Source organism: Callionymus lyra, chromosome 7, assembly GCF_982586985.1.
Source record: "Callionymus lyra chromosome 7, fCalLyr1.hap1.1, whole genome shotgun sequence".
In the NCBI taxonomy this organism is placed as follows: domain Eukaryota; kingdom Metazoa; phylum Chordata; class Actinopteri; order Syngnathiformes; family Callionymidae; genus Callionymus; species Callionymus lyra.
In genome coordinates, this window is record NC_141824.1 from 30503186 (window position 1) to 30564133 (window position 60948).

At 36.6% G+C, this 60948-nt stretch overlaps 1 protein-coding gene across 2 annotated transcripts; it reads right to left on the reverse strand.

Moving 5' to 3' along the window:
• Window positions 1–16285: 16285 nt before the first annotated feature.
• LOC148076097 (neprilysin-like) lies at window positions 16286–57403 on the reverse strand. 2 transcript variants are annotated; one of them, XM_087794974.1, is made up of 23 exons: window positions 57090–57403; window positions 52303–52479; window positions 51321–51356; window positions 49837–49998; window positions 41311–41391; window positions 38119–38214; window positions 37927–38045; window positions 36383–36451; window positions 35915–36049; window positions 35132–35233; window positions 30214–30350; window positions 30047–30140; window positions 29150–29278; window positions 23910–24008; window positions 23759–23836; window positions 23486–23589; window positions 23162–23220; window positions 22088–22207; window positions 20627–20760; window positions 20307–20372; window positions 19422–19517; window positions 18750–18826; window positions 16286–18689 (listed from the first exon to the last, which is right to left on the reverse strand). In XM_087794974.1, the coding sequence occupies exons 1-23, from the start codon at window positions 57130–57132 to the stop codon at window positions 18590–18592; spliced, it is 2313 nt and encodes a 770-aa protein (XP_087651100.1). In that variant the 5' UTR covers window positions 57133–57403; the 3' UTR covers window positions 16286–18589. The 2 variants fall into 2 exon arrangements, with proteins under 2 accessions (XP_087651100.1, XP_087651101.1); XM_087794975.1 differs by lacking the exon at window positions 57090–57403 and adding an exon at window positions 53089–53231.
• Window positions 57404–60948: the final 3545 nt, after the last annotated feature.

A 60948-nucleotide genomic window follows, 5' to 3' on the forward strand; every position in this document is an offset into this window, starting at 1 on the left:
CTTTTAAGGTTTTTTTTTTATAATTAAAAAAGAAAGTTGTCATTGACATAATTTTATTTAGAATATTTTCAACAGTTTTTAGATTTGGTAAAATTAAAAAAATATATAATATAATTTATAATACTAAATAATAACAATTTACTCAAACGAAAGCGGAATAGAACTACAGATCGAATAAAGAAAAATCAAACATTACTTTTTGAATTTCTTTTCAAAAAGTGGGCGGCTTCCTTTGTAATCAAGTCGTCTACCTTTTATGTCTCTCTAAGATCTCTCACACTCACTATCAAGTGCTCATGCACTTACATACAAGATCCTTTACACATACTATCACATATTAAAAATATTAAGTGTTCACAGAGTTTGATAGTAGATTATAGCGAGTTTGATAGAAAGTGTGAGAGGGATTAATAGTAGATATGTGCAAACTTGATAGAAGGTGTGAGATAAACTGAATTTTTTCTCAAACGGCCCCTCATACATTTTCATTCCTTACATAAGAAAACAACATTTACAATCCAAAATAATAAGATAGTGTAACATTTTGCAATTTATAAAAGTTAATTAGATGGTTTTTTTTTAACATGATTGTTATTCAGATTTACATTTGATATTGAAATGTGGGAATTTGTCTTTTGTTACATGGTATTAATGATATCAATCTGCTCAGTATTCCAGACAAGGCATAGTTTGCGTAACACTTCTAGTCTGTTATCTTATAGAATCGATCTATGGTGTCAAATTTGTCCTTTAGGATGTGGATATGTTGAGTAGATTCCACAGGCAATCGAACAATGTTTTCAAACTGTAACTCTTTAGGAGGAATAGCTGACTATCTAACATTTTTTATCTTTATGTATTTAATTTGTTAATTTTTTTTTTTATTCCAGTTTCAAAGTCAGCCAAGCTCTTATCAAGAGCAGAAGGCCAAATAGAACAGGGTCCTTGTTAAAACCCTGAGAGGGAATTTATACAGGCCTGTCCAATAAAACATGAATTTCATTTAAACCTTTATGGTTGCAAGTTCAAACCAAACATCCCCCAACGGCAGTATTTTCAATCAAAGATCACACCAAAGTGTCCAAAACATAAGGAAAAAGATTGACCCTTAGTGAAGTATGTTGTTGGTACTCACCTCTGGAATACATCATTTTAAAGTGCAAGGCTGCAGCATAAACACACTCATATTGTCTATTGATCGAGAGGGTGCTACTGAATTATTGGTTGCTTTAGCTATTTTCAGGGATGGCCATTAAAGGACACACTTGCTCTGATGAATGCATACGAAAATGAAATGTCCAACTAAAGACCAGGTCATGATCTTGTCAAGTTTATCAGTTGTTTTCAGATAGTGTGAATCATTTGTACAGTAACTGCCCACAGAATAAAAGGTTTCGAAATGTTGTCTTCTATATTTTCTCTATCTTTACTAAAGGATAGTGGAAAACAGGGTTTGATCGTATTAGGAAATTATTTCATCTTTTTTTTCTCTTACATTGATCTTTTATCTAAAACAGAGGTGAAAAAAGTACTTTCATTTCCTCTTGACTTCAAGGTTTGAGCCAAAAACACAGGCTTGACAGTGAATGGAAGACTAGCAACCCTACACTCAATATGTTGCTGCCTGGAGATAAACTAGCAAAGCAAAGCACTTCCTGTTGGCTGTTCGAGCGAAGGGGATTTGGTCAACGGTTAACGATTTTTTTTTATTCAGCATTTTTTTTAAATTGATATTAAATTTACTTTGATGTGGACTTGAAAATATCAAATGATGGTAAAATTGAACAGTTGAACGTTCTTGGATTTAATGTGGCTGCAACATAAACACTTAAATATTCATGAACATGGGTGAAATAAGGGATTTCTCCCTTCTTGGATTATATTTATTTTGTGCCAAGTACAATTATAAATCATGAATAAAAATTACAACACACAGCAACAATATGTGACATACTAAACAACTGTATTTACAAAAGCGCTTTATTTATATGGACAGTGGAGCAGCAGGACTTGCTTTTGAGGGCATTAATTCAGGGATCTGAATTTTCCTCAGCTGAGCCCTGGTAGTCCTGTACCAGCTTCCTGAGGGTACAGGGATGATACTTTGATTTAGAACATTGGCGTATGAGGAAAGGCCAACAACAGAAGATAAATGCATTTAATCTACATTCTTTCTGTTATCGTTAAGCCAGTGGTGTCTTCAACAGAAAAAAAAAAAACAACTAGCGTATCCGCTTCCCTCATCTCAAATGTCAAACTAGCATAGTATCTTCACAAGGGCAGGAAGAAGGTAGGACATTCAGGGACTGCATATGCTGCATGATAACTACAACCCAGATTAGAATTCACCATTAGCTGCCACTGCTCCTCGCTTGAGCCATGAGTTGATCCCAGCAGAGCAATGATGTGAGTAATTTACAGCATCAGATGCAAAAGCAAGGGAAGGACAATGGTTAGACTAAAAAATTGTGTATAGAAATTAAGTAGAAAAATCCCCCCCAAAGATTCAAGATTTTATCTCGGAGTTTCGGAGTTAGATTTTTTAATGAAAATATGTCTAAATGGATGGAAGGATGATTTGATTTATTTTTTTCAATGCAAACATTATTTATAACAAATTGTTCAGTCAACAGATTTGAAAATCATGAATTCTAAATGTTCAACGTTTCTTAACATTTTATCATTGGTCTATGACACAAAGGATTGCAGAATGGCTCCACTAATTTTAGACAACCAAAAAGTTTATCCTCTACTTTAATTATTGCATTTAAAGGTGACACACACCAAGTAAAAGAAAGTTATTAATATTCATTTTATTATAAATATTCATTTTGAAATGTAATTTGAGCCTGACGTTGTCGTATTCCTTACTGTATTACATTAACAAAGATTCTGACAAATGACATAACTAAACCAAGTTGCTCATTTACTCAAATATTTCTTTCTCTTCAATACTTTTGTCCTACGTTAATTTTATTTATGTAATACCTTCCCCCTTGTCACGGTCCTGCAATTCAGCTATCAGTATATTTCCATTGTACCTGCATCTGCCCCACCTGCCAGCCACAATATTCATCAGAGATATTCTAGTAACATCAGTCAAAGGTCTTTGCCCATTTTGTTGGAATATCCACATATTGCTGGTGAAGATAACACATAGTCCAGTCTGCACCTGGTGAAGTCCACCATAAAGGACAGCTGAGCCTCATTGTATATGGCTAAAATGGCATTAGCATCCACTGACCAGAGCTGGGAAGGGTTCCCAGGTGAGGTTGAAGGTACGATGGGATAGAGAAAAGCCACTGCTAGTTCCTCATTTGGATTACAACCTCAGTCTAACAGCATGACTGAGACGATGAGCTATTGAGACGGCCCTTGGGGGATCCACTAACTCATCCTATTTATCAATTGTGTTCTGGGTGAAATATGCCTTTAACACCCTGCTCCGCTCAAGCCTTCATTTGCTGAAGACATCATACCCAAACCGGATGCTTATACCCTCCTCCTGAGGGCGACAGACTCTCTGTAAACTGTTAGTTATAAGACAATACATCATATGATGCTGGCATGTAAGTAAGTAAGTAAGTAAGTCATTTTTATTTATATAGCGCTTTTCCAGACCAGGGTCACAAAGCGCTTAAACATGTGTTTGATTGTATGATTTGATTTTGCTCCACCACACATAAAGGATTCACATCAGCCGGCACCCTAATCGAATTCCTTGTATGGGTTTTCCATGTGCATCCACATGTGGAAAGACAATGTCTAAAAGGGCCAGATGTGATGCTAAAACATTATTGAACCTGGATAAGAGCCCATTTTCTATTTTCTACTTTATGTTTCTTCCTGATAAGTATTGGTTTGAACCTGCTTCCTGTTGTTACATGATTATCTGCGTCACACTAAACATTGTCAAATTGTCTCACCATCCTCCTGGTTGATCTGTGTCAGGAATGGTGATGGTGAACCATGCTGCAAGGGGAAGTGAGGCAAAGGTTCATAGTCCAGTAAGCAGGTACTTTAATCCAAATGCGGGCAAGGTGAAACACAAAAAGTATCTGGCAATGAAGGCCTGGTGATGCTGAGGTTATATAAATCAGGAAGTAAAAAATTAAGGAAAAGAAGACTTTCAAGATAAAACAGGAAGTGACATGATAACGAATAAAACAGAATCTGAAAATCTGAATTCATCCTTATCCATTTAGGTCTCTTTTAGACCCATAATAGCATGATTAGAATCGATTGATTGATTTTGTCGCATAGGGGCTTTTTTCTTTTCTGACAGTACAATTTTATAACACTAATGAATATTAGAAAAACAACAACACAGGATATACTTAAAAACAGTAGTAGTGACTGAGTTGTGATAGTCCAGGGTGCATAATTATAATAATATTAATAATAGTAATTATAATAATAATAATAATAATGAGTATTTGTATAGCGCCTTTCTAGACCAGGGTCACAAAGCGCTTTGACAGTCATGCATTCACACACACAATCACATACTGATGGGAGTAGGCTGCAACACATGGCGCCAGCTCCGCCATCAGGAGCAATCAGGGCAAAGTGTCTTGCTCAGGGACACAACGCCACAAACTCGTGGATAGATTGTTTGAGAGAAGAGCCAAAATCGCAAGGTCCCAACAGCAGGTGAGTGGCCGGTGGATGGTGTTGGGGTAAAGGATCTGGCTTTTGCAGGATGATGAATCCCAATCACTAGTAAGTGAGGGCAGCTTATGGTTATCTGTATACATGCCCCATCTTTGAGGATTCCTTTATCACCATATATTTATCAGTGCCTGAGTAGGCGTTTGATCAGCTCTCCCCCCCCCCCCACCATAAAATCCACCATGGCAGCTACCTTATCTAATATAATCTCAAGACTATTGTCTGGTTCCTTGGAGATGGAATATAGTTAGAGATTGCATTGTAATGTTTAGAATTTCCACCTCGTCAAACAGAGCAGCTGACAACAGTTCAAAAAGCCTGTTTGCTTGAAATAAATGTGTTTTGCTGTTGGAGGGAAAAACGTTAAAATATTAAGCTCAGAGACTAACTGCAGCCTGCTATCTCCTTCCCTGTTTATTTCAGGCACAATCAAGTTCACTGCTGCACAGAATGAGTCAGTTAAGGTGTTGAATCATTTGGAGAGATTACCTTTCCACTCAAGTTTGTTAATTTGCAACATCCTTAAAACTGTCGGTGTCTAACCAGGAAGAAATATGACACAGCTCGCACACTATATGTATTGTTACCACAGTTAATGAAATATTGTCTTAACAAAATAGAAGCAGAGTAACAGGGTCGGAAATCATCAGGTTGACCTTTAAATATCTCAGGTGTGACTGAATCAATGATGCTCCAGGCGAGGGAAAGTAAAGGTGTGAATGGATGTGTTCAAGTAAATGGGGGAAAAGGTCAGAGAGACCTATTAAGGATGAGATTCATCAGGGGTAAGATGAAAAGAGCTGTCATTTTCGGAGCTCAGCCTAGCCAGACGTAAGTGTTCATCCAATTACACCTTAAGGACCCTCGGTTTCCTGCTATGTCTGTCTTGCCTTTTCTTTCTTGCTCCTGCAGCCCCTCCTGCCTCGTCTTCAGCTCCAAATATTTGCTGATTCTCTTCTGATGATAAGCCGTTCGATTGTTTGTTTTTTCTATGGCATGTGCACAAAAGACCATGGAAGATGATTACTATTTCTAGATATGTAAATGAAAATGACGCAAACAATTCATTTAGGTGTCAGGAATCAAGGGATCAGCAACTAATACCTTTAAAACAGACTTGGCTATAGTTTAGGCCAGTGTGAAGTTCAACAGACTTCTGTGATTCTCTTTAGGCAATCACCTGCTCAAAACCCCATGAAGATGTGTGTGCCACAGTTTTTTAAGACGTGAAAATCATTTAGTAGAGGAGCTGCTCATTATTGTGCAGGACAGAATAGTGGATTCTGGATTGTTGAATATCCGATCCCTGTCCTCAGAAGCTGCACTTATTAATGAACTCATATCAGATAAAAATGTTTTTGGTCTGTCTTAACTGTCTAATGATGACTGTATCTTAAATGAATCAACACCATCCAGCCACATTAACTTCAATGTCCCTCGATGATCTGGTTGAGGAGATCATCAACTCCTGTCTATGAGCCTATACTAGACCACAATCTGATTTCAGCTTTCTTGAAAGTATCTTTTTTGTCTCATACCCATACCCACAGAAGACTATTGAATATAAATCCAGGAAAAAAAAATCTTTTAACACAAATCAAGGAGGATTCATTCCTAAATAAACATTCAACACAAGCAAAGGTCTCTGGCCAAAAGTAAATAAAGAAAAAAAAGAATACAAATAACAATTACAAAATAACAAAAATAAGTCCACCCTGCGAAGCATAGCGCCGCAGACAGGACCAAGAAGTTACCGCGCACACATTAGTGGAGCTCAGCATGAAGCTAGCAGTTCATAAGAGCCGTCAGTCCTTCCCAGCAGCTTAATCCCAGCGGGGTGGATCAATTTGGCAAAATGATCGTGTAATTTAACACAGCATTCGATTCATAATGACAGCACCTACCCGCAAACAGAGCTGAGAGACCACAAGGCCATAAGGCAGGAGGTATTCGAACCAGGAAGCGAGAGTGTAGCAGCAGGGCTTCACTTCCTTTTATTAACCTCTCCCAGATTTGCTAATTCGGACAGGTGTAGCCACTCCCCTGTATCAAACAGGCTGCACATCATCCTCTCACATGTGGTATGAATACGCCAGTCTTAAAGAATGACTACCAGTCTGCTAGTTATCACGAAGTGTGGATCAATTGTCCTGATGAATATGAGGCTCATTATGAACTCTGCAGGTGGTGTTCGGTCCATTTTTATGCACTGACCTCTTTACATTGACCTCCAGTAGATTTAGATTTCAAATGTAAGGTCCCCAAATTTAATTGGATTATATTAGATTATGTTTTATATCAGAAGGATGTATAGTTCTGCGTGGATGGAGATAAAACCTACTTAAAGTGTCAGAATCTTTATCTCTTCTATGATGTGCTGTTTTGCTGTAACGTATACTTGAAACCTCTCCTTGTTAAAGTAGGACGGGTAGGAGAATTTAATGAAATGGACTGGGCTTTTTTACTTACACATTTTATCTTAAGAGCTACAGCCCCATTTACTTGACTCAAGGTGAGATGTTTCTGTAAAAGAGTCATGCAATACTGATAAAGACTTTTTTTCATTTTACGAAATTTACTTTTTACTTAAGCACATACAAAAACCACTCCTTAAGTATATATTGTCAGAACAAATGACTGAATTCATTTTATGTAAGCACATACAAAAACCACTCCTTAAGTATATATTGTCAGAACAAATGACTCATCTGTAGCTATGACGAGAACAGACACACAGTTACTAAGACGTTTTCTCCTCCTGTTGCCAGAACAATAAATCACATCAAATTATTTTTAATTCTCTTTTTCGGATCACTCCATATGCTAAACATGATTTATTTAAGAGAAAAACCATGTTCATGACTAATCTCGTCTCACGGTGTATAGTGCAGCTGTTCAGGTGCTCCAACTAAATATACCATCATGTAACATCTGCAAGGCAATTTCAAAAATGTTAATTAATAGATATGTAAATGAAAAAGAGGCAACTGTTAACAGTATAATAATATTTGTCAATATATTTGGAATATCCTGATGAAGTGAAATAAAATAAAAAACATGGGAAATTACACAATATGTGTTGCTTTGGTGTGGTTACTACCATACATGTGAGAACTGAGTATTGGTACACTTTCCTAGTTTTAACTACCTACAGTGTCATTAAGTAAGTAAGTAAGTATGTAAGTAATATTTATTTATGTTGCGCTTTTCGAGACCAGGGTCACAAAGCGCTTAGACAATCAAAAACAATACTCAAAAAAGTACATACTTTAAAGATCAAGATAATACTGAGAACAACACATGAGTTCGAGAAATTCAAGGAAAAGCCTGAACAAATAGAAACGTCTTAGGGTGTTTCTTAAAGGAGTCAGTAGACTCCATCAAGCGCAAAGAGAGAGGAAGATCCTTCCAAAGCTTAGGAGCAACAGCCTGAAAAGATTTCTCTCCTCTGGTCCTGAGCCGTGTGCGTGGAACCATAAGTAGATTCTGATCCACAGACCTCAGAGCCCGAGCTGGGGTGTAAGGCTGGATCAGATCAGTGATGTAAGGAGTAGCCTGACCATGAAAAGCTCTGAAAGTAAGAACCAGAATTTTAAAGTTGATCCTGAAAGAAACTGGAAGCCAGTGAAGAGTTTTAAGGATCGGAGAAATGTGAGTTCTTCTACTTGAGCGGGTCAGAATTCTCGCTGCAGAGTTCTGAATCAACTGCAGACGAGACAGCTCCTTCTTGTTAAGACATGAAAACAAACTGTTACAATAGTCCAGACGAGAAGCAACAAACGCATGGATTACAAGCTCCAGATCATGTTCCGACAACATTTTCCTAAGTTTAGAGATTTTTCTCAGTTGAAGGAAACAGTTTCTGGTCAGTTTTCTGCAGTGTCGAACAAGAGACATGTCTTTATCAAATACAACACCCAGGTTTCTCAGGCTCAGTTTGACAGACTGACCTAAGTCACCCAAGTACTGACTCAACCCTGGAATCGTATCATCAGGAGCAATCACCAGAGTTTCAGTTTTGTCCACATTTAGCTGTAAAGTGTTTTCACTCAGCCATTGTTTGATTTCTAGCAAACAATTGACTAAGCTGTTCAGCCTTTGGGGCTCAGTTGGGTCAAAAGAGCAGTAGAGCTGGATGTCATCAGCAAAAATTAAATTAAATTAAATTAAGCAATATTATCGAGTAGGTTTAATCTTTTTTACCATTTCTTTAATTCAAATGACAATATATTGATGTTTTAGATTTGATTAAACATTGTGATTTATAAAGTTGTGTTTATAAAGTTACAAGTAAATGATTTGACCAACAGTCTGATAGACAGTCCAACCGTGGAGCTTCATGAGGAAATACAGATCACATGCATGCACAAATATAAGTGGCAATGATGGACCTGTATTACTTTAGCGCAATTCAGAAATTAGCTTCATCTCATAGGCTCCTCTCAGTTCACTGCAGAACGGAACATTTTAAGACATCTATCTATCTATCTATCTAGTTCTTGGCAAACAACACACTGTGTGTTATATCCTCCATTTCCATCTGTTTGAATATGTCTTGGATAAAATGTAAGATGAAGTGACCTGCAGGGAGATTACATCTGGAACAACTTATTTACGTGTTTCATCATGGATTCAAATTAGGCTTGAGATGTATTTTTCTTTAAAGGAATGTTCTTATTATTTTTTTTAACTTAAATTCAAATATGCAGAAAGTCACTAATCATTCAAACAGGGACAGATATTACACTCCCTCAGGTATTTCAATAATTTCTGATGAACTTACAAATGTTGTCACATTAAATTACCTCAACCTGTCAACCAGCTTGTCAGGGAAAATATTTGTGTTTCCTAAAAATTCTTAAGATGATATTTTACACATTACTTCTTTATCCCTCTTCTGACAGTCAAGTAGCTCACAGATCATTAAGAAGGCTCCTGACATGAGCATGTTTACATGTATTGTTTTGGAATACATCACTTAGTCAATTGCAAAGTCGAGATAAAGAATTATATTATCATTACTTTGTATTTCATTCAATGTAAAGCGTTAATAAATATATATTCAAGTCCAACAAGAAACTGACAACTAGACTGGCAGATAAACAATTTCCCGAAGTAGACCTCCTGAGGGATCAATAAAGTTTTACCTTACCTTACCTTAATTGACTGTTGTAACTTGTCTGAGGTTAAGAGATGATTTTGAGAAGTGTACGAGCAACTCTTCGCCTTATACGTAATCATTCTTTGATAATATACTGTATGCCTGTATGACCTGTTGCTCCAGTTCTTTTTTGTTTTCTGTTATTCTGGAATTTGAATGCAAATATATTCATGAGGCATTGTGGTACAGCTGTGTAGTGAAGACACTGCATCATGATACATTGTCTTGATTAAAGGCCACTAGATGGCACTCTCTTCAATTGAATTGAATATGTGCACAGTTCCAACATTTGTATCTAATTTGAATCCAACTCAGCTACACCTTAAAGCTGACCAAACAAACAAATACAGTGTCATCCCATCAGCACATTAAACACCCCCCTGATACTTGACATTGGTCCGTGAGGCGTAATTATCTGCAATTTCCCTACAAATTAAAAAAAAATCCTGCTTTTGTACTTTTATATAATGCTTGTAAATTTGATTTCATGTTATTGTGTGCATCTCACTATGTGTTTGCTCAGTTTTAATTCCAGATTTGTTGAAACACTTGGACCCTCTAGACCTCTACATCTTTATGGTTTTGTCTAAAGATTGTCAATTCGGGATTAAAAGGTCACATATGTGTATTATTGTACACTTTTGAGATTTTTCTTGCATTATCATTATACAACTATAGTTAGTTGGTGTTGGAACATCTTTTATCAGCTTCAGTGAGGTTCGTGGCTGGTGAGGCACTGCCTCTTCTGGATTCTGATTTACAATTGTAAAATCTTAAAAGAGCCTATTATTAGCATCTTACTATTCATCCAACAACAAATGGTTACCCAAATATAAACACAGGACATGTTTCTCCAAGGAAAAAAATAGAATTATTTTATATAAATATATAGATCACCTTCTGGTGTCTAATTCATGTTCACTGTAAACAAACTAAAGTATAGAGTTGGGTGTATATTATCTTTTAGACTACAAAATGACAAATGACAGGGTATCTTGGTTTTTGACTTTACTAGTCCAATCTATTTCCAATACAACACATATATTGCAATAATATCCTATCTGATCAAATCACCAAATGCTCCAATTAAATAATTCTTTAGCCTGAGTGAAATGCCAGAAAACACTGTGTGTATTTCTAAATGTCTAGCTAACCTCCCATCTTTCTCTACAAATATGTGTAACAGTTCGAAATAGTTTGTCCTCTCATCTTGGAACAGGTTGCATAACAAAGTATAGTAAAATCTTTCCCTGATTATGGATGCTAATGTTCAGTCTTGTTGCTCATTTACCTGATCCCTGGATTTACAAAGGTTTTTTAAGAAATGATGACATAGACAAAAATAATAAACAACCAAATATCTCATTCTTGTCTCCTCTATCTGCGCTAGAGTAGAAAAGAAGGCCATGCTAGTTCTTTGTATCAGAATGTGTGTTTCATTCAGTAGCCTTTAGTACTTCTTAGTGTCCATGAAGAAGACTTCAGTCGCAAGAAAAGCTTGGTAACTCCTAGTCTAGAGCATACTTTGAAGTGAAAGGTTACCGTAGAAATGATTTATGAGCTGGGACTTAAAGGGTAACATATGTATTGATTTAAGTGTATCTTAAATTGATCTTGGACCTCTATTGTACTCAGTATGTGTCTGTTTGTACAAAAGACTCCACCTCCATGGGACTTGTCGTATAAACAAAGCGGGTTGTGATTACAGCTGGCCTCATCCTCGCTCTCATAACATCTTGTTTGCTTATTTCAGAGAGGGAGAACCTTATGAAGAAATAACTTCAAAACAGTGTCATGACGAGGAACTTTGTTATTTTGTGACATAAGTTAGGAGTTGGGTTTTCACATTAGTTTCTCTTTAACCCTTTTGTTATCTCAGGCCCGAAAATAAATGTGATTGTTTAATTCCTTTTTGTTGCTTTTGGGTCAAGATGAACTGCCTTCTTGGCTTCAAGAAATAAATATGCATTGGTGGAGGTTGTTCACCTTGACCCAAAAGCAACACAAGAGATAAAACAATTACATTTGTTTTCAGGCCTTCGGGTCACCTTGACTGTGAGATAACAAAAGGGTTAAGTTTAGCAATAAGATTAGCAATTTCTCGATTACTTTTAATTGTTTAAAATAAATAAGCTATTTCAAATCTGCTGTCCATAGTCTCTTAATCCCAGCAGGTATAATAACAGTTTATAAAATCTGCATAACCTCTAAAAAGGTGAAAACAGGTGTTGTTGCTGTCATCATGGCAGTCCTTGCCTCCTCTATGGGGTTAGGTCAGAACTTCTGCATGGATCGGTGAATAATGAATAGGAAAGGTAAGTTGTCCAGTAACTTGGTCAAAACATGCCATGAAAGAAAAATGTTTTACTTTGGAAAAAAATATCCATTAACATGCATTTAAATGTATTACATTCTATTCAAAGGTAAACATGTAAACTAAAATTGGCTTGAGAATAAAAATGTAACTTAATGTTGTAATAACACATTATTAAAATTAAAATTATTCGTTTATTAAATTAAAGAACTTATAAAATATACACACACACACACACACACACATATATACACACACACCAAAGTCCTTAACATTTCACAGAAGGGTGACTCTGTGTAATGTATTTCAAGTCAATCAAAAGCAAAAACCCTTTAAGCAAAGTTTTAGATCATGTGTTTTTGATGTGTGTCGCTTTTAGTATCAGCATGATCTCAATATCCTTTGATGTTCCAAAACGATAAATATTTCAACCCATACGAGCATCATTTTACGTTCAGATTGGGTAACAGATTGATATTACTCATAATTACTTCAAATAGTTTTACCAAGTCAATCTCACTTATGTGAAATCAAACTGTTTACTTAGAAAGCAACACTGAATGAAAAATTTCACTAGTTTTCCCGATTATTATTATTTAATTGCATCATTATTCTGCCTTCAAAATCAAACACGTTCTTAATATGTATTTTTAATTTCTAATTATTTTATTTTATTTTATTTCTTATTTTTTCCACAGGAGATCCAAGTTCCTATTCATGTTTACTTCTGAATGTTGGATGTGCTTTTGACTCCAGTGATCGCAGCGGGAGTCTACAAACTGCACAAGTGGCTAAGGTAGTGCAGATGATTCACGATGGTCCATCAAAGCTAGCTGTGCCAAGAAGGTTTGCTATGTAGTGTCCAGAAGATGGAGGCCCAACCAAGAGACAGGCCAGTACAGATGTGGAGGAGGCCTTAGGAGGGCAACAACCCAGCAGCAGGACCGTTACCTCCGTGTTTGTACAAGGAGGAACAGAAGAAGCAGTGCGCCCTGCAAAATAACCTCCAGCAGGCAACAATTGTGCAGACTCCATGAGGGTTGTATGAGGGTCTAACGTCTACATGTTAGGGTTACAGCCCAACAGATGAGAGCAAGTTCACACTGAGCCCATGTGACCGACGTAGAGAACTTTCTACTTCCTATAACATCCTCCAGCATGACTGGATTGACAGTCGATCAGTAATGGTGGGGTGGCATTTATTTGGGGGGCTGCACGGCCCTCCATTCTCAACTGAGGTAGCCTAACTGCCATATGATAATAAGATGAGATTCTCAGACCACTTATGAGATCATATTCTTTCCATTAAGGACATTTTTTTCTCCACTTTAATTTTAAGCGTGACTCCAAATCCAGACCTCCATGGGTTATTACATTTGATTCAGATTTATATATTTTTATGTGATTTTGATGGCAGCACATTCAACATGTAAAACAAAGTAAATAAGACTTCATTCATATGTTATTTTAGTGTTAGTTTTACGAGCAGCCTATTAATGATTTAATATGTATGATTAAGATAATACTCACAATTGGCTGATCTAAAGGTATATACACTTATATACAAGCAGACACACTCATATACAAGCAGACGTACAAGAGACCCTCACTACCTTACCGCAGCCGAATATTACATCTCTACATAACAAACACTTACATTTTTTAGCGGGAATGGCATTTGTTTTTAAAAGGAAAACATGAAATTACTTGTTTAAAACTGCACTTTTAAAGTGTCTTGGAGACTCATCAATATGACTCAGTGAAATGCATTTACATCTAGTAAAGTAGGTAAGCGGACTCTTCAAATTCAACTGGATGAGTAGTCTCCCTGACACATGCCGAAGTTTTATAACTGTGATGTCAACTAGCGAGCTGGTAATTACTGAGAAAGTGCGAGTACGAGGGGAGAGGGTGGTGTGAACTCTCTGGTTTGCTAACTGTTTAGCAGACAGTAAGTGCAACTAATGTAAATAAAAAAAAACTGTATGTCAATTTTTTTTTTAAAACAGCTGCAAAGGCCAGTTTTTTTGTTATTGTTTAACAATAACTAATTTAGCAAAAGACAATTTAAGCATGAGAAAATCATTCAGAAGGTGCAGCCCTTGGCATTGAACCACACTTTATAGTCAAGGGAAGCCATATCTGAACAAAATAGAGCCAAATCTTTTTGGAAATCCTAAATCCTAATCTTTTCAATGTTTTTTTTGATGTTGAATAATTCCTAGTTGTACAATTTATGATTTGAAGGATGAGGGTTTTTTAATTTTAATTAAATAATATTTTGAGCGAATCAAAGTGAATGACAAGGTAAATACAAGATGTTTACACTTTCTGGTACATTTATATTCTCTTTGTTTGGAATAATGAAGCCGGTGTGTGATTTTGAATTGCATTCGGCCACGTCTGACACAAATTTAATTAGAATGAACCTTTTCAAAAGCCTCATTCCAAAAATGTTTCTCCCATGATGATTTTAATTTGAGAGTCTATGAATAAAAATGGATTGTGTTCTTTTGAATTGAATTAAAGTGAACTTATACGTGATTTAGAGCACTCTATAATTTATTAATTTTTAATCATTTTGATAGACAACCTTCATTAAAATTAATTAAAGCACCAACTTTTTAAGTATCAAGATAATTAACATGAGGTCAAAGTTAATTGTATACTGCACACAAACTATATATATTCTTACATTTGTTTTTACACAAAATATGAATGATCAAAAATAAGTTACCTTCCTAGTAGGACAATTATGAATGATAGATGAATGTATCCATATGACAGTCCAGAAACTACTACACACATAATTTCCCACTATTATCATTTAATATATATTTTATTAAAACTATTAAACGATTTGTTGTTACTTTTCTTAAAGATACCAGGCAGGTAATGTTGGACTCACCACAAATCTGGTTGTGGTTTAGTAAAGCGTTAAAAAAAACTACTCAGAAGAACTCTGTAATAGGAGTGACTGTAGTCTTTTAACTAATACCATAAATGAAGAGAGCTTCATTTCCACTTCAGGTCATTTTTGGGCTGCACTGGTAAGGACTACCACAGCAGAGTGTGGGTCATTGGGGTAATCATAAAATGTCATTTATTTAATCCAGTAATGTGCACTACACCAAAACAAGTGTTTTGAATTAACAGCTGACTGACCCAATGGAAATCTTTTAGCACACAGGCTTAATGGGCAGGAAGGTATACATTTTTAACTAGTAGCGGGCTGCACGCACAAAGCTTCTGGGACTGTTTAGTGTCAATAAAATTTAAATGTATTAAAGGAATAACACACCGAAAAACAAATGAATGGTATGTGATTAAGTAGAGAAAAAGTTTTTTTGAATATTTAGTTCAGTGCTCATTCTTAAAAGGAAAGGTTTAAGTCTGATGATCCTTTGTGTAGAGTTTTCAGCTAATAATTCCCCACAACAAACTGGTAATAACTGACTGCTTAAAGATTTAATTAGACACCTATTAAATTACCTTCAAAGTGTTTAGCGACAATGACCAATAAATGATCATAATAATAATAAAACAGATTTTTAGATTGTATATTTTAATATATGAGATTAACTTAATCTGGTAAAAAACTATATGTATTCAGGAGGAGCCTCATGGTCCTAGCTATCAACAACAAGGTGGTTACGAGTACTAAAAGTGAGGAAAATCACACCTGGAAACTGGACAGAAGCGCGAGCCGTCAACACTCCCAAGGAGTTGGTGATCGTTACCAGTTGGTTGTAGAAGCTTCTATTTCAGATTTGAAGCATATCAGGAAATGAACATTTAATTTATGTGCCCTTTTCATAGATTTTTGTAGCTTGATCTATAGGCAATTTTTTCACTCCTGTGTCCACCCTAGTATCTGTTGAACTTCTGACACTAACTGTGTGTGTGACAGAGAGCGTGCAACCATCAAACACTTGCTCAGTTTTTACGCCCAAGCTCCCACTTTGGACCCAACTTTTCGAAGTGGTGGGTTAAATGGTGGATTATTGTGTTTACCTTTCCATGTAAACAGGGCCTATTCTGTGGTCACTCAATTTGTGTCTTTTCAAGGAGAAAATTGTTAGACATTATGGATGAATGATCAATAATCCTAAGATGTTTTTACACCACAAAGACAGATCCGTAATTGCAATTATTTATTTGAAAGAAAAAAATGATCCTCCTGATAAGTATCCAATTATTATAAAATAGCTAATACAGGCAACTGAGGTATATTTGTCTTTCTAAATTTGCATGTGTGGGAAGGAAGGAAATAATTATACATATGGGAAAGTGATTGAAGAAACACATCTCTGGAAATACACAAAAAAATATGTAAATTACATGAAGAGAAAAATGGTCAACATGAAAAATCACCTTCATTAATCATTGGACATATGTATAAAGGTAAAGGCATTATTTGTCAATGCATTCTTTCACATCTTCACGTAAAAAAAAAACAGCCTTCTGAAAAGCTAGTTTTCTTTGTATTTAAGGTGAATGAATTATTTATGTTATGTGACAATACATGGTTGAGAATATAATCTTTCCTCACAGTGGCAGGACTATGATTTAGATATTTAGATCCTTTTTTGGGTGGAAAGTGAACTTTCCAAGTTTTTGGAAATCCCTCTGTTACTTGGAATACCAGCCTAAAACGGGAGTTACATAGTTGGATGTAAGCCCATACACACTGAAAACAAAACAAAAAAACCACTGAATTGTAGGGAAAGTACATGTCTTACTTTCAGTCATTGCTGGTGCTTTTATGTTGGCATCATGGTCAGATTACATCAAAACAAGCAGAACATCGATGTGATTAATGTAACATGCATAAAGGCTGTATGGAGCTACTGTAACTATATAGTTCTTTGACTTGGTAGTTCTGGTTTTTCTTAATGCACACCATTTTAGTTTTTTTTCTCTATTTCTATTCTACATTTATCACATAAATGTGATCTTTTTGAACCCATTTTAATTTTAATCAAAAAAATGTTTGTTTCTATGTACTGAGTCACACAAATGTCAAAATATATATTTAAACACTGTCAGCCGTCTTAAGAGGTGGCACTTAGGAATGCCATAAGACAATACTGATTCTTACATAGCACTCTTAAGGTTATATAAGAGTGATACAACTATTTGTCAAAAGTAGAAGTTTAAACAAAGATTTGGAAAATATATTGCCACATGTTTACAAGCAATATATACACTGATATAAAGAAGCACTGCGGATGATGTAAGGCATAGAGTTTTGTGTGAAAACAGAAGCAGGCATCTATTGTGACGATTTATGCTGCTGGAAATAATCATTTAAAGATGGACATCTGTGCGGAAACAACAAACAAGGCACGATAAATGTGCACAGCAAGATCTGGCGCCTGTCAATTGTCAGCTCACTGATTCAGGAGCAGCTGTCATCTAAAAGGCAAAGAACTTGTGTGTGTGGTGGGTTTGAGATAAAGTACTGGAACAGTGGGTGCCTAAATATTGTGTCAAAGTTGTTTTTGTTGGAAAGAATACTGTTATTCATGTTATCTTTTCACTAATACAAAAGACAAATTCTGCAGTGTATGTGTTAATGTGGGTGTAAAATTGATTGTAGTGTGTATGGAGATGGAGGCTAAATCCAGCTTTTGTTAGGCGAGTGACACAGTTCAGTCCTGCAGTAGTGTTCAGTCCTGTTTCATGTGTTTTTTGAGTGTGAGTGGGCGTACACTCTATTCATGCCAGTGGGCTCCAGCTTCTATCTGTCTGCCCTTCTATGGCAATGAAAGGCACACACACATACACATTGTTACATGAACATAGGGGCTGGTTTGGCAGATCCTGCTAAATCTCTGATTAAAATAAGCATTTTTGATGACTCGGTAATAAAAATAATGCAGCACTTTCTTTGTTTTTTCTTATACTGCTCAACAAATGTGGTGAGAGTTGAATTCTTACAACAATAACTCTTGCATCACATTTGAAATATACAAATATTTTCAAAAATAACGTCATTTATTAATTATATTGAGTTGATCTGATGAGAATAATTTTCATCAATATATCCTGATTATATAGCAGTTAACTATGTTCAGAGGATGACATTTTCTGGATCAGTGCCTATGCAACAATGCAAAACATAAATAATGAATAACCCAAAATATAAAATGAAAGAACAGAAAACAAAGAAGATACAGTATACAAAGAGAACAAGTGAATGAAATACAGTATTGGAGCCAGCAGACGCTGCTGATTCTGTCCCGAGGACACTGTCCATCACTGTTCTCTGTGCAAGAGAGCACTGCAGTGTCAGGACCGATGAGTCCTGGTCCATTAAGAGAAGTGTTGAAGGCAACTTTCAATTCCCGGCGGCCACAATTGGAGTTTCCCCACAGTGGAGGGTTCTGTAGGGAACAGTGTGGATCATGTCTGCACGGTCACAGACATGATTCAGCAGATCACCACACACGACAGACGTTGTCTGGTACCATGTAGCTGCTCTTGTTGCAGTTGAAAGCTTTGGAAAATTCTGGGAAGTTCTGAAGAGAGCCCAGCACCCTGAGACAGAAACAGCGAGTGAATTCAATTTCTCACTCCTAATTGCAGATGTGGATATACCTGAATGTTCCCGGACTGTGGACTTCGACCTTGACCGAGTTGACCGCCTGTTCTCGCCTGTGTGTTCCACACCACACCTGTAGGAGATGACTTTTAGTGTCCATCAGCATTACACATTTAAGGGCTTAATTTTGTTTCTGTTTGTATTAAATGACAGTTTTTAGTTAGAAAAAACATTAGTTAGAAACAAACATTAAAAAAAAACCAAAAACAAACAAACGTTAAACATTATTTTAAAAACAATCTTTTTTTGCCAGATCCAATCTCCCTGAATGACTTTCACATTCTTTCTTTTTCCATTGGTTAAACACAGTTTAAAAATTCCAAAGGTACCAGTATCCATCCACCACCATCCTAGATGATCAATTAATTCAATTTTCAGCCATCCATCCATCCAGTATCAGTTTTCAACATGTACTCTGTATTGAATCCCCACCTTCACTACAGAACTGCCCATCCAGCCTTGATTTCATCCATCATTACATTCATATTGAATTCACGACCCTTTAGCCTCTCCAACTGTCATCATCCATCCACACATTAACCTTGATCTTTCCTTTCATGCATCACTTCACACTTCCAAGCCATTATGTATACTGTACATTCATCGTAATTTCATTCAAGGAGAAAGGATTCAGATGTTGTCCATCTGCTTTGGCGTTCATCCATTACCTGAGCAAAATTAAGGAAAAATAGTTGGTCATGAGACAGGTCAATTCCTGGCAGTGGTGGCTCCTCTCCATTCTTCCTGACATAGTTCCGATAGGCCTGTTGATAATTGAAGGATTTAAAGTCAATACTGTTTAAACCCTGTCTGCAGCAGTGGACGCTACAGCAGCTTTTCTGAATGACATAAATATTTACAGGTTATCGTACACTTCATTGCAAGATGTATGACCCAACTTAAAACTAAAAATTTGGCCAGTACACAATTTCAATCCACTATAAGAAAAGAACAGGGTCGAGTGTTATCCTTTAGTAAAGCTTAAATGCTAAGTGATATTACATTATTTGTACTATCATTGCTCTCATTAGAGTAAAAAGTGTTACATAAAATGTAGTCCTGTTTACAACTTTGTACTATAAATTAGAACAGTATTCAACAGCAGTGGCTCTTGACAAGGAAGCATTGTAAACATGTATAACTATAGCTTTGTAAGTGCCATTAAAATACTGTGTAACTCATTCTGGCTGTTGGAAATCATGCCTGAATTTAATACAATCGAGTCAGAAGTAAGGCTTTAAAAAAACTAAACACATTCTCGAACATCTCACCCTCAAGCACATGCCTCTGGCTTTATATATATTTATATAACTCAGTGGAAGCTTGTCAAGCAGCACACCACCAATGCTGTAAATGCATACAGCAAACTTTTTTATTACAGCTCAAATAGTTTACTGTAAATATAGATTACCAACCAGCTCTGAATATTAAGTGCAATACATTTCGCGTTTCAGACTTATTGGAAAACGAGTGGGAGAAAAAGACATTTCATACAACTGTATTCTCCTCTGATTGATTGTTTTTCATTAATAACCAATAGGAGGCATCATTACCTGATAGGCCTGCCGTATTCCACCGTTGTCAGCGATGTTTTCCCCAAGGGTGTTGTTACCATTTAACTAGAAACCGACAAAGAGAGAAAGAGGGGTTCATTTTCATACCATACCTCTTCATATCACAGCAAGAATTCAAGCAAAGAAAGGAATGATTGTTCACAGAATCAGCATGAAGAGGGTTTTTTTCTGTCAAAAGAAATATTAAACACACTGCAGTGGAGACCTGATAACACCACGAAAGGATAATAACCTGAGGAATAAATTTTATAGTGGAAGCCACAGAAACCTGATAGTAAAAAACCTCTACCAGAACATACATGGAGTCCATTAGCCAGGTCCCAGGAGAAGTTGCCATACTGATCGACAATACACTTTGACAGCTCCAAGAACCTTTGAGTGGATCCTGGTGTCCACCAGTCCTTAAGGTCACCGTCCTTATCATAGTTGCGACCTGAAGACCATGTTTCCATTAATAGGTGAAGCAAAAAATGAAAAACAATCCATTTAATAACTTGAAAATTGACTTTGTGTTCAGAAAAATGTTCCAAAAAAGTTTAGTTGTTTTAAAGAGTTAAATATCAGATTGATCTTCTGACTTTCATCATTAGTAAACAAAATTAATAACATTAAAAACAACTTGATACAACAACAAAATAGAAGTGATAATAAAACGAAACAACAATCGACATCATTACTAATCAAACTACAACAACAAATGGACAAAAAGAAACAACATCAGTGAAGACAGGCACCTCAACAAAAACCAAAACCAAATAAACAAAATTTCATAATAAGAACTGTTCTTGTATTCCTTTCCATTTCCAAAATCTTGGATGATTACAGTAGAAGATAGTGTACGATTGAATGTTAACCTACATACACGAAAACTGAAATCAACTGAGGAGGAAAAATATATTAAATAAACGATGAATGAAATATTTATGGTTGTTAATTTTGAAATCTACCTCTTAGTGACTGTAATCGACAAGCTATTGTATGCTAATAAGTATACAATTCAGAATGTCCCTCACTAAATTCATTTTTACAGCTTCCTTACAATGCATTATGGGGTGGTTAGCTTAAGTTTAACCGAAACAACAAATACCTTGGCTCCAGCAAGGGTTTGAGTGATGCAAACAGTGTCTGTTTTATAAATGTATAGTTTTATATATGAAGTAATATATATTTATTTTAGTATAGGGAATACTCGTAAAATTAAAATAAATAAAAAATGGTATGAATATTACTTAATAGGTTTGGTGCTTGTTGACATTAGGAAAAATTCCATATTTAAAATGGGTTAAAAGCTTCAATTTATATTTAAATTAAGATTAAAACATTCATTTTGTACTTCACGAAGGAAATACTTTTACATTTAGAACTTGTGAACTTTTTTGAATACATTTTGACACATTGTTGGTCATACAGCTTGATAGTTTAGACTTTAATTTCAAGTTGAGTCGTCATGTGGAGAAAATATTATAAAGGGATTATTAAAGTAAAACAACAGCCTTCTCATCCATTAAGAATACTTCACTTTTATAGTCCTGGCGTGAAGCAGCCCCCACAGCCTATGATCTCTGCAGTCTATGGGCTTCAAGTAAAAATAATGGTGGTTCAAAATGTTCCCAGAGAGCAGAAACAAGTGGATTTTTCCAAAAACATGTTTTATGAGGGGTAACCATTAATGAGACAGAAAATATTTCTATCCAGTCAAAAATAAAATCCAACATTTTCCTGGAGACAACAAAAGAGAGCAGCTGTTGAGAAAATCCTACCGTTGTCATCAAAGCCATGTGTTATCTCATGACCGATCACCATGCCAATGCCGCCATAGTTGAGGGACTTAGACTGAGCTTTGCTGAAAAAAGGAGGCTGAAGAATACCTGCAGGGAATACTAACAGAAAAGAGTAAGGTCTATATAGAGAGAAAAATGCTTCGCAGGTGATGAAATACTCACTAAAGAAAATGTAATTATCCTGAACTAATGCTTTCTTTTATTTAAATAATATTTCAACAGTGGAAAAAAAGGATGATGAAGGAGACAATTCAAGACATGAGCTGCTGTGGGAATCTTTTTCCAAGCTGAGATGAAGTATTAATCAGTATACACTGCTGTTGCTGTACAAACCACAACAATCTGAGTTGTGATATTTCATCACCGATCAGCTTTATCTGCTACAGTATACTTTAGAGTGTCTCATCAAGTGTACTTTGTCAACTGACTTGCAAACAAGCTAGCAGTATCAAAGGAGGAAACCTCTAAAACTGCATAATCAAGCAGGCTAGGACCCCACATTTAAAGGGCCCAACAACATTTTCGTTGAATGGTCAATAACTGCCCTTCTTTAAAATGAAGTTTTCGAAATAATTAATGAATGTATTGTGTGTCTCTTTTTCAATTCTTCAATGCTAATTCTAAACATCAATTTTCTCTGTAGTTAGTTACCCCATTACCCCACCTCTTGAAACTCTTGTCTTCATTCATCTGCCTTACCAACTTATATTGTATTCCTTTTTCTTTGCAACATGCAACATAACATTATGGATTTGATTTGATTTTATGTATGTTGTTCCTTCAACAACTATTTAAGGTTTTTTTTAAACAAATATTTATCGTCAAACTATGAGGTGGGGGTACAGTAAATCAAGACAGGGCAAATTGTGGAGATGCAGGTCCTCACATTTTAGAATCCATGGCAAACATCATTTAATTTAATCATGAATAAATTACAGTTTCCATTATTTCTCTACTCATGGGGTCAAATAATACGTAATCGAAGGGTCACAAATGGCCCAAAGACTGCAAAATACCCACGACTATCTAAAGGGAGAGTCTTTATCTAAATACCTATTTGGTTTTTGCTGGATGAATAAAAAGCGTTGACAACAGCAGCTCCGGTTACCCACCTGTGGGGCACAGAAGTATTGCAATAAGTACCATTTTGTGAAAAGATTTTTTTTTAATACCTCAAATGTTATTATTATAAAGACTAAAATTAACACTCCTGCTGAGCAACAAGCAACAGCATCATGAGTGGGCATTTGCGTGGGAGAATGTTAACCATGAGGGTCACTTTGCAATTTCCATCCAATAATACTGTTGTTTAGCATTTGTAGGAAAACATGAAAGCATTAAAACTGTCTATGTAAGTAATCACGCTGGAAGTCTTACTCTTCTTTGTTGACTTTGACTCTGAGTTTGCGCAGGCGTTTTTTCTGCGCGTAGTCCAGGTTCTGTAGGATGTTTTCAAAGTACTCCTCTGCACTGTAGTTTAGCTAACAGCAACACAGACGGAGAAGAGGGAGAAGGATTAGAGTAGACGAGAGAGGAATCAACACCTAGTCATATTTCCTCAAAGTGAACAAAGGGATGGATTTTTTCCCCCCACAAAGCAGCTATGTGGCTACCAAGAATCCCAATCTATTAATCTGCTTGTGAACTCACGTCTTTGTATTCGTTGTTCAGGTATTTGTCATCCATGATGCCGTTGGAATAACCAATCCTTTCACGGATAGATTTTGCCTAAAAAAAAGGGGAAATTGTACATTGTGCTGAAAAAAAGTAAATGGAGGAGGGAAAAAAAAAAATCTGATGCCTTCTCTTCAGCAGCTCTCCTGGTTTCGGCATCCATCCAAGACAGATCATAGAGGTTACTAATGAAAACTTCCCGGATGTCTTTTATCATCTCTTCCATCTGTTGTGAGCATATAGAAGCATATAGTAAGTTCATTCAGACAGATGGACGGACAGACAGACAGACAGACAGACAGACGGACAGACGGACGGACGGACGGACGGACGGACGGACGGACGGACGGACAGACAGACAGACAGACAGACAGACAGACAGACAGACAGACGGACAAGTGAGGAAAAGTATTTTGATTGGTAAATCAAGACCCTTTTGTCACAATTATATTTTATATAGAGGCATTATAGTTTTAGGGCTTCAGATTAAAGTCCAAAGCTCCTGTAGAAGGGTTTTTTGTGCATGCAGTGTTACAATGTGTATTAAATTGCTGTTTAAGTTGAGGACATAAGAGTCAGGACCTCAACTAAGGAAGGTTCTCACGTAAAACACGGCAGAACACTCTTAGCATCATTGTTTCATACGTTACTGGTCATCCTGGCTACTTTATTTGGCTGTGAACCATTTCAAGAGATATTCGTAAAGAATATTGTTCCGCAAGCTTACGTCTATCTGTGTAGAGAAGAGTAAAGCTTATATTTATTAAAATGAATGGGAAATCTCAAAAGGAATATATGCTAGCACACCTTTAAAACTGGCAGTATGTAGAGACAGGATCACATGTGTATGTGTTAGGATTCAGGAAATATAACTAAGAAACTAACTAAGAAAAGTACTAAGAAAGTACTTCAACAGGTCCTTGGAGAGTGAATCATTGTCTATGACTGAGTGATAAAAATAGAACATTTTACAATGACATTTCCATAAATACATAGTCAAGTGCTGAAGGGAAGTGAATTTAAATAGTGAGTGCCAGAAAACCTACATTTGTATTCATCACTCACATCAAAATAATCAAAGGTGTGTTTGAGCCTTTTGCAATTTAGATGCTCTGGAAAAAAGTTCTTAATTAATTAATTTTAATTAATTAAAATTGTACTGTAGCACACAAGCATGTTCGCTTCATTTGAGATGATTGATTTGGTGTAAATTCAATTCATGTTTAAAGAAAAAACAGCATTACATTTGTAAAACTCAAGAAGTGATTCACCTTTTATGATAACATTTATGTCTTTATGTAAATAATTTTTACTTACTCTAACTTTCCATCAAATCCTAAGGAGCCCCGGACAAAATATATTTTTTCTTTTTTACCATGTAATTTGCTCAGTAAATACCTCCATAAATTCATCATTCAATCATTATTTTTAATATTGTTTTCACATGAAACAATCCTAATTATAGTTGTGCTTTTTTTTTTTAAGTTTGACTCAGATTGAGAGGGAAAATAATATATTGAATATATTTTAATGCTTTGGTGGCAAGTTAAAGACACAAATTTGCCCCTTTCTTTTCATAGATATCTTTCTAACATCAGAGAAAAACTTGACTGAAGAAGCTAAAAGAGGTTTTATAAATGGAAAGCTGTAATGCTGACTGCTTTGTACAACAAATGATTATTTGTATAAAATCTAATCTAATTGTATTTATTTGGACTCATTTTCAATGTTGAAGACATATTCTACCCTAAGAAGATCAAAACCTTACATTAACTTCCTTAACACTAATTAGATTAACTTTGTGGGAGATTGACACTGACGTGAGTGGCTAAAGAAAACTCACTGAAGTTTTGATATCATGTGGTAGAATTGCAACCAAATAATTGAAGCTGAATATAAAGAGTTTGTATTTGATGTGATAGCAGCTGTCACTGCACTTCGGTGGAAGCTGCTTAGATGTCACTAAAAAAGAGCAATGTTTGGACGAATTTTCAGTAAAGTTGTCATCTCTTAACGTCTCCCTTTCTTTATTAGTGTTTACTGTTATTGTTTCTTGATGCTTGGCAGACATATTCTCTGATGGGGAACGCTTTCGTTCCTCAGGGTATCACAGAGTGCTCCATCCATCAGTAGTTACTGTTATCACAAGAATGAGCCCACAAAGAGACAGACAGTCTGACTCTGTGAAGACGCACAAGCCATCATAAAACACAACATTTCCAAGACCAAATATAAACAGAAAATGTAATGTAAATGTTTTCCAAAGTGCAAGTGGGAAAGTGATATTTGGGAATTGTGGTGGTGCTAAAGGTCAGTTTTGTGGTTGATTATGCTCTCAGGTCGGGCCAAGCTGATGGAGAAATGCCAGCTTCTCATCACATCAACACAACAGTTGACCACATGCTGCAGTCCACCACAAATCTAAAGAGATCACATAGATAAGAAGCATATTTATGGTCTGAATAGCTTATTTGTGTGTGTGTGTGTGTGTGTGTGTGTGTGTGTGTGTGTGTGTGTGTGTGTGTGTGTGTGTGTGTGTGTGCGTGTGTGTGTGTGCGTGTGTGTGTGCTTGTCCATTCATATGAAGTATCAGGCTTCGAAATTAAACTTCTTAAGGTCAAGTGTTGCCGTAAAGAATATCATACATTTTAGGGCTCCCAAGCAAGTTGAAAGGGCACCAAGGCAAACATTTATTTCGAAAAGATCATGCTCTTGTTAACACCATTGAAAACAAGAAAGTAAAAGGACAAATTCAATATATATTTTCAGTCATTTCTTGGATTTACAACAAATAATGCAATAACATTTTTTAAAATAAAGCACTGGGGTTTGACATATTTTCATTTTAGCATATCAGCTAAGCATTAACATCTTATGCTTCACCTGCTAGTAATTATTCATTTATAGCAAATATTATTGATAACAAATATTCACGAACTTAAATAAAAGGCTTTGAATAAATGAACACCTGGCATACATGTTTAAGTAATGAGAATTACAAGAACATGATACGAAATGACTGGATTATATTTAAAAGTAAAATGAATCATTAGATTTCAGGAACTGGCAAGTTTCAATGTCGTCAGTTAACCTTCGACACAAGCTTCCAAAATGGCTGTACCCATGTTGTTTACCTTTTACCGTTAGATATTGAACAGTTAAAAGTGTTACAGTCAATTCGGGACGATTTTATTCTAGTCATTAGACAAAACAATTACGCTAACAGTTATTATTATTAAATTAAAAGCCAAGGCGGTCACGGCAAGTTGTTGCCGTAAACTAGTACCGTGGTTGCCACGGTGAAATTCGAACCCTGAAGTATACACCTGATTGCAATGTCTTTTAGACTACCAAACAGCTTAGCAAAATAGCATGCAGAGGCACAAGAGGAGCATCTATATGCAATACTATATTTGTATTGTATTGTATTGCATTCAATCATCATCATCAGAACATGGTCCTGTTTGTTTAGATTTATTTTTCTATAGCTGGATGCTGATTAATTGCTGAGCCTCTAAATTGTATTTGTTTTACTTAAGTCTCAACACAAATTTATTTTGTCCTCCTCCTTATAATAATTAAATAATTTTGGGGAATCCAGAAACATTCTAAACTCTTAAATCCGGTTTTAGGAAGCGACACAGTACTGCCACTGCTGCCCTAAAAGTTCTAAATGGTGTGTATAAGGCATTGTACTGTTTTGTGTTGGCCTTTTCGTTAAATAGTCCAAGGCATTTGATAATGTGGGTTGATTGATATTCTCATTAAAATGGCATCTCTTGTCAAGCTACTAATGGGTTTAGAGACTATTCTTGAGGTCAAAAAAGGTGGGCCTCAAGGCTCAGTCATAGGACTCATTTTGTTTACAATTTACGTAAACAACTTGGGGGCTAGCTTGTCTTATGTCTCACGCCATTTTTATACTGATGAAGTTCATATTTTGGCAATATGCCTTTGATACAATACAGACTTATCTGGAGAAATTAAACTATTTTCATTGCTGACAAAAATAATGCTTTTTTTTTTTTATTCCTTCAATCAGTCTTCCCATGGCAGAGCTCCTGAGCCGGTGACCAGTTCAATTAACTAGGATTTGTTATTGATGGGAAGCTATCTATCAAAGAGCATCTTAGTTGCCTTCAATCTTTGACTCTGGTCTTTCATTGTGCTCTGAGAGTTACTTACTGGCTGTAGCCGCCAACCTAAGTTTCCATGTGCTATCTGAAGATGCTACACACTGTGGGGAAATAACAATTTTACTGTATCGCTCATCTAGATTTACCAGACATTTAAAAAAAAAAATCACTTGATTGAAAGGTTATGTTTCATATTAAAGTGAAGCTCAGCTGTACAGGTGAGGTCATGCCTACACACTGAGAGAACCATAACAAATCTTTAGATTGTCCCAGCTCATCTCTGCTCAAGGACAGACATCTGCGTAAGTCAACTGATTATCTCTAATAGAGATTAACTCTATTAACTGTCATTAACTTTCCACAACAACCACTTGGCACGGCCATCTTAGAGGCCAATTGTTTAGAGTTGATGTCCAATGATAAAAGCAGGACTGACATTTCACTAAACAATTTTCTCTTAAATTCATAACTGTGTCACTTTGCCACCACCAAATATAGATAACGTGGAGGGGTCGGTTCATCAGAACAAAACCCCAACAACACACTGGATGACTCCTGTCTATAAGGCTCTTCTTGGCTTGGTTCCCACCTACTTAAGCAATTTTCTTCAGCGAACCAGAAGCCATCATGCCTTACTTCCACACCAATATGATGTTTCCATTTTGTTACATTTGTATTTTAACCCCACCATCTGAGAATATTTATATTTTAGCTTAAAGATATAGTACTGTGTTATTGGTTTATGTTTACATATAGTATTGTACATGTTTGTACATGTCAAGATTTACCTTTCGTAATACGATACCAACACCATAATGATGCACTAGTTGTCATTATTCCACTTCTAGTTGAATGATGTTGTACGGTAAAGTACTATAATATGAGTAAACAAGCTCCTATAATTACTGTGCAGCTGTCAAAAGTATCTTATTGACATGAGCATGTAAGAGACATGCATGTGTGCCAGTAAATTCGTTCCAGCGATTCACATTCATAAAAGTCAGCAAAATCAGGGTGAGGGGTCACAGCCAAGCACATGATCCAGTAAAGAGATAAAGATGAATGTGGAAGTAATTTTGAGCTGGTTTTAACAATAATAATGACCCCTCTCTGTGCAATGTATTGATAATGATAAATACTTGTAATGATAACGTAATACACACTCAAAGATGAATGCATCATTATAAGTAGAGCGATGTAGACAAAGGAATAGAACTGTTAATTCACTGACCAGCTCTTTGCTCTTCTCGGAGAAAGCCTCCTGCACATACAGCCTTCCAACAGCGTCCTCCAGGTTGCTGTTGACATACCGAGCACAGTGTCGCCACACGGCAACATCAGAGGTCGTGCCATACAGAGCCTTGGAAGAATAGTAAGAAGGCACAGATTCATTATTAAAGAGACGGATAATTACATTTAAGGCACTTTTTAATTTGTGTATTCTCATTCTTAAATTAGTTAAGATGTTTTTTTAGTCTGAAAATCATTACATTTAGAAGGAAGTCATGGTGTGTACTGAAGATATAAAGTGACAATAACAATTATAAATAAAGATTATTAAAGAACACCTCAAGTTTACTAGCATCAGAATAATAAGTTTCACAGTTCTGTTGTTTTTCTTTTGAAGATCTATATATTCAAGGATATCTATAACATAACAAACAGGTTTGAATACTTCAAAGATGTTCATGACAAACCTCAAAAAAGTTTTTGCCTTACAAATCTAGTGATTGTTACACTTATTTTTCAGGCTTTTTAAACAGTTACATACAATACCTGAGTTATTTCTAAAGAGGAACATGAATTGTCTGTTGACACTGCCGCAGTCTTGCAGCAGATGTAATGCATTCTCAACTACTAATGCCTTTAACTTTGTAAATGCGTATTTTATTTTGGATGAATCCCTCTTTAGTCACTGAATGACATGAATGTCACCAGCCTGACTCCCATAACACTTCCAAATGCCTGCATAAACAACAAGCTCACTTTCCCTGTAAATTTAGTGACATCTATTAATTTTTACTACATCTTCTATCTGCAGCCTTGTGACCTACTTTTTCTGTTTTAAAAAAAACATTACTGCCAAGAATATGAAGTAAAAACATCTACATTGACCGAAAAGTCATACCTTTCGGAAAGCTATATTCGTGTCTCTGTAGGCTTTGCTCAGGCCTACCACAGTGCTCATGACAAAGCGCCACACCAAGTAGTTCTGCAAATCCCTGTTGGAAAACAACACACTGTATGAGGAACGGAAAACAAATGATCAGACGAACAAAATGCATCACTTCCGACCTTTTATTGTACCGAGCTAAGATGAGGTTGAGTCTTCTATAGTAGTTGGGTGAGTAGTTGATGATCTTCTCCGTGTCTGTAACACTGATGTTCACTTTGGCCATAATCATTGATGTAAAGTAGCTCCAGTTGAACACCTTTTAATACACAAGAACAAACTGTTAAAAGGTTGGTCGAAAGGGTTCGGTTTACGACTTTTTTTGAACAATATGATTCAATTCAAGCAGGAGGAAACACAACAGGACACAAGTCTGTCGCAGGACAACCTTTTTGCTGTGAGGTGATCGCTCTAAACACTGCTGCACAGTGCACCCTCAAAATGGTATCCTCAATTACGTTATTTTAAACTCTGATGTAAAGTGAAGCACATTTTAATCAAATGGTGTAATCTATGGCTTAGCTTTCCGGTGAGCCTTTGATCGGCTGCTTGAACGTAAGCTCCTGCAATAATTGCCAAAAACAGTCGTTTTAACGACTATTTGTCCGGATATTATGCTCATATCACTAAAGATATGTCTCAAGCATCTCGGATCTATGATCGTGATGCTCTTTTCAACATCAGAGAGTCGATGGAAGATTATAACCGCGACCGTTACCAACGTCCGGTGAATATGTTTCCGGCTCCGCTTCTCATCGACTCGGACTCTGTGGAATATCGTTTGATCTCTCGGGTACCGGGCGATTTCCACAAGGGATCGAGTCGGGCTGGAGTACAGGTCAGGATGAGACGCGCAGTCGCGATCGCTCGGAACAACTCTGACGTCATCGAACGTCATCGATGTTTGATCGACATTCCTCTCACTGTGTGTGATGACACATCAGCGCTGCCGTCTGTCCAGACCTCAACGAAAGGTGGTAAGATTTTTTCTTTTCCTCTCTTTAATTCGACTTTTACAACCGAGTTGAACTTCAGAGACAGCTGGTACCCACGTGACCGCTGTTCGCTTCAAAAGATCCCGCTCTGCGCGCCTATCAGTGACGCGGCGTCGTCAGTGACGTCATCGGTGCTGAATGTGGGACTTCTTAATGTTCGCTCCATTACTAATAAATCCTTTATTCTTAATGATCTTTTCACAAGAGTTAATTTGGATTTATTATGTCTTTCTGAGACTTGGCAGAGAGAGGAAGAGTTTATTCATCTGAACAAACTCTGTCCAGTAGGGAGCGCTGTCCTGGGGAAGCCTCGCCTCTCTGGTCGTGGGGGAGGTCTTGCTACTGTTTTTAGGGAGAGTTGTTCTTGCAAAGTGATTCAGACACAGGAATTCACTTCTTTTGAGTCTCAGATGATCTTGGTTGGTTCTACAAGACCTTTCTATTGTGTGTCAATCTACCGTCCGCCTGGTCCTGCGGCGGTGTTCTTGAAAGACTTTAGTGACTTCTTATCTTCCATTATTCAGATGGAATCTGTTCTTATTCTTGGAGACTTTAATCTTCATGTTGATGACGTCACATCTTGTTCTGCTAAAGAACTTTTAACTTTAACTGAAGCCTTTAATTTTGAGCAACATGTTTCTGAACTCACTCATCAAAAAGGCCACATTTTAGACTTAGTTTTTACTCTTGGCCTGAACATTTCTAATGTATCTGTACATGATGTCCATCTGAGTGATCATTCTCTTGTCTTGTTCAACCTGGACTTCATCCCTGAACCTAAGCCTTTGAAAGTTAGGTCTCAGAGGCGTGTCATCTCAGCCGATACTGCAGACAGTTTTTCTGCTATGTTTGACCGTCTTTCCTTTGATGACTGTCCAGATGTGGACAGTTTGATTCACTGTTACACTGATCATTGTATTGAAATACTGGATCAAGTGGCACCTGTTAAATCGAACTTGAAAATTCAGAAAAAACGGTGCCCTTGGGCAAATGAAGATCTCCTGAGTCTGAAGAGACTTTGTCGAAAGTCTGAGCGTCTCTGGAAGTCTACTAAACTTGAGGTGCACAGACTTCACCTCAGGGATCTGTTGACTTCTTACAATGAGATGGTAGAAACTGCTAGATCTGATTACATCAGAAAACTGGTAGCAGCAAATAGGAAAAACCCCAAAGTTTTGTTTGACACGATTAATTCTCTCGTGTCTCCTGCTCCTCAAATCACGCCGGTCTTCTGTGAAGCTGACAGCAATGCATTGTTGAGATTTTTCATTGACAAAATTAAATTGATCAAAGAGAAAATCTCTCCCCCTTTGTTGGGAACCCCTACTGTCTCTGAGCCCATCTCCTCCTCTTGGTCATCCTTCACTGCTGTATCTTTGGGTGATATTTCAGCACTAGTGAACAAGATGAAACCCTCCTCTTGCTCAGATGACGTCCTTCCTTGTAGGCTTTTTATCAAAGTATTTGATGCAATTGGCCCCTGGGTTACCAATATGGTGAACCTCTCCCTTTCCACGGGTTTTTCCCAATGCATTTAAACATGCCATTGTGGAGCCTCTGCTCAAAAAACCAGGCTTAGACCCAACTGACCTCAGTAATTTCAGGCCTATTTCTAAGCTCCCTTTCTTGTCCAAGATCTTGGAGAAGGTGGTGTCCGAGCAGCTGTCTTTGTTCCTGGATCAGAGCGACATCCATGAGAAGTTTCAGTCTGGCTTCCGTAAACATCACTCTACGGAGACAGCTTTATTGAAAGTGTCCAGTGACATCATGATGTCGGCTGACTCTGGTAAATTCACTGTTCTGGTTCTCTTGGATCTGTCGTCAGCCTTTGACACAGTTGATCACCAGATCCTGCTGAGAAGACTAAGGGATGAAGTGGGACTGTCTGGGTCTGTGTTAGACTGGTTCTCATCTTACCTTTCTGGGCGCAGTTTTAGTGTATCTGCCAATCAAATGAGGTCTGAATCGGCAGATCTGTTGTGTGGAGTCCCTCAAGGTTCTGTTCTGGGTCCTTTATTGTTTTTGCTGTACTTGATTCCCCTTGGTAAAATCATTCAGAGATTTCCAGATGTTTCTTATCACATTTTTGCTGATGACATCCAGCTCTACTGCTCTTTTGATCCATCTGAGCCCCAAAGGCTGAACAGCTTAGTCAATTGTTTGCTAGAAATCAAACAATGGCTGAGTGAAAACACTTTACAGCTTAATGTGGACAAAACTGAAACTCTGGTGATTGCTCCTGATGATAAGATTCCAGGGTTGAGTCAGTACTTGGGTGACTTAGGTCAGTCTGTCAAACTGAGCCTGAGAAACCTGGGTGTTGTATTTGATAAAGACATGTCTCTTGTTCAACACTGCAGAAAACTGACCAGAAACTGTTTCCTTCAACTGAGAAAAATCTCTAAACTTAGGAAAATGTTGTCACAACATGATCTGGAGCTTGTAATCCATGCGTTTGTTTCTTCTCGTCTGGACTATTGTAACAGTTTGTTTTCATGTCTTAACAAGAAGGATGTGTCTCGTCTGCAGTTGATTCAGAACTCTGCAGCGAGAATTCTGACTCGCTCAAGTAGGAGAACTCACATTTCTCCGATCCTTAATACTCTTCACTGGCTTCCAGTTTCTTTCAGGATCAACTTTAAAATTCTGGTTCTTACTTTCAGAGCTATTCATGGTCAGGCTCCTCCTTACATCACTGATCTGATCCAGCCTTACACCCCAGCTCGGTCTCTGAGGTCTGTGGATCAGAATCTACTTATGGTTCCACGCACACGGCTCAGGACCAGAGGAGAGAAATCTTTTCAGGCTGTTGCTCCTAAGCTTTGGAACAATCTTCCTCTCTCTTTGCGCTTGATGGAGTCTACTGACTCCTTTAAGAAACATCTTAAGACGTTTCTATTTGTTCAGGCTTTTCCTTGAATTTCTCGAACTCCTGTGTTGTTCTCGGTGTTGTCTTGATCTTTGAAGTATGTACTGTTTTGAGTATTGTTTTGTTTGTTAAAGCGCTTTGTGACCCTGGTCTCGAAAAGCGCTATATAAATAAATATTACTTACTTACTTACTTACTTACAACAGTCTGAGGTGAAATTTACCTTGCCATAACACTCATCTTCAATATATATTTTGAAGACGAAATTCTATATACCTCCAATTAAATACAAAACAAACAAGTTTTGATATCAAATTAAAAATGGTGGTCTCCAAAATTTATTCTCCAATATTTTACTTTAAACAGATGTGCAAATTTTGTCTGAATTCAAGGGCTGAGTTGAGACGTCAGCTCAAGTCCAACCCTCACCACATGCTACAACCTGCAGGGGAACCCAAACCACCGCCCAATAGACAGATTCAGCCCACATTTTGCCCTGCCACCTGAAGAAATACAAGAGATGCATTTTTTTTTAAATACAGTGCTTGCCAAAAATTCAGGACCAGCTTTTTAGGAGGTAAATTATTTTTTCAGTAGCTAAATAAAGCTAAATTCAAGATGTTTTTTGTGGTTATATTTTACACCTTCCTACATTTTTTGGCGTCTAGTTGGGAAGATTTCAGAATTATCGGGACTAAAAATGTTTTTTCTTCAAATAATTCTCAGGATTCATTTGGACTGACAGGTCTGCACCATACGTGCCAACTCTTCACCATGAGGTGAACCAAACGTGGCCACAAGTCAGATGGCATAACTAAACATTTGACCCACACATACAACAGTCCATCCCCACAACCGAAAGCGTGTAAAGTGTCCAACCCCTTTCAAGAGTCTTGTGTGCATCCAGGTATTGTACTGCAGTGTAGCTTGTCTGTTACAGGATGGTAAAGGTTAATGTCTGTCGTCTTTGAGGTCACAAAACTAATATTAACATGAATATTATACCCAGAGGTGGAAATATATATTTCCGTCATAGATTAACCCATAACTCTCTGCAATAGTTAAAACTAACAATAATTATTTTAGTTATTCTTCTATATTTAAACATGGGTTGTGTCCTGTCAATCGTCCATTCTGACTGTATATTTGATGAAGGTAGACACATTTCTCTCTTACCTGTGAATCAACCTCCAAAGTGAAGTTGGTGTTCATATCACCCAGTTCCATCTTGTTGTAGAGCAGCACTGGGTTACTGCGGTCCTCTGGAGTATCGGTTGCCTAAACAGTTAAGATGGAATTGTGTTGAGAAAAAACTGCAGGCCACATCCAGTGAAGAGGCATGTGGAGTCTATTGTGGAAATTTCAGAGCTGCTATTACTGTAGCAGTGTATGATATTACTGTACACAATGTTTGCCTGACAATACCTGTTCAACCAGAGGTCTTAAACTCCAGCCTGGGGGCCAATTCAGCCACAGAGATTTTGCAGATGGGGAGGGGAGTGTTTGAAAGTGAATATATGTTGAATGTGAATATAAAGTCTGAAGGCCTGTTCACAAATTGTTACAACATTAAAAAATAAATAAAGAAAAACCTTTTAATGTACTATATGAATAAGACTGAGGACAATTGTAAATTGTGTCTTTAGTGCTGCAACAGTTCCCTAAGTGCTTTTGTCTGAGCTAGTTACTGTAAACCACTAATTCTATCAGAATGGAGCCACTAGCATTTAAGTCGATATCCGACTGCACTCCAGGCATTAGATGCACACATAGAAAAGACAGTTTAAGGCAACAAACAGGGGAAGGTTTGTCAGACCTGGTATAGAAACATAATCTTGTGGTAGGAATGAAATTATAATTTTGGCTGAAGAACAAAACACCTGGGAAGACTTGGACATTATCAGACACTGATGAAGTCAATAAACACCAGAAGGTACTAAGCAATCAAAGGCTGCTTACATTGGCAATGTCTCTCTCCAGATTCATCAATCTTGTCACCTCCTCTCTGATCTGGGTCTCGTTGATGGACAGCTTTCGGTCACTTCTGATCATTTTTGCCAGGTCAGTCATGAACTGTACGTAGGAGCGACAAGCCTGAAAGATACATGAAAGATATTATCTTTTAGGATTACGAAGAAATCAGTGCACAGACGCATATACTGTAGCTAATCTATCCCTGAAGCATAATTACAGAGAAATAATGATAAGCCGTCATGTACAATCATCGTTTTAAACGTTACTCATGCCTGATAAGAGTTGATTTGTTTTGTAGCAACAGAGAACACATTTCAACCATTCAGTGGAACCTCCCGGGGACAACAAATCCAAATAGAAATACTTACGTAGCTTACGCACTGTTCCTTGTACACATTTCTCTATGAAGTCCTGTGTGTTTGTGTGCATTTATGAGTGTGTGTTTATGCTCACTTCTTCATAAGGTCCACTGCAGGTGTAGTAATCTCTAGACAAAAGGCCCAGGCTGATCTGCTGGTCAAACTGAAAAAAAAAGAAAACAAAAAAAGTATTGATTCAAGCCAAACAAGATCCTGAGTACATAGAAGCATGGTGTCCCTGCAAAAAGTTAAAGCACATTTTATCTGGCACATAAGAAACCTGCATATAGCAAAAATTCTCAAGTAACTTTGGAGTAAAGCCCTGTTCGCACAGGATTAGTTTTACTTGGGGACATTTGGTGATCTGTTAATTACAGTACATTTGTACGGGATTTCTGTTAAAAAAACGTCTGCTTTACTGACATTACCTCGAGAAACAGATCTAAAAAGGCTCACAATTACTGAAAGATAAAGGTAGAAAATATGCTCCAAGATGGAAAAGTGCGCAATTCCAATAATAAACACCATGATGCAGATTTGCACTGGGCTAGTATTATCACCCGACGCATGTGTTAGGTGAAATACAATAGGTAATTTGCAGCAGAATTATTACATTACAAATCACAGACATGGCGCATTCGCACGGGATTAATCATCATTCTCAATTATTTCAAATCGCCTTTATTCCACAGGTTATACTCATCCTGTGTGAATCGGGCTTATGACAAACAGATTTTTGCAAATATTCCCTCGTGTTGATCGGAGTATAAATGCACCACCACCCAACTAAGTGCTATTTTAAGTATGCAGCCTGGTAGGATAGTCTTTCAGATTTGTTTTTTATCGAGATAACAATGGTGTGAAACCCAAGCGTGTTGCATTCCATTGAGAAAACAAGACAGGAAGAAATTGATAAAACTCTCCAAGGAGAGTCTGTTGTAGTATGAAGATAATCTGGGGAATGGATTATTCTTTATATTTGTTTTCCTATTCCTATTCGATTTTTCTACAAAAATGTCTTGTCTGTTTATTTAATGGAATCTTAACCTTTGTGTTATCTCAGGGTCAAGGTGACTTAAAGGCCTGAAAACAAATGTGTGTGTTGCCTCTGTATCAAAGTGGTTTTCGGGCCTTCGGGTCAACTTGACCCTGAGAATATACACTAATAACACCACCTAGACTTTTTGTATATATCTGAAAATAGAGAAAAATCCCCAGTTAAAAAAAAGATTCCAATATGGACGTAAATATTTTTTGGATGGCATGAAAGTATAACATCTTTAAATGAAATGTATACTTTATGTTGTTGTCCTTTGTAGGGTGTAACAAGATTTCACATAACACCTGGGTCACAATAAAAAAAAAGTATAATATTAATAGGAATTGATGCATCAGGTAGAAAGGTATGTGTCTTAAACTTGATGGTTAAAAAATAATTTACACATATACAATCATTTTGTATTTGTTTTATTTAAATGTAAATGTAATAGTTTAGTATTATTAATAATAGTATACTCAAAGATTTATTAAAAGTTCATCGAAAGAGGTGCAAAAAATAGTCTAAAAATATAGAATCAGTCATATGGTGTGTGAAACAGTACTGAGAAGGGAAAGTGTTTTTCACACTTGCACACCTACATGAATGATGTGTGACTTTGAATCCCTGTCATCAACTCCAACGAAGAAGTTCACCAGAAGATGGGTTCCGTATTTCTCATTCAACTTGGCAATAACGTCCTCCAGCCTCCATGTTTTACCTGGAGAAAACAGCATACATTTAACAACTTGTGTTACATTCTTGAGTGGGATCTAATGGATATTATAATTGACCGTAATTGTTCTCCCAGTCGTCCACAGCTATGGGCCACTCAAATATTTCAGGCAGCATCTCAAGCAATGGTGAACCTCCTCTCCGCTCAATCAAACCTCAAATGAAGAAATGACAAAAAGAATGAAGTTTAAAAGAGGCGAGACCATTAGAACAGACCACCTGGGATTATTAAGAAAGTCAACATAAAGAGGAAATAGGTAAAAAAAAAGTTGAGCATTTCCCTTTACACATATAGATTTTGACATTAATCAAAAATGAAAGCAAATTAAAAGAGTTTATCAACAGGCTTCAACATATACCAATTTTCTACATTTGTTAGAGCCAGGTTTAGCAAGTCGGTTCTGCAGATAACTTCTAGTCTCTTCCTGATAGATCACAGTATGAGCACCTGGTTCATGTAGCCAAAAGCTCAATAGTCACTGGAGTGGTATGTGAGTTTGATGCTGCAACCAAGATCAGGATTCTAAATTATGAAAATCCTGTCCAAGTGGAAGAATCAAGTATATTAAGGTCTTAAGGGCGACCAAGCCTCCTCCATCAAGTGGCCTTGACTTTGGAACAGTCTGCTGGAGGTGTTAAGAGTCTGTGCTTTTATTTAAATCTCTTTTAAAAACACACTTTCAGGGATTGGCTTCCATGTGATTCCTACTTTTAACTTACTTTATCCGGATTTATTTCAGTTTAATGTCTTGAATGTTATTATATTGTGCGTTTTTAATACCTCACATAGTTTTCTTGGTTTTTATCATGTTAATGATTTGTGCTGTTCTTAAAAGTATTGTGTCATGTTTAACTGAATCATGTTTGTTTTTTATTCTGCTCTTAGCAAAGCACTTTCAGTCTGAAGCTATATAAATAAAGATTTCATATTATTTAAATATTATTAGTGTACATGAGTGAGGGAAGGATTTAGCACTCAATCCACTTATGGATATGTGCTGCATAGTCAGTCATGGGGTTGTTGTGACAGTATGCAACAAAGCTACCACAAGAAGCCATTGTATTTGATATGAGGATGTAACTGAGCTCTAAATACAGATATTAATACTGTTATCAGTCTATCAGTTTATAGTTCTGCCCTCACTTTTGGTCGCACACTTTGGGTGAAAGAGTTAGTGAGTGTTCATCTAAAAGGGGTCTTTATATATAATATATCTCTGCCATCAAAAAGTATTATTAAATATTAAATATATTGAAAGGTTGAATTCATTATATTTAACTTTAGCTGTTTTCATTTGAACCTGCAGTTAATTGAGGTGATGTTGTTTCACAGGATCTGTCTGAGGAACTGTGAATCTCGTGGAGAACACTTAAAACGATCAGAATTTTTTTCATTTTGTGCGTTATATTATATATAAAACAAGCCATAACACATGCAATTTATTAGCTGCTAAAAACATTCCAAATACATCTACCATGTTGTCATAATAAATAAAGATAATCAGTTTGGCGAATTAGAAATGTAATAATAAGTTTGCAAACTATTTAATTTCAACTCATTTTCTTGCAAACTGAGGCTGACCATGGATCTGAGCAGTAAATATGTTTAACACCTTCAAACCTGTTGGAAAGTTCACAAGTTTTCATACTCCTCATTATTGATACATATGAACGTTTACGTATAAAACTACGCCCGCACGCTTCAGACTAAATTTATTTTAGGAGCTCATTCTGAAGATGAAGTTGTTTTCTGTATTTGTTTTGCATTTTTAACTGTTCAGGGTCTGAAGGGTCGGCAGGGATTTCTATCGCTTTAATGAGAAGGAGAGATTTAGCAATAGAGGACTGATGACAACCAACTATTGTTCTGGTTCAAAATAAGTCCCCACAAGGGTTTCTAGTTTGCCTCTTAGTGGTTGTTTGTTTAATTCTCTATGTGAGAATGTTAGAAGGTTGTACTGGGATCAATATGAGATCCTCTAAGATACGTGTATACACCAAAATAGTTATTTTCCTATGTTACTTGCTACTAACATTGGTCCTCTGAAGCTGTGGTCCCCAATATTCTTTTCACCATTGACCGATCATCAGATTAAAAACACGCAAATTAAAAATAGCATGACTAGAAAAAGGTAACTGAATCAGTTTTTTTATGTGAGTAAACTTGACAAAAGTTACAGGCTAAAATGATGTCTGTCTTTCTACAAAATAAAACCCCTTTCACATAGGAATGAAAAAATGGATTGTAATTCGCTATAAAAAAATGTTGCTACTTCCTATTTAATAATTGTTGAATAATCCTAAACCAGGTTTTGTAGATGTTAAAAAAAATCTGCATTCATTTATAAATCAAAAGTCAACCCCCACTGCTGGAATTTCCCTTGTCAATTGACATGGGTGATTTGATATTTAGTTTTTTTGGTAATATCTAATAAATTGCCTTCATTTAAATGCTAATGGGATTTTAAGGAGTAAAATTAAAGTGTTCCAGTAAAAGAAACAAATTCAAATGTGTCTTTAAAAAACAGAACATTTGCAGAGCATCTTCAGACACTTACACCTTTTCACTTCAATAGTTTTTCAGAGCCCTTTCAGGACATAAATAAAAAAAATTACCACTCAAAATACATCTGAATCTCAGATGTCAAAGCTGTACCACTGAGAGAAAGTCTGTCCTTTTATCACAGGTTATTCAGTTGTTATTTCTCTATATAGAATTACGTAGCACATCGTTCAGCAGACCATTATCACTTACGCAAGCTTAGTGGAAAGTACAAGTTATAGAAGCAAGGGGAAAAAATCAGTCAGGAGGGGGGACCAGAGGGCAACTGGTATGCTGAGTAAGGAAGACTCACTGTTGCTTTCAGAATTCCATTTTTCTCTTTCCATTATTGGAATATTATATTGAATTTTTGAAATACATGAATCTGTTGAGGCACTTTCAGGAGGCGATGTGGTGATCAGGAATATAAATATATTGATTTTTTTTTTTTTAATCAACCTTTTTAGTTAATCCACTATTTTATTTTACTTTTGTATTTATCACACATTCACTCAAGAGGCAAAGGAGCACAGGGAGACCATTCCTGCTTTTGCTCACTGTTATAAGTAACTTTTTTATAACATCTACGATGGACTTTTACCACAGTCAAAAGTGGACCTTTATGAATGCGCATAGTGGCTTCTGTGGGAAAAACAAGAAACAAGAAGCCTTGGAGATAAGGACAAAACTGCTGAAAACAAGGACTCACTTTCATTTATGCAGGACTTGTAGAGAGTCTTGGCCTTTGTGAGAGCAGCAGCTTCCTCGTCCACTTGTTTTTCAAGAACTCCTGAAGTAAAGCAGATAATAAAGTGTGAAGGTGAATAACAGAGATAAAACGGGCAGGATGAAGGAGCGAAGCTTGCCATTTCAGACATTGAAGTGGGAGAGGGATCCGTATTTAACAACCTCAGGTACAGTGCAGAATTTTTCATTTTTGTGTAGTGGAAATCAAATCCAGCTGTTCAGATGGAATTAAAAACTTTAATAAGACTATCTCAGTGGCTGTGTTGTAAATAACATTCAGAACACAAGACTAAAGCGAAAACAAATCTGCTACCTGGAAAAATCCTAATTTGTCTAATAAAATAAAAAAGCTTAGGAACATCTTTCACTTGTGAGAATAGCGCCTTGGTGCTTCCGTCAGCGAACATCAGATCAAGATCAACATTTTTGATGATATATTCCGAAAGCTACAACAGTGACTTTAATATCAAATGTTTTCATTATGAGTCACCAGCAGAACAAACATTGAAATCATTTAGGTGTGTCTATTTAAATCCATATTTTGGTCAAATGAAATGATCCCTCGCCTGGTTCACTTACTTTGATATATTGGACTTTGCGGTTTAATAAAATTGGAGATTTAACCCGATTCAGGAATTCGCCATTTGTTTTAGTTTTTTGGCTTCGCATTTCCTTCACAGCAATGAAAGCAAACATAAATTAAGTAGTTTGACAAGTAGAAGCCAATGTTTGCCTTCCCCATTCTGACATCGCAAAATATAACCACCTTAAAAATGATTAGACCAGCCTTGTTTTCTTCAGAAAAGAATCATACAATCAAGTAGTAACTAATGTGACAAACAGACAGGAAATAAATTATAGAATGCCAAAAAGCAACAATTCCATTTAAGTTTACTGCAGAACAATTAAAAGACTGCAGCAAGCAATCACAAATCTGATAAAAGTGTGTGTTAGTTTTTCATGCACTCTTGTACTTATAAAAAAAAGAACTAAATGGGTCATATTTAGTCTTGCACAACCTTTATATATTCATTGTTTTAATTCCCTTCTAAACCTTCGTACGTGAATTAGGATTAGAGGAGGGGAAGCTGAATGGAACAGAATGTCAGGAAATTAGAGATTAACCGAACAAACAATAGTTGCTGTGTAAATGGAGTGTGAATGAAGTGATTGTAACCTAATAACCTAATAGCATTAACACATATCCTTTTTCGTGAATTCCATTCATTGTAAACCTCATTCATCACTTTCTTAAGTTACAAAATAGCAGTGAAAATATATCTGTTGATAATAAACAGTGTCAGTTTCATCTGTAGAACTAGTTGTATTTTTAAACATGCGTATTGAACAAAGTCAGAGTAATTGAATCAAATGAGGTAATCATAATAATACACCAACAATGATAAAAACAACTTGCACATAAACAAAACCCAACCGACTGTTGTAAATCAAACTTCAGCATGGATACTTGATTTCCTCCTGCCGACCAGAAATGCTGTGATTGCTCCTGTAGTACTCCGCAAAGACTGCAATGATGATTATCACCCTCCGTTGACCCAGAAAAACAATCCCACTTGAATACCAACCTCATTCAGAAGGCGAGTGCATGTCATTTAAAGAAGGAAATCTGGCTTGTAAGATGCACAGAAGATAAACAATTTTTTTCTGCAACATTGGTTCCTCAAGACAATTTTAATCTGAAATGATGGTTATAAGGTTAGGTTAGGTTAGGTTAGGTAGAACTTTATTGATCCCTCAGGAGGTCTCCTTCAGGAAATTGTTTTTTTCCAATTAGCCACAGCAAATACAGCAATTTTTCATAAAAAATAAATCAAAATAAAATAAGAACAATAACAAAGAGAAATAAAGAGAAAGAACAAGATGATACAGTCTAAGTCTAAAGATAAGGGAAAGACCATAGATCAAAGAAAAATAACAAAGACAAAGGATACAAAGACTAACATAGAACAGAACATCCTGATACTTTTACTCCACTCCTGCCCCCAAACTCAGAATTGTACAATCTAATAGCACGAGGAATGAATGAGTCCTTGAGTCTATTCGTTTTGCATCTGGGAAAGAGCATTCGTGCACTCATTCTGCTTCTCTGCTCACTGATGACAGTGCTGAGAGGATGACTGTCATCATCCATGATGGACAGTAGTTTGTCCAGTGACTGATGTGTAGTAATAAGTAATAAGTCACCACTAATGAAAAAATAACGACTTTCATGACTGAGAATTTTCAAGAATAGTGTCAGAAGGAAAAACTCTTTACTTACTTCAGTGTTGAGCTGCACTTTATGTCCTCACCTTTTTATTAAATATATGTATTTTTATTTTCAGGGTTGTGTACCACAAACAATACACACAACCAGTCAATTTAGAAAATGCAATAGTGTTATCAGGAGTGCACCATAAACTCAGATGTAAACAGCCACCCCAGGCCTGCATGGGGTGATACAAAAACAGTGGCGTTAAAGAGAAACTGTGGTTCGACTTAAAAAGCTTAGAAACTATGACATGAACATTCCTGAGGAAGTCGACAAAGAGGAGCAGTTGGTACATGAAACAATGATTGGCAAATCGACAAAGACAACAGATATAACCTTGGAATTTGTGGGAATTGTGTTCGTTTAAGTGACCATCTGACCTGTCCAGTCATTTTTGAAGGTTAATATTTAGCATCTCAGTGGTTAATTTTAATAAACTGACCACAAATTGTACTTCTCATCTTCTTTCCTTTTTTTGGATTCCTGATTATTGTTGACATTTTCTTTTTAGAAATTCTGACTTTAGTGTTTATGTTTCTTTTTGGAATCCACCTGTTCCTCAAAGAGATGCTCAGAGTGCACCAATCAACTGGCAAATAATTGCTATGCAGTATATAAGCATTTCAATTTTTAGAATGGAAAAAAGAATTGGTCAAATCACAGAAATATATGTTAATGTGGTTTCAGTTGGATCAACTATTTCAGACAAAAATGTTTTCTATAAAACTAATCCCCTTCTTTCCTCGTTTCACTTTTCTAGTCAACTTTCTGAGAGGTTCAAAACATATTTGTCTTCAATCCCTATGAGCCTATGGGCTGCCGTCGGCTGGTTGACAAGCAGTTTCACCTCTAGTATTTTCTAGTAAGAGTCAGAGTTAAAAAAAAAAATACAATAGAACTCTGCTAGATCTCCACAGTTGCACATTTTTCAAACTAGGAGATTTACAGTAAACTGGACTGACAGTAAAATATGTTTCTATGTACTACATGTTGTGGTGCAATATTAACAGGGTTGCACCGATACTTCCACCAACACATTAAATTATAAATGAAGTTAAATGTTGAGATGTGAAGCATGAAAGACAGTAAATTATTCTCACACTGAAGATTATTTTTGCTTACACCAGTGGAGCAAGGCTAGTATCAAGGGAATATGTAAAAGGTTGTAATGTTTGCATGCAAATTAAATTGAAGGAATATTAAACTACATCTTGAATAAAGCATTAGTGAGACATTGTTTAGCACACTTTCTGAAACAACCACCTTGAACAGCTCTAGTCAACATTAAATATGAATGATTATGCAGCAAGTCATTCATTCATTCATTCATTTTCTGAACCACTCAATCTATTATGGGGGGATATTGGGCAGCTAGAGCCTATGCCAGCCTCTTTGGGCAAGAGTTTTTTTTACCCCCATTTAAGGGCACTGCAATAACTTCTAATGATATAATAATATAAAACAACACACATGTTTTTAATGCATATCCAATTTAGTATCACTAAGAGATGAATGTAAATGAAATGAATACAAAAACGTGATAACAAAGAAAATGTGTTACCTGTCACAGATCAAATAATTGTACTGTTTCATAGTTCCAGTTAAATCAAGTTACCTATCAGTACAGGCAAAAAACGATGTTCTGTCAGGAGCAGAAATAAGTCAAACTTTGTTTTATTGCTTTCATTAGCTTAGGGAATGGGATCACCCCCCCACCTCCCTATTTCTCCTGCTCCTCAGACGGTGCCTGTCACTTCCACTTATTTTACCCTTTCATATTTCTAATCCTCCCATTTTCTCATTACCATGTGTGCACTATTTTTGTGCTCATTTAATCTTAATGAAGTCCTGAGATGGAGACCCTTCACAGGGTGCTTCCTGCAAAAGGGCACTGATCATGTGTGTGATTGGCTTACAGACTGCCTGGTGCTAATGTTTAACCACAGCATAGGCTTATCTTCTACCTCAGTCTGAGAGGCACACATACACACTCACAAAGAATTTGTATCAGAATGGATTTGCCGCCACCAGATGTTTGTTTGAGACATCAACAGGAACCAAAAGCCTCTGTTCCTTTTCAGAATCACAATTCCAGATTTATTCCATGTAAAACTGTCTTTTATTCCACTAACACCATCAAAGGCACCTTTTCTAACCCGACTAACGTACTGTTCCTTGGCTGCTTTTTGTAGAGCAATATTTTCCATATGTCAAGTGTTTAGGACTACGTTTTTCCTCTTAAATATATTTTAAAATTGAAACATTAGTTATTTCCACTTCACATTATATTATTCTAGGGTACCATTGTTAAGAAATTCTAGAACAACTACATTTGTTTGGTATAATACAAGATGGAAATAGATAGACATTATGGTTTTCCAAAACTGCTTGCTATGACATTGGGTTGCGAATTATTATCTTTTCTGTCTGTAAGTCACATAATACACACAGAAGTTACTACTACGGCATAACCATTTTTTGAAGCAAACACTTACCGACCACCCAGTAACGGCAACTTTGATATTAAAATTACAGGTTTGATATTTAATTGCAAAATTGAAATTTAGATTTTAATTTTCAAAAAAATTGTGTATTTTTGTATGTTACATGGTTGGTTCATTTCACCCATGAATAATTGCAAAACAAGAAGTTTACCATTCAGTTAAATGTTTCTGTACAATAAGCTACAGTTGTAAAATAAATAATTTAGCACTTTGCCTATTCGTTGTGTCCTACAGGGTGCTAATAATTAACATTATGGACCTAAAGTACAACAAATCAAATGTGGAAATTGAGTGTGGAAACTTGCCTGCTTGAGACCTTGGATCTCACTAGTGTTATAGGAATGTCATTTTGGTACAGGGTCTATTTAATAGCCAGAACATGTAAACTGTACGTGGTGGTGTCCACACAAACACCCACATTCAGATTTAGTAAATTCACATGATTGTTTTCATTGTTTGTCACTCTGGTACGATGATGACTCTAATGACTCCAGTGACTGAGAATTTTAATAATAATATTAAAATGCCATCTCAAGTTATTTAAACATTAACAGGAGTGAAAAGTAAAAAAAAATGATCTTTCAAAGGTTCATTCCAAATATCTAAATGAGTCATGGAAGAGAGATTATTTTGACAGACATCGTAAGCTCATACTCTTTCCTGTTATTCATTCTTGCTGGTGAAAGAAATGTCCCATCTGTATTATCTTGGCCAAAATGGTCATGCATTAAAAGGTATCTTGTTTTATTTGGCCACAAGCTCAGATCACGTATCTGTATATGATATGTTGTGAGACACGTTGTGTTTTGATGTTGTGTAGTGAGGTTTGGAAATGTTAAATGTTAGGACATTTTTTTCAACAGAGTACCTCAGAAGGAAAAATGTACAGATTTTGACACATTTCCCTTTCGTCGATTTAATAGCAGTATTTCTGACGGACATGTTTTGGACATCACTGAGTCACTCTTGAGCTCTACAAGAAACCTCTGCTCAGGAGTTTTATTTGGATTGTTTTCCTTCTGAGTACAATATAGTCAAATCTCTATTGCAATTATTGTGAACTTCTTTACCCAAACTCTATCCTTTTGTCACATCAAAAGTGTTCAAGATCTTTTTTTGTGACCCTGCAGTCACTTTTCTTACAGACAGATTTGATTTCACTAAATTGAGAAAATATTTAACGTATGAACCATTACTGCATTAAACCCAGGTGATAAGCGCAACTTTCCCTTCTGAGCTGCTCTAAGACACGGATCTTGTGAGCATGAATTATTCGCAGACATTAACAATGGTTAAACTGTCAACAACCGACGACTTTCATTGTTGCTTTTGGAAAACGCTAACCAGCCACTTTTTCACTTATTTGTCACTTGACTTTGACCATTTTTATTACATTTTTGAAAAAAACGTCTTTAAAACTTCTAAAATCTAAATCTAAAATGTCAATATTTAATACCTACTCGGCCACATTACTGATTTCTACATCACTGCAGTCACAATAGCAGGCAGCCTCACAACTTATCATTTATGGCCCTTTAGAGTGGACGAGAGCAATGTTAGGTATTTACAAGCAACCACAAATCAAAACATTTATCCCCCCCCCCCTTCCCCACCCAAACGCACACACATAAACACACACACACACATACACGGCCTGGAGTGCAGCAGTATCCAGGTGTTTCCAGGCCTCTGCAGCTGTTAACAGGAAAACTATCTGTCCATCAGCAGGCGGTGTGATTTCAGGAAAGCGGCAGTGGCTAGTCTCAGGATCAGAGGTCACATGTTTATGTCACATCCTGAACGTCTGTCCTCAGCTTTCACACTTGCTACAAAAATGTTACCAGTTTGACAGCAGAGGGTGACGTCCATACATAAACTCTCTTTTGATGTGCACAATAGCTTGTGTGTTATGTATGAGAAACTCCAAATACTTAAGCCGTCTAAATGAAAGAGTATAACAATGGCAGGTGTTGTGATATCAATACAAGTCAATTCACTTAATATGAAGAAATTCCAAGACTGTGCTCTCGCTGAGCAGTGTTTATTTTGCTTTTCCCCCTGTGTGTGGGTCTTATTAGCATTAATACAGCCAACAGGTTGAGAGGAGAGGAACAATACCCAAGGGATTTGACCCTATTTAAATAAAAGAAGCACATTATTACTGTGAATTACTTCCATGGTAGGGGTTTTGTGGAGATTCTGTGATTTCTCTAACTCTGACCTAAATAATTGTGTCAAAGTATCAAATCATAAGAGAGCTTTCTCAAAACACAATACCGTTTAAATTACAATTTATAAGTGAAGAACAAAACAGGTCTCTGTAAATCACAATGAGCAAACTTAGTGAGGAAAAATTTCAGTGAAGACACCAATTGTTTGATATATATTTTTGGACCAAATAGAAGATTTTATGCTTTTGGGAAAAGACTTTGATCCATGTCTTGGTCTGTAATGTGAAGCCCCCCCAGATAAACATTTACAACCACATCACAAGCAATCCCTTGCAAGTCATAGGAAATAAAAGTGTTTATTCATTAACCCTCAAGATTTTGTTTGCCTCCTGACGAATAATTAACACACAGAGATTGAAGACGAAATAAAAGGAACAACCATTATTTTTTTACAAGGAGGAGCTTTGAATTTTACGAGGGGGCTGCAAATTATCAGTCCACGAGACAGCTTGCACTTTAAACTTCAACTATTCTCAGCTTCTATGGATCAATGTCTCCCTCTGCACTGTAACTTGCTCCTGTGGGGCAACTAAACTGTCTTTATTAGAGTGCAGACAGGTGAATACATTGTGAATCTACAGTCCATGAGTTTGGTTTTTGAGAAAGTTTTCTCAAGTATAGGATTTATCAACCCACTGCTGATAACTGGACATCTTCCATTGGAAAATTGACCTCACCTAAAAGTCCCCTTTGTTTGAGAGTCATGAGCTTATTTTTCATGCCTACAGGACCAGTTCTTTGGGAACAACTTTGTGGCAACTCTGGTTGTGAGTGGACCTAGATCCTTTGTATGTTATCCCTAAACTCAGGTCAGTTTCCACCATGCTGGTTTCTTTCAAAATGACCAATCCATCCTCATTATCCATCCAAATTAAACACTGAAGAATAAACACCGGTAGCGGTTATTTTCAAGTGTTTTTTACGACTCTTTAAATGAAAATTGCATTGTCCCCCATTCCAAAATATGTGTAATTAGATGCAAAATACATACAATATTCATAAAACAACGCTCCTGCATTTCAAGATCACATTGTATATAGAGAATACACAATATTTGTCTTACTTCACATACATGTCAGATACGAGTACAATTCCATATCACACCAGACATTTTTTCCATAATCTAGAATTGCTAATGTAGCATTGAAATCTACAGACGTTGTGTGATATATTGTTTTAGAAGTAAGCTTTCTTGAAATGTGCTGGTAATGACTGAAGAAAAACTTAGAGATAACTAAGAAGCCCATTTGGTATAACAGTGTTGTGAAAACAATTTTAATTTAATTTTAATAGCTGCTGGTATCTGATAGAACCATGTTTTCTTTCTTTCTTTCTTCTTGGAAGTTTCCTGTTTTTCAATATTTTAACAACACACAGTCTACAAAATGCAGAAGCACAAAGACAGACAGGTATCTATTCAAGTAAATTTCCATGATTAAAGACTGTGTGGAAAGTTGTGGGTGCACGTGGAGGCGTCTGACCTTTGAGGATGACCTCCAGTTCATCACGAAGTATATTGAAGGTGCTGTATCTGGAAGAGGTCTCAGGGATGATGTTCCTTTTCAGCCAGCCTCCACAGGCATAATGGTAGAAGTTATCACAGGGATCCACACTGGCATCCATGTTGTCAATGAGACGTGAAGCTTCGTGGGTAGTACAGACAGAACAGGTGAGAATAAAGTCGGCTCAAGCAAAGACAGCCCATTCTGTGATTCAAAAGTTAAAAATATCCCTATATTTTATAGGATATACGTTTCCTCACAATTAAGAAAAACTGAGCATGGTGGGAGTGCCTACAAAAAATCTCAAAGTAAATGTTTGTCAGCTCCATAGAGTACCCATTAATCTTTGAAATTGCACAGGAGGAAATTGTATAACCTGTCAAACTACAAGTGCAGCATTTTTTTGAGTAATAGAAATGAGCTTACTGATAAATATACTCCAAAAGTAAGTAAGTAGGTAAAGCACACCCAGATGTGTGATTTTTTCCCCAACATTTAAACTGTGTTACTATTAAAAGTAGATTTGATTAGGATATATGATAGTTTTCATCGTCCCAAATTTATTTAATTTTGAATATGAGGTTTGGGGATTGTTCCTACCAATGACATAAGCTTGCCAGGAACATTAAGTCAAAGCACCAAAGGTGATGGAAGATTCTTCCTTCTATTGTTGTTCTGTATTATTTTAATATCAAATTTCTAGTCATATTTAAGACAAGAACATGCAGGAAATACCAAGGAGATACTGTTTCTGGTTTCGGTGTGTCAAAAGGACAAGTCAACAGAACTTTTTCACGTTCTGATAACATTCACTTTCTACATTATTCTACTTTCTAGAATACGATAAGAGGAAGTGAAGAATGCTACTTTAATGCGAATACATTGTGGGGATTCAACTGAATTATCAACCCCCTGGTTGTAAAGTGAGCTTCATTGAGCAGAATGGCTCATAATTCCCTACGTTGGAATAAATAAAATACCTGCAAAGGTGATTAAGTCTTTTTTTCAAAGTTATTAAAAAACCTTGACTGAACCAAGAATTTCCCTTTTATAGTGCATGTAACTTTTTTTCCAACCGAACAAAAGCTTTCTATTCATATTTCAGTTAAATTGTAATGCCACAGTGAAAATATTTCAAGTAGTCCAAGAGCTGGCAGCTATTTTGCGACTGGGACGTGAGTAAATAAGAACATTTGATCTTCACATTGCCTGCGGGTGAAGTTGGGACATGCTTTTTGGCTGGCAGTGAAGGAGCTCCAATATTTGTAATCTTTAAGCTATTAATATGTTAATTCAGCTCAGTTGGCTTCAATCATCACGTGCAATTGGATATTTGAAATTGGAGAACGAATTAGGAGTAAATGAATTAGCCTTTTCACTCTTTGGTTTTGTCGCAATTGTCATTTTCCACTGTGATCTGTCAGAATTAGAAAAAGTGAAGAAAGTAAAAAAAAGCTACTTACCTGATTGTGTGCAGTCGGCTGTGGTGCAGATTTCATCTACAAAACAACAGAAAAAGTATTACAGGGGATATTTTGGCAGATATGAGCGGTTCATTTCTTTCAACTCACAGTTTTTGCTAACAATAAAAATGATCATCATGAGTTGTGTGAAATTGTATCATTGCTTAGTGTAGTAAGGTGACATACCTAAGTCTCTGAGTTACTCATTAATGAAACAGTGTGTCCTTTCAACACAAATATTCAACAATGTATGCCACTCAAACCTCTGAAACCATGGAGAGTCATGTATGTATGACATGTATGTCTGTGTTGAATACATTAATGTCTCCCTGGCTTGTTAGATAGATGAGTAGGTGGCTTCTGAGGATGTCATTTTCATTGAGATGTTTGCTTATAACTGAGGGAAGACAGTAGAGACTAATTAAAGAATGGGGAGTGAAATAGCATCTTGACAAGTGGCGAGGCTATGAAAAGAATTCTTCATTCTGGTTCAGTGATTGCACTTTTGGACGAGCGCCACAGCGTCAGTCTGTTTCTTGCCTGAAGAAAACATGAGGTGCTCTCTGTGTCAACACTTCCAGTTACACACATTTGAACTTTCAGTTTAATCATTTCATTTTCTATGGGTGAAGTTGTTGGTATCCTTTTAACATTTCCGTCATCATCCATGATCTTAAAATTGAGAAGAAAAATAAGTAAAATGGTGGAAATGATAAAGACCAGATCCACAGGAGAGCATTGTGCAACATGAAAATGCTTTGCCAAAATGCATGGGATGAAGATTCAGAAGGCGTTTCAGGGTAAAACACCCGCTCTGTGTTATAGCTTCATGCACCATATTGAAGCACAAGATTGTTGGCTGTCCTCTCTTTGTTGGCGAGGAATCATCACAATAGCGTAAAATATGACAACTGTTCAGGCTTCTTCATGAAGAAGAAATAGTAATATAAATAGTAAAGTAATAATACTATCATCAACTCACCAGTCTTCTGTGTAGCAAAGAGGATGACGAGGGCGACTATAACAACAAAAAGCAAGGACACGATGCTGATGAGCCCGATCTCCAGAGAAGTCCAGTGTAGCTTCTTCGCAGACTTTGGGGAATTGGTCTCTGTCATCTTAAACTCTCCTCTGTCAGCTTCCGGCTGCAACAACTCACCTGAATAAAATAACCGGTAAAAGCATCGATTAAGCTCAAAAGTAACGGAATCTCAGTTTTGGATAAAGGGAATCTTTTTAATACGACCAGGATTCGATTTTTTTAAAGGTGGGAAATATACTTGATGTGTGAGTCGGGTCTACTGCCAGTTTGTTGCCCTCAGATTTAAATTAAACTCATAGTGTGTTACTTAAAGAATCCCTAGCACAACCACACACAAGATTTCTAAAATTGCAACTTAAAACAAATTAATTTCAAATGTCACAAGATTTCATCATAACTAACTGCTTTACACTGAGACTATTTACCATTGTTTGTTTTAAAAAACAGTTTTAGATGTTTCAAGAATTACATTTACAAAACTGGGCAATTTAACCATTTTACTTATGTTTATGAAGTCAGCTCTGACCTCAGGCGTATATGTGTAATATTGTATGCTAAAAAGTTGTAATTTCCCAATGTGAAAATAAAATAAAAATAAAAAAACATGACACATTTTGTCAAACACCCATTATTTCTTTAAATCTTCCAGGTTAAAATTTAAAAATAAAAAGGTATGCCAAATTAATATTTGTAAGCCTTTTGCTCCTGATGAAAACAAGTTCTTACCCATTTGGTAGTGCAATGTTGATAAAAGTAGAACCTGTTGGAGCTGTATCCTGTCCAGAGAGAAGTGAGAACTTCTACCATGTAGTAAAGTCAACTATCTCTGAAGGCAACTAATGCTTAATCCCCATTTGCGCACACATACACACACACACACACACACACACACACACACATCAGAGTCGTTTGCCAGGCCTGACACAAACACACACTTTTACAAGGAGGTGTCATGAGCCTTTTTTTGTAAAAAAAAAAAAAAGGTGGGTCTTTCTGCTGACGGAGAGCAACACTTTTCAAAAGGACAAAGTCTCGTCGCTTCAGTTGAAATCTGCAACAAACACAAACTGACTTTACACCTTTTTTTCCAACACACAGAACGAAAAAAAATCTTTCCAATGCTGGAATACAATCTTTTCATCTCTATGATGAAACAATAATCCAAATGTCAAGCAGATTTTTCTGATTGCAGTAATTATCCAGCAGAGTAACAGGCTATAGCAGCGCACACCAATCACTTCTCCCTTCCAAGTGCATGACCTTACTTAAGGTCATCAGATATCAATCTGCAAAGCATCGTCCCTACATGTAACATACACCTACTGCTGTGTCTCAAAACTGTTCCAATCTCAGCCATGTGAAATAAAAAGCAAAACGAATAACTTATTTGAGGCACAGAAAGAGGAAACAGAACAATTTACGAATTCAAATGTTCTTATATTCTCTGTAGAGTTTCTGAAAAGAGGGCATGAACTGCTTTCGTAAGTGACAAATTTTATTGAAGCACACCAGTCATGAAGATTTTGAAGGTTTTTCATGCAAAGCATTTTGATTTGGTGTCTGTTAAAAATAAGTATTCCGCTGTTAAAATATGTGTTGTCTGTAATAATTAAAATAGCTTCGTCCTTCAGTGTGTCTTAGTGAGCGGACATCAAAATGAATCCAAAATTAAAATGGATTTTGACCTCACAATTTATGATGCAACAAAAGTGGCATTTGTCGACGGTATACAAATATTTAATACTGTTTTTAAGTATAATAGACGTGTGAAACTACATCCCATTAAGTCATTTACTATCACAGAATGCATGATACCGCACCAGAGTCAAAAGGTGCAAAATACAGAGCTATATTGCAACTTTAAAGGATTTCCTCTTCCTACTTCTTACCACGAAATAACAAATTACCTACATTATAATGTAGAAACTGGCACGTGGACAAACAAACACACTTACGGGAATCTTCCGCTACACACAAACTTAAAATATACAGAAATGCTTTAAATGATGTAGCTGTTTATCTAATGTGTTTATATGCCACTGTTTCTTTCCATCCGACCTCAAAGATGCTAACAGCTCTCTAAATTTCATTCAATTTTTTTCTTACAGTCTCTATAATATCTGCTCTATTATTGGTCAACACCCATAAACGCAATTTGGTTTTTGAACCAAAGTTTATGATAGTGTCAATGGAGTGGATATGAGTCGAATATCATGTTTCTACTGAGAAGTGCGCTGACATGTGTTTAAATAGATATGCTGACAGTGGGTAAATCTGAATTCACAGAAATGAATCAAGACAATTACAATTAAATTATTACTTTTTGTATTTTCACTCATAGCAACAAATGAATTAAAAGAGGGAATGTACTTCTCTTTCTTTCCATCATACCATCAATGAAAAATTCAACTTCTCTTGTATAATCGCTCAAAGTTTCTAATCTGGGCACAGCTCAATAAAGTCCCAGACGCTGTCTCTCTGGGACCATTTCTGGACACAAACCACATTTTTTCCAGACAGAGGGAAAACATAAATGGGGACTATTAATTAATAAAAGAGGAAAGATCATTTTTAGAGAGGAGGGCTGAGAGAAACTGAAAGTGGGGAGACGGTGTGGAGGGAACCAGGGGGGCTGAAGGTGTAGTAAGTAAATAGTTGGACACAGACAGGTCCTAAATCTTGTTTCAGTGTGCCAAGACATGCTCGGTATGAATCTTGCTGTGCACTAAATACATGTCCCACTCGTGTACTATCACTCAGGTTGATGCTGACGATTAATATTTTTGCAACATGTGGTGCTATGCTGTTAGCTGCCTGTCTGGTTACAAAATCTTTCAAAAAAAGGAAAGAAAGGTCAAGTTATCACCACCTTCAATGGCATGCTGTACATATTCTACAGTCCATTACTAAGGCTTCACTACCCTTCATGATTAAAGTATTCATTCACCAGTCGTCAAAAAACAAACAAATATAAGCAGACGTCTCTGGAGAGTCGCTTATTTACAACTGCCCTCCGTGTACACCATGAACATGTCATGGAGCCAGATGAGTGTGTTAAGTGCTGGAATGTGGCCTACTTTAACTTAAAATAACACCCTCAGTGGGACACAGGGGTCGTTAGCTGTTAATAACTGAAAGCACTTTGTCATCACTGCTGAAATGCTGGAATTTCAAATATATAAGTGCAAATGCATGAAACAGGGTCTGTAAGCAGTTTTGTTTGGTTTACCTTTGCTTTGTTATGTTGTACATAACACTGATGTACTGATGTTTTTTTCCAGATTCTTGTTTAAACAATACATACATAGAGTTTGCTAGAAATACATGCCTGCTGAAATCAGGACACAACTTTGATCATTCTTCTCTAGTAGTGAAACTTAGACCATGTTGAGAGAGAATGTTGCCCTGTGTTTGTGCTGTTTAACACTATTAGCATCCCTCTCTAATATCCCACTGCATCTGGACTGAGGCTGCGAAGAAAGTGACAAGGATCAATCACATATTTTCTGTTTGAAAGTTTGACCTTTCAGACCAAAGTTCATTATTAGTGTGACTCCACCCACAACATAAATCACTTCTTTATTGATATTCTAGTAGTGATACAGTGATAAAACCTGCACTATAAATCAAGGCCCGAGGGCAAGTCTTTTTATGTGGCATGCAAAGTCTTTAAAATGATTTACTTAAAATGAAGTTTGTGAGTTCATTGATTTTTCCTTAATATATATACTAGTTTATTATTGTTGTTGAAATGTTTAAAAGTGTGTTATTAGTGTGTTTGTTTGTCCCTTTGGCAAAGGTTAACATTATATTTGCATACATGTCATTCCAAATAAGTGATTGTCTTGTTATATTTTAAGATTTATAATCCATATTTTCAGTTTTATACTGTATCTCAGTCAGCTAGCTGGTTTGATCTATCACTAATACTTAAATTGATCCTACTCCATCTCATACTACATAGCTTGTTTTTAAACACACAGCTGTGTTTGTTAAGCAGATCTTTACCATCATTATGCTTGAGCGTGCCATACATCATTTTTGAAAAATGACTTTGGTGTTAATGTGATATGTTGGATCGGGGTATGAATTTGATTTTTAAACCTTCTTGGCTAAAGTTGTTGTTGTTCTTTTAAATTTGTATTTTTGGATCTCGTTGTTTGGGCTGAAGGAGAGTCATTTACGTATATATGATGAAAGGAGTGACCTGCAAGGAGGAACAAAGTAGTGAAGGTGGTGGCAGAAGTGGCAACCACTGACAGGAACTGCCCAAAGTACTTTAAAGTTCTTCAGCCATTTTGGAAAATGTGACCACAAACCTCTCAACCTTAAATCTTCACTTTCAGTTCTATCAAAACTAAATAGTCAAGGGATATTTGGATTCCACCTGCAGGTGTGTGGATGGTCTAGACACAGACCCAGAATTTAATTTGAAAATAAGTAATGAGGTCTTATTAGACATTGTAAACAGGGCATTATAAGGGGTTTCTTGAAGGAGCTGAATCATTTCAAGATGTATGGATCATTATTTCGAATTAAAAAGAGTGCTGCCAAATATTACACACTGCAACTTTAATCTTAAACGTCCACTTCTTGGAGATCCACCTCCTTTATGGATACTTCATGACACACACTTGATCAACTTGTTCACATTGGATCACACACACGCGCACGGACACACACAAAAAAAGCGTGTTCAAATGTTTCAGTCTTTGTCCACCACTTACCAAATGCGTCGGGAAATTTTCGGTCGATGATATAAATGGGCATCACATCCACCGGTCAGGAATCCATCAAATCCACGAACGGCAGCGCGAAGTGCGAGTCAATCCAATCCGACTGAGATGGAGCGAATGATCCACTCACACGGAATCGGAATCCGACACCAGATCTGTATTTTTCAAAGAGTGTGTAGGGAGCGCGCACTCTCTCAAATATACTACTGAACCTGCAACTGGAGCCGGTGCCTGACCATCGAGAGCGGATGTTCAGAAGCGATCCATCGGAGTCCTCGCGCTCTCAGGTGTGAGATCCACAGGAGCAGATCCTCGAGTATGGAGGTGACATGTGCTGAGACTCAGGCTCTGAAGTTCGCTCTTCTGCCAGCCGTTGCCTCCTCCGTCAGGGCGGCGTTTTCCTCAGTGATGTGTAGATCATGTGTGCTATAGATCTGCACAAAGTCCTTCTCTAATATGACATAACGACAAATATAACACCATTAAAATGAACCCTTTACTTTCTTCATATTGTGGTGACAGATATATTTGTAAAGTCCTTGCAAAAAAAATGTTTTTGACTCAATTCGCCATCTCTTAATGTGAGATATTTATGTTTTGGGACCTATACATGACCTTTCAAATAAATAAACTGCTATTATAGATGTTTTGAACTACATAATGTGTCTTTCAGTGTAGTAAATGTGAATCTACAGTAAGGTAGAACTTTATTGATCCCTCAGGAGGTCTCCTTCCGGAAGTTGTTTATCTATTATTATTATTATTATTGTTAATCTACACAGTCTTCGTCATTTATTAAAAGGCGACTTGTAGGAAAAACCCATCTCTCCTGAGTTACTTACATGTTTTAAACATTGAGGTCTTCCTCTCCAAGATGCAGTAAGTCCCTCATCATGACGGTTTTTTGAAGTTGTTACTTAATATATAAAGAGGTTACGAGAGGTGACCCCTTTAGATAAAATAATGGGCTTTACTCCTCCAGCCACCTGTAATTACATCCCACTTTCTTTATACAACAAGTCCCTTGGAGGTGGCGACCTCCGGGAGTGATGATGCATGATTTTTTATTACAAAATATTATTGATGGTCAAAATGGAGGACATATTGTGTGTTATGTGGTGATAATAAATGATTAATCGGCTCTATAAAGTATAACACCTAGGTAACAACAAAGTATTTTGAAAACAGGATGATCTACAATGAATGTTAAAATGGTATCAAATGGAATTTCAGTGTTCTAGATTTGCTCTTTAGCTTCCTGGAAATAGCACAATAAATATGGGGGGAAACAAAAGAATTGATGCAGATGAAAGTACATTTTGTAAAGAAGATGAAATCAAAGCAAGTGCCAAATCCTGAAATTAACGCTCCACCTCTGGCATCTAATAATTGACACCTGCAAACTTTTTTTCATTCTCAAAATACGCAATATATTTATTCTAATCATAATATCGGGAAGGTGAACATTTGCTTTTCCAAAGTGCAACACTTTTGCCCCAGCATTAGGCCATTTTAAAATAAGAAAATGGTGAAGATTGTAAAAATGGAATTTTAATCAATTACTTTTTCACTTCATTCTAATTAATCCCCATCAAAACTTCTGGTCATTTACTTAATTATGCAAATATACGCAAATTTCAGTCCTATTTATGTACTTTTTTCCTGGCTACTCACTGTCATTTGTGGCCGTTTACTTCTCTTGTTGTGCAATAGTTACAGAATGAAAGCTTTTACTGGGAAAACTTTGTACATAATATGTATATTTATAATATTTATTTCAAATAGAAAACAAACTGTCACAATGATAAAATGAGAAATATACCAGTTTTTCAAGGCTTTGTTGGAATTTGTCATACTAGTGGGTATTGGTGCTTGACCAAACTTTTGTTCAGTGTTTGTCCTTCTCCTCCTACAGGACAGTATCACATTGATTCCCAAGAAATGGTCGACTTTTGTAAGAGAGCTGTACTCTGTCTCCAGCTAACAAAGTTCCAACGTTTGTTCTCGTTGCACGGTTGGTTTGTGAGGAATTGCTTTACCTCAGCATTTCAAGTCTCATCCTCTCATTTCTTTGAGCGATCTCCTGCTTTTGCACTGCCGCCATCACAACCCTCTTCTATGTGTTTTTACTACTCGGGAAGGAATCTGTTCATGTCTACATTCCTGGCTCTTCTGCAAGATGATAGATCTGCTCACTGCATTCAGCGTGCCAAGCTTTTTCATGCTGTGGTCCACCTCGCAACACTGCTTCCCAATGTTATGAACAGGCATTTATTAATATTACTCGTATTTTCACTCACTGGATAGTCCATCGGGAAGGAGTCTTCATCAATCCTGTTGTCTCTCCCTTTGCCTGGAGGACACTCTCACTGACTCTCACTCCTGTCATGTACTCCTCAACTACGTCGGACACAGAACCAAAGACCTCCTCCAAATAACCCTTCATCTATCATCACCCCAGCCTATAGAACATCCGACAAAGTGGAGTATTCAGGCTTTATGAACCTGCTTAACCAAAATCTGTGTGAACTTTTTCACCCTTCTCTATTGTCCTAGCATAGAATTCTTCACACCCAATCGCACTCTTTTTTGCCTACAGGACACAGAAGTAGTATAGGCTACAATTTTGGAAAAGTTCATAAAATTGAATTTTTAAATTCTCAAAGTAGATCTAATTGTCGCTCCTGACACCTCAAAACCGTAAATATGAGTTTAATAGTTTAACATAATAGCAGTCTTACCAGCCCCAAGGCTCTCAGCGCTCACCTCCATGTGACCTTTCCAACACCAGCCACGGACTTTGTTGTCGCCTGCAGGCTTCTATTTTCTGTTTACTGCCATGATGCTACTCCCTGCTCACCTGTAGCAAGTCTGGAATCCCATTATCAATTAGTCTTGTCAGTATCCACTGAGTGTCTGTAAACCTTCCATTCTGCTTTCCTGTGCTTTTATTCCACATATCATGTCATCCAAATGACTGTGGGCAAGATTTATTTTTAGATATGAAGGTGTGCAACACAGCCAGAGTGCTACGTAAAGGTCCTGTTGTGTCTTTTATCCATGACTTCAATCAAAAGAAAGGTTCTTTTCAGTGGAATTTCCATCTCTGTGTGTATCTTTTTAAATAGCTGGGAAGCTAATCTAAATGCCTTCTCACACTTTCTGCTTATCAATGTTCAGCCATCTCTGTGATCATATTTTGCTCTTCAAATAAAAGCTCACTCCCTCTCTGTTGGGCATTTACTCCTTTCGCTGTCAGGAAATCCAGCATGCTATAGACTCCTGGAGAGAATTGGATTTTAATTGTGTTGTGCCCGTGTGACATCAGAATTAAGCAGGCTTTGGCTGCAGAAATGGACCCAGGTGCATCCTCAGATAAACACCCTTGTTCTAATATGTAGTTTTGTTGACAAGCTCGGTTTTCCATTTACAACAACATTTCCCATATAAATGTGACCGAACGGATTTTATACCATAAGATGCTATTTCATGAACGGAAAAAGTAATTATTGTTTACTAGATGTTGTATTTCCCTATTGTCTTATTCAATGTTAATGAGATTTCAATCACAAATTAGAACTTTGCGGTGGTTGTTTGAGATAAAAGTGCAACATCAAAAACAGCATCAACAACAAAAAGGAGAATTAGAACCAGGTCTAAAATGTTTGATATAGATTTTGTGTTACAAATGGAAACACATTTAAACCAAATGTTTAATATATTGCTGTCTGTCCACACAATAACTGCATTGTTGAAATCCAGATTTAAAAGTTAAGCATTTGTCCCTACATTCTAAGAATGGTCTGATTCTTAACCTCTTCCTAAACAGCAGTACATGACATTTGGTTTT

Excerpts from the sequence above, each read along its gene's own strand:
- LOC148076097 (XM_087794974.1), bottom strand. The coding sequence starts at position 57,132 with ATGCCCATTTATATCATCGACCGAAAATTTCCCGACGCATTTG. Across the intron at positions 51,357-52,302 it reads CTTTGCTACACAGAAGACTG|ATGAAATCTGCACCACAGCC; the intron begins GTGAGTTGATGA and ends GTTGTTTTGTAG. Across the intron at positions 35,234-35,914 it reads TGGAGAGAGACATTGCCAAT|GCAACCGATACTCCAGAGGA; the intron begins GTAAGCAGCCTT and ends TTAACTGTTTAG.